General features: G+C 43.0%; 1 protein-coding gene, 1 non-coding gene and 4 pseudogenes across 2 annotated transcripts; 2 read left to right on the top strand and 4 right to left on the bottom strand.

Moving 5' to 3' along the window:
* Positions 1-24,974: 24,974 nt before the first annotated feature.
* Positions 24,975-25,960, bottom strand: LOC105721678 (glyceraldehyde-3-phosphate dehydrogenase-like; annotated as a pseudogene).
* Positions 25,961-30,596: 4,636 nt separating this feature from the next.
* Positions 30,597-39,128, top strand: LOC105721706 (3 beta-hydroxysteroid dehydrogenase/Delta 5-->4-isomerase type 1). Its single transcript, XM_012458836.3, has 4 exons — positions 30,597-31,111; positions 31,242-31,472; positions 35,372-35,536; positions 37,917-39,128. Exons 2-4 carry the CDS (start codon positions 31,328-31,330, stop codon positions 38,726-38,728), a joined length of 1,122 nt encoding a protein of 373 aa, XP_012314259.3. The 5' UTR covers positions 30,597-31,111; positions 31,242-31,327; the 3' UTR covers positions 38,729-39,128.
* A 14,433-nt stretch (positions 39,129-53,561) lies between these two features.
* Positions 53,562-54,831, bottom strand: LOC105721707 (RNA-binding motif protein, X chromosome-like; annotated as a pseudogene).
* Positions 54,832-57,653: 2,822 nt separating this feature from the next.
* LOC135273552 (U4 spliceosomal RNA) lies at positions 57,654-57,794 on the bottom strand. The gene has a single exon (XR_010341331.1). It is a non-coding gene; the product is annotated as a U4 spliceosomal RNA (small nuclear RNA).
* A 946-nt stretch (positions 57,795-58,740) lies between these two features.
* LOC110568974 (glyceraldehyde-3-phosphate dehydrogenase-like) lies at positions 58,741-59,864 on the bottom strand (annotated as a pseudogene).
* A 3,590-nt stretch (positions 59,865-63,454) lies between these two features.
* Positions 63,455-70,776, top strand: LOC105721671 (3 beta-hydroxysteroid dehydrogenase/Delta 5-->4-isomerase type 1-like; annotated as a pseudogene).
* Positions 70,777-72,089: the final 1,313 nt, after the last annotated feature.

Genomic DNA, 72,089 nt, shown 5'->3' with positions numbered 1-72,089 from the left:
GTTCTGTTCCATTGGTCTATATCTCTGTTTTGGTACCAGTACCATGCTGTTTTGATTGCTGTAGGCTTGCAGTATAGTTTCAAGTCCAGTAATGTGGTGCCTCCTGCTTTGTTTTTTTTTGCTTATAATTGACTTGGCTATGTGGGCTCTCTTTTGGTTCCATAAGAAGTTTAAGGAGGTTTTTTCTAGTTCTGTGAAGGTCATTGATAGCTTGATGGGGATAGCATTGAATCTGTAAATTGCTTTGGGCAGTATGGCCATTTTCCCGATATTGATTCTTCCTAACCATGAACATGGAATGTTTCTCCATCTGTTTGTGTCCTGTCTTATTTCGTTGAGCAGTGGTTTGTAGTTCTCCTTGAAGAGGTCCTTTACATCCTTTGTTAGTTGTATTCCTACGCATTTTATTCTCTTTGTAGCAATTGTGAATGGCAGCTCGTTCTTGATTTGGCTCTCTTTAAGTCTGTTATTGGTGTATAGGAATGCTTGTGATTTTTGCACATTGATTTTGTATCCTGAGACTTTGCTGAATTTACTTATCAGTTTGAGGAGATTTTGGGCTGAGACAATGGGGTCTTCTAGATATACAATCATGCCGTCTGCAAATAGAGACAAATGGGATTGTTTTCCCCAGGAAACATTCCGATTTCTCCTTTGGCTTGAGAAATGACTAGCAGTGTGATCCAAGAACTCTCATTTTCTTTCTTTGCTTAGTTTTAGCACTGCCGACAGAGAAGGCTGTAGTGAAAGTTCCCACATTTTCCAATATCTGTAGTTTGTCATTTTCCTGAGTTTACAAAGCAATATGGCGACCCACCTTTCTGAAAGCCATTAGAACCTCACAACCTCCTTTCAACGTGCTTTTGTTCAAAATAAATAAATAAATAAATTATTTGGGGAGGATTCCCTGTTTTTGGATTATTTGGAATAGTTTCAGAAGGAATGGTACCAGCTCCTCTTTATATGTCTGGTAGAATTCGGCTGTGAACCCGTCTGGACCTGGGCTTTTTTTGGGTGGTAGGCTCTTAATTGCTGCCTCAACTTCAGACCTTGTTATTGGTCTATTCAGGGTTTTGACTTCTTCCAGGTTTAGGCTTGGGAGGATGTAGGTGTCCAGGAATTTATCCATTTCTTCCAGGTTTACTAGTTTATGTGCATAGAGTTGTTTGTAATAATCTCTGATGATGGTTTGAATTTCTGTGGAATCTGTGGTGATATCCCCTTTATCATTTTTTATTGCATCTATTTGATTATTCTCTATTTTTTTATTATTATTAATCTGGCTAGTGGTGGGTCTATTTTGTTGATCTTTTCAAAAAACCAGCTCCTGGATTTATGGATTTTTTGAAGGGTTTTTTGTGTCTCTATCTCCTTCAGTTCTGCTCTGATCTTAGTTATTTCTTGTCTTCTGCTAGGTTTTGAGTTTTTTTGATTTTGCTCCTCCAGCCCTTTCAATTTTGATGATAAGGTGTCAATTTTAGATCTCTCCTTGCTTCTCATGTGGGCATTTATTGTTATATATTTTCCTCTAGAGACTGCTTTAAATGTTTCCCACAAGTTCTAGTATGTTGTGTCTTCGTTCTCATTGTTTTCAAAGAACATCTTTATTTCTGCCTTCATTTCATTGTTTATCCAGTCAACATTCAAGAGAAAGTTGTTCAGTTTCCATGAAGCTGTGTGGTTCTGAGTTAGTTTCTGAATTCTGAGTTCTAACTTGATTGCACTGTGGTCTGAGAGACTGTTTGTTATGATTTCCTTTCTTTTGCATTTGCTGAGGAGTGACTTACTTCCAATTATGTGGTCAATTTTAGATTAGGTGCAATGTGTTGCTGAGAAGAATGTATATTCTGTGGATTTAGGGTGGATAGTTCTGTAAATATCTATTCGATTTGCTTGGTTCAGGCTTGAGTTCAAGTCCTGGATATCCTTGTTAATTTTCTGTCTCATTGATCTGTCTAATATTGACAATGGGATGTTAAAGTCTCCATTATTATTGTGTGGAAGTCTAAGTCTGTTTGTAAGTCATTAAGAAATTGCCTTATGTATCTGGGTGCTACTTTATTGGGCACATATATGTTTAGGATCGTTAGCTCTTCTTGTTGCATTGATCCTTTTACCATTATGTAATGTCCTTCTTTGTCTCTTTTGATCTTTGTTGGTTTAAAGTCTATTTTATCAGAGACGAGAATTGCAACTCCTGCTTTTTTTTTTGCTCTCTATTTGCTTGGTAAATCTTCCTCCATCCCTTTATTTTGAACTTTTGTGTATCCTTTCATGTGAGATGGGTTTCCTGGATACAGCACACCAATGGGTTTTGGCTTTTTATCCAATTTGCCAGTCTGTGTCTTTTGATTGGGGTGTTTAGCCCATTTACATTTAGGGTTAATATTGTTATGTGTGAATTTGATCCTGCCATTTTGATGCTAGTTGGCTGTTTCGCCCATTAGTTGATGCAGATTCTTCATTGTGTTGATGCTCTTTACCATTTGGCATGTTTTTGGAGTGGCTGGTACTGGTTGTTCCTTTCTATGTTTAGTGCTTCTTTCAGGAGCTCTTGTAAAGCAGGCCTGGTGGTGATGAAATCTCTGAGTACTTGCTTGTTCACAAAGGATTTATTTTTCCTTCACTTATGAAGCTTAGTTTCGCTGGATATGAAATTCTGGGTTGAAAGTTCTTTTCTTTAAGGACGTTGAATATTGGACCCCACTCTCTTCTGGCATGTAGGGTTTCTGCTGAGAGATATGCTGTGAGTCTGATGGGCTTCTCTTTGTGGGTAACCCGACCTGACTCTCTGGCTGCCCTTAGCATTTTCTCCTTCATTTCAACCCTGGTGAATCTGACGATTATGTGCCTTGGGGTTGCTCTTCTTGAGGAATATCTTTGTGGTGTTCTCTGTATTTCCTGGACTTGAATACTGGCCTGCCTGCTAGGTTGGGAAAGTTTTCCTGGATAATATCTTGGAGATTTTTTTCCAGCTTGGATTCATTCTCTCCGTCACATTCAGGTACACCTATCAAACGTAGATTAGGTCTTTTCACATAGTCTCATATTTCTTGGAGACTTTGTTCATTCCTTTTTACCTTTTTTTCTCTAATCTTGCCTTCTCGTTTTATTTCATTGAGTTGATCTTCGACCTCTGATATCCTTTCTTCTGCTTGGTCAATTCTGCTGTTGAAACTTGTGTATGCTTCTCGAAGTTCTCGTTTTGTGTTTTTTGGCTCCATCAATTCACTTATATTCCTCTCTAAGTTGTTTATTCTCATTAGCATTTCGTCAAATCTTTTTTCAAGGTTCTTAGTTTCTTTGCATTGGGTTAAAACTTGTTCTTTCAGCTCACAGAAGTTTCTTATTACCCACCTTCTGAAGCCTGATTCTGTCAATTCATCAGACTCATTCTCCATCCAGCCTTGTTCCCTTGCTGGTGAGGAGTAGTGATCCCTTGTAGGAGGAGAGATGTTCTGATTTCAGGTGTTTTCATCCTTTTTGTGCTGGTTTCTTCCCATCTTTGTGTATTTATCCACCTGTCGTCTTTGTAGTTGTTGAGTTTCAGATTTGGTCTCTGAGTGGACGTCCAGTTTGTTGATGATGAAGTTATTTCTTTCTGTTTCTTAGTTTTCCTTCTACCAGTCAGGCCCCTCTGCTGTAGGACTGCTGAGGTCCACTCCAGGTCCTGCTTGCCTGGGGATCACCTGCAGCAGCTGCAGAACAGTAAGGGTTGCTGCCAGTTTCTTCTGCTGTCTTTGTCCCTGAAGGATACCCGCCTGATGTCAGTCTGAGCTCTCCTTTATGAGGTGACTCTTTGGATATATGGGGGTCAGGGAGCTGCTTGAGGAGACAGTCTGTCCTTTATAGGAGCTCAAGTGCTGAGCTGTGAGCTCTGTTGTTCATTCAGAGTTGCTGGGCAGATACGTTTAAGTCTGCCGCAGCTGAACTCATAAACCCCCCTTTTTTTTCCCCAGGTGCTCTGTCCCGGGTAGTTAGGGCTTTATTTATGAGTTTCCATTGTGCTGCTGCCTTTTTATCAGGGCTGCCCTGCCCAGCAAGGAGGCAGCCTAGTCACTGTCTGCCTGCAGAGGCTTTTCGGAGCTGCTGTGGGCTCCACTCAGTGTGTGTGAACTTCCCTGCAGTCCTGTTTATACGGGTGTAGTTAGAACTGCCTTGGCAATGGCGGCCCACCTTTGTAATGATAGACTCTCTCTGTAATGGCGGGCTGCCTCGGCCATGGCAAACTACCTCCGTAGTGGTGGACTGCCTCTACAATAATGGACAGCCCTCCTCAACAGAGCTGGACCATCCCAGATTCAGCTGTGCTTGCTGTGAAACTCTCAATCCAGAGTGTTTCAAAATGCTGTTTTTCTGTGGGGGTGGGACCAGCCAAGCCTGATCACCTGGCTCCCTGCCTCAGAGCCCACCTTTTTTTTTCTTTTTTTAGTTGAACAGTTGACTCTCTCCCAGGTGTTCCAGTCGCCTGTTGAAAATGCACTGGGATCTCTGTGATTTCCCGTGCGGTGACCCACTGTGCCGGCTGAAACAGCGGCGCTGAGATTTGTGGCACTTTTTTGCCTGGGAATCTCCTGACCTGGCTCCCTGTTTCAGTCCCCTTTTCTATCAGTTGAATGGATGACTGTGTCTTCCCCGAGCTCCAATTGCCAGCTAAAATGGTGCCCAGACTGTGTATTTTGTATGGAGAACCACCATGCCGGCCAAAACAGCTGCGCTGGTGACCCATGGGGCTCCTCTGCCTGGGAATCTCCTGGTCTGTGGGCAATAATAATCCATCTGGAAACATGGCATCCACTCACCCTCCACACTTTCGCTGGGAGTTGCAATCCTGAGCTGCTCCTAATCAGCCATCTTTGCTAATCCCCAGTGCATTTTATATCCTCAATGCACAGTTAACTTTTGACACTACAGTACTGCTTCTGTTTTTCTTTTCTTTCCCTTCTTTCCTTCCTTCCCTCCTTCTTCCTTCCTTTCTTCTTTTTTCCTTCCTTCCCTCTTCCTTCCTTCCCTCTTCCTTCCCTCTTTCTTCCTCCCTTTCTTCCTTCCTTCCTTCCTTTCTCTCTCTCTTTCCTTCTCTCTTTCTTTCTTCCTTTCTTTCTTTCTTTCTCTTTCTTTCTTTCTACAGGATTTTGCTATGCTACCCAGGCTGGAGTCCAGAGGCATAGTCTCTGTTCACTGCCACCTTCACCTCCTGGGCTTCATCTGTCCTCCTACCTCACACACCTTATTAGCTGTCACTATAGGCACACACCCCTATGTCTGGCTAATTTTTGTATTTTTAATAAAGATGGGGTTTCACCAGGTTGTCCAGGCTGGTCTCAACCTCCTGGATACAAGTTATCCACCCACCTCAGTCTTCCAAAATGCTGGAATTACAGGGGTGAGCCAACACCTCTGGCCTGTTTCTCTACTTATGCCAAATATAAATAAGGGGTTTTCATTGACATGGTACTGGAGACCCAAAATCATGATCCCGCATTATCTACAGAATTAAATTCAAACTTTTCCCTCTTATACCTAACTCTCCACAATCACCTGACCCTCCTTAAAAATTTTGGTGAGTCTCCCAGGACTCTAGCAATGCTTATATTCCAGGCACACCTGACAGCTCATTGCTCAGATTACTTTTCTGAAATGAGATGTGGTAGAAACAGATGTTTGCTCTTTCCCAATAAATTGCTACACATGCTGACTTCTGTGCCTTTGTTTACTTGTTCCTTCCATGGAATGTACACCCTCCACTCCAACATCCTGACTCTAACCACCCTTGAAAACCTATGTAACATCACCCTTATCAGGAAACTTCCCAGCCAGATTCAGAAACACTTCCAATGACCTGACCTGTGTTCACACAGAGCTCCAGAACAAGACCAAGCTCATGATGCTGGAAGGAGACATTCTGAATGAGCCACACCTGAAGAGAGACTGCCGGGATGTCTTGGTCATCATCCACACTGCCTCTCTCATTGGGCGGCTCTGCAGAGTACCTAGCAAAGGAATGAATGAAAACACAGGCAAGTGCTCAGCCACGGGCTTAAGGGCTAGGTGTATATGAGTACAGAGAATGGAGCTGAGCTGAAGTCACTGGGAAAAGCCACAGGAGCCCGTGGGGCTTGAAGGGGGTCTTCGATTTCTGGTTCCAGGGAGGGGGCACAGCCTGGGCAGTGGTGAAGAGGCAGATGAGGGGCATCAGGATGCCCACTAACCCTCTGGAAAATGTGTACAAAGGGCAGATGAGAAGCTCAGGTGCCAGGCTCAGTCATGGACCTGACAGGCAGGCTCCCAGTCCTGGGGCGGGACAGGGAGCCCACGATGGCCTAGTGAGATCTCGCAGAAAAAAAAGTGGTCGAAGGCCAACTCTTATGTGAAATCTTTTCATTTCTAAATATTAGTGACTCACTCTAAATTTTAAAAAAGCAGTGAGAAGACCAGCTCCAGGAAAGAGATATGTGGGCTAGTGTTCAAACTGTATGTATGTGTAATATTTTGAATCTTAAAAAGTGGGTGGCAAGGTGTCTGTTCATTCTTGGTGATAAGTCCCAAACATACATTATTCATATTCTCAGGATTTCTGTATGTTTAACACAGGTTATGATTTAAAAAAAAAAATTGTGTGGGGGAAAAATATGCAAACTAATGAAACAGATTCACAGGCTGCCTCAGGTTTAAGGTCTCCAATTTTCCATGTCTGCTCCCAGTTCAGTGGTCCAGTGGGGGAGATGAAATTAAGACATGTTAGGTGCTGCGCACAGTAGGTGTGCAAAGTGCCCTAAGAAAGGGTAGTGCTTCCCGAGGATCCATTCTCCTGGGGATTCATGGGTCCTTGTGTTTGGGCTGGATATCAAAAGATGGGTAAGATTTCAACAGACAGAAATGTGAGGGAAAGTGTTCCAGGCTGAGGCAAGGCAGTCTGCAAATACTCAGGTGGAAAATGGTTCACATTTAGGCAACAGTGAGACAGAGCATAAAGCCAAGATCAGGGGAGAGGTGGAAGATGCACATGAAAAAAAAATGACTGGCAAAGACTGTGATCATCCACGGTCATCCCTGGGGGGCACCCTGGCTCCTTCCTTCACTGCCTTCAGAGTACATGTCTGTGACCCTTGAAAGATGACTTGACAATCAATTACTTCACATATAAAATGCCATCTGTCAAAAATTGAACTGTAAGAAAACAGAATGTCTCCTCTAGCAATGAATATTGATAGTGGTGCTAAAAGCTGGGACGTCATTCACTATGCAATGGGAATCGTTCAGCTGTCCCTGGAAGATGAGTAGTTTATAAGATGGACTGAAAGAGATGAGGAGGATACTTCAAGAATCTAGGTAAGAAATGAAAGCCTGATTTCTGTGTTGGTAACAAAATGGAATACAGGGGCAACTGAGGCAGGCCTGAGGCAGAATGGCCACTAGTTTAGACAGGACTGGGTGTGGGCACGGAACTCCCAAGCACCCACTGTCTCAAGCCACAAACCCGAATGGCAGCCCCACACTCCTCCCACCTATCACTCAGAGCTACCAACTTTACTCCAAAACACCTCTTGAACATGTCCTCTTCCTCCCTGGTGACATCATTCCTTCCTTCACCCGCCACAGGCCTCCCTGTCTTGGAGGGTCCCCCATGAAGCCTATCCGCAGCAGTGTCACCAGAGTTGTCTCCCCAAACTCCTCTCACCACGTCACTCCCTCCCTTCAAACCAACCACTGGGTGGAGCCCCAGGACTGTCAGGATGAGCCTGAGACCTTCGCAGAACACATGGGGCCTCTGAAGCCCTGGGCCCTGCCTGACTCTCCAGACTAATTCTCACCAATCCCTGCCCTGTCCCCAGATGCTTTTACTTTGTGCCTCAATGACTTTCCAAAACTCAGGGCCTCTGCCTGCAGCCTGCTTTTACATCCACCAGGCTGGGGCACAGCATTCCTTCTGCTTAGAGGGCGCCCAGTTCTCCTGCCAGCACCTCCTTCCCAGCTCCTTATTCACCATCTGAAGCCTCTCATTTTACAGCCTCTGTGCCTTGTGCATATTTAGTTGCACTGCCATTAATATTTCATTTGTATTTCCTGTTCTCCACCCCTACACTACCACATCCTGAGGAAGGTAGCTCACCATGTCATCTCTCTGTCCCTAGAGCCTGACACAAAATAGACACATGGGCTGATGGAGGGATGGTTGGATGGATGCATGGATGGATGGATGGATGCATGGATGGATGGATGGATGCATGGATGGATGATGGATGGATGCATGGATGGATGGATGGATGGATGCATGGATGGATGGATGGATGGATGAATAAAACACAAGCAAACTTAACTGCTATGATGGGGGGAAATGGGGAGTCAGGGAACAAAATGCTTTGAATGACAAAGCAAGAAAGAATTCACAGATGACTTTTCAAGATGTTGATGAACCTGAAGAAGCTGGATTATCATGATGAAAACAGGGAAAAAGAGAAGCCACATGGTGGGTCTGGGGCTGAGAATGAACTCATTTGTGTAATATGGAGAGCGAATGTGATCGTGAGAGGCTATGAGCAGGGAAAGGGGAAGGCCGATGCAGGTGAAGCCCAGCTGCCAAGGTTACAAAGGGACTGGGAATTAGATCCAAAACCTGAAATCCTGCAATGCCCAGAGCATTTTCATACTACAAAAAGAAAAGGAAAATCTGCTTTTGAAAACTGAATTCAGAAGGGAGTCTCCCACTCTTAGGTGACTCAGGTGAAGAGCTCTCAACTTCTCTGGCTGCATGTGCTTCTTAAGACATCAGGCGGCTCTGGTGGAAACTTGGGAGGAGTTCTTCATCTTTATGGCCCAAGATCCCACCCAAAAGTAATGAGCAGGGAATGGAGTTGATGTTCTGAGGCATGAAAGAAGGTTGTGATGAGGAAGCGGAGGAGAAAGTCCAGATGAACAGAAGAAAGTGGCTTGGCCACACTCTCCACAAAGGCAGTGGGCACTGGGGTCATTTGCAGACCCCAAAAATGTCAGGAATCTGTTCTGGGAACCTGAAGCTCCCTATTGAATGTGAAATCTTTCCTCAAGAAGTGGAAGAATCAGCACTAGTGAAGTCAGCCCTTCTTCCTAAACAGGTGCTGGCAACAGATGGGTGGGCGCGAGGTGGGCTGTGGGACTATCGTCATCCTAGCATGAATGCTGGCCACTGAGGCAGGAACATCCTGCTCATGAGCCCGGCCCGCATGTGGAATCTGTCAAATCCCTGGGGTAGCTCTGAGCAGGGCAGCTTCATGGGCACACGGCTGGTGCGGTCACACAGGGCCTGTGCTTGGCTTAAAGGGCTGCCACAGGACCCCATATTTCATTCGCCACTCATTCTATTTCTGTAAAATATACAGCCAGTCCTCATTATGAGAAATTCTCTCAGCAGCAGGCAAAACAGCTATGGCCTGAGTTCGATCGTGGGTAAATGAAAAAGGCTCCCTGGCTCCTCAAGGGCAGATCAGTTTTTGTGGAGTTTAGAATTTTGAACTAAAAAAGGTTTCATTAGGCATGGTGGGGCATGCCTGTAGTCCCAGCTACTCAGGAGGCTGAGGGGGGAGGATCACTTGAGCCCAGGAGTTCAAGGCCAGCCAAAACCTCATCTGCAATTTTTTTTTTGGGCGTTGGGAGACGGAGTCTCACTCTGTTGCTAAGCTGGAGTGTAGTGGCACGATCTTGACTCACTGCAACCTCCACCTCCCAGATTCAAGCGATTCTCCTGCCTCAGCCTCCCGAGGAGCTGGGATTACAGGCACGCGCCACCAAACCTAGCTAATTTTTGTATATTTTAGTAGTGATGGGGTTTCACCATGTTGATCAGGCTGGTCTCGAACTCCTGACCTTAGGTGATCCACCCACCTCGACCTCCCAAAGTGCTAGGATTACAGGTGTGAGCCACCGTGCCTGGTCTAACTTTTTTTTTAATTAAAACTTAAAGAAGGTGTTAGAGATATTTACTCCAGCTGTGGACCTCTTTCCTTCTTCCATTTACCAGTGAGAAAACTGAGGCCCGTGATGTGAAGTGACTTTCCAGTACTCACTAAAACCATCAGTACCAGAGCTGAACTAGAACCCAGGTCTCTCCACTCTGCTACTTTAAAACAGGCTGGAATCCCTATGGTAAAGAAAGGAGGAGAGTTTGTGGCAAGGGTCCTGGGTGCAGAAGACACACAGATTTCAGAGCAGAAGCACAGCTCAGCCAGGGGAATTATAGCTTCTGCACAGCTCCCACCACCACCTGCTCACAACCAGCCACACTGAGGCTCCACCATGACAGCTTCTGTGTGCAACATGTCCCATCCCCTTGCCTGCTGACTTCTCCTCATGCTCAGGCTGCACCTTTCCTAGGAGGTCTCCAGCCTTCCAAGAATCGGTGGAGGGTCCATCCACTAGACACCACTTCCAGTACAGTGTGGGGGCCCATTAACTTGACGGGATGAAGGGAGGGAGGGAGGGAGGAAAGAAGAAAGAAAGGAAAGGAGGGAGGGTAAGAGGGAGGGATAGAGGGAGGGATAGAGGAAGGGAGGGGGAAGGAAGGCAGGGAGGGAGGGAGGGAGAGAGGAACGGAAAGAAGAAAGAAAGAGAAGGAGGGAGGGAAAGAGGGAGGGATAGAGGGAGGGATAGAGGAAGGGGGAAGGAATGGAGTGGGGGGAAGGAAGGGAGGGAGGGAGGGAAGGAAGGCAGGGAGGGAAAGAGGGAGGGACAAAGGGAGGGAGATGGGGAAGGAAGGGAGGGAGGGAGAGAAGAAAGAAAGGGAAGGAGGGAAGGAAAGAGGGAGGGAGGGGGAAGGAAGGGAGGGAGGAAAGGAAGGAAGGAAGGAAAGAAGGAAAGAAGGTGAAGGAAGGAAGGAAGGTTCTCAAAAGAAAGACACTCTGGACCAGAATAAACGAGATCTTAGGAAATGATCAGGAGGCTGTTCAGGTATGAGTGTTTCCTAAGGAAGACAAACTTAGGCTCTATACTCACCTGTAGTGGTGACCTAGTATTCGCTAACCCTAAGCTGAGAAGGCAGGTGAAGCCACAGAGCCAGGAGGTTGTCCTACCAACATACGTATTTTAAAAAACAAAGCAAAACAAAACAAACAAAAAACAAAGCTACAATGAGACATTTGAAAAGAGGGTAGAAGGCAGGTCTAGCCACCAGCCAACTGCCTAAGTGATCTGCCTGGCTGAAACGGCCCATCTCCCACCTCAGCATCAGCCTGTAGGATGAGAGTTCTGCATGAATGGAGACAGGCAGGTGCTTTACGGTATAGAAATAGAAGTAGCTGGGGTGAGGACCAAGGAAACGGGGAGAGGAGGGCAAAAAGAAGCAAGGATTCTTTCATTTTAGAAGCAGAATATTTCTGCAAATGAGAGCGTAGGGTGCAAATCCTGGGTTCTCATTTCAATTTTGCTGTCGAAGTTAAGCACATCTCTTCACCTTCCTGGGTCTGTTTCCTTTCCTGAAAAATGAAGGTTCTGGCTCATTTCTGAGGTTTGTGGCCAGTGACACTGGGCTGTAAAAGTGATTCACATCCTCTGGCACCTGCACACTTCTGCAGCTAAGCTTCATGGTAACACAATCTCCATGTGCTTATTTGTTTGCGTGAAGCCAAAGCTATCTGAGAACGTGGTTTCCCAGCCCTTCCCTGGATCTAGTGGCACCTGGCGCCTCACTGGGAAAGAGGCATCGTACCTCTCACAGGGTTGTGAAGGACGAGAAGTGGGGCCAGATAGGAACCGATTCCCCCACTCCCTGATATCTGATGACCATGGAACTGCAGAACTTAGTGCTGACTTAAACATGGCCTCCTATTCTTGCATTTAGCTACAGATGTTTCCCAAGTAGGTTTTAAAACTCTTAGACAATCACTAGACATTAAAATGGGCAGGGCTAATAGAGAGTGCCTACTGAAGAGGAAACAGAAACCCAGAAAAGTCAGCACCTTGCTCAAGACCACTGCCAGCTAATGCCTCTGTAGAAGGAATCTGAGATAAAACCTTTTTAAAGCGAAGCCCAGCCATGGATTTGTAGCATCAAATATCTGTGAGTTGGTTGAATTCCTCTCCTCTTGAGTTTCCAAGATAACTCGGGGCTCCTGGCCTGTCAGAAAGTGACATTCTTTACTTACCACAGGTTAAAAATCCCGTGCAGGGACTGTGTACACAAAATATGAGGCCAGTTTTCCAAAGGCTTTCTCGGCTCTGTAAGTCAAGTTTGATTCCTTAAAGGAAAGCATGCCATTCCAGTAAAATGGGGTAAAATAACTAGTTTTCCCGATTGTGTCCCGTTACAAAAGAAAATAGATACTTATTGTGCTTACGCAAATAACTGCACTGCCATGACTTAGGAATACTCACAGTTTCCAAATTCTGGAGAAAATCAGGTAGAGAGAAACAAGTATGCTCTCAATTTTGTTCATGGCAGTATACTAAATTGTTAAAAGCTGTCAATAGCCTAAAAGAAAAATTTCTTTGACTTGAAAAGTCAAAGGATCAGCAATATTTTAAACAAAATGCAGAAAGATCATTCCCGTCTCCTATTAGTTCAGTTCATGCAGTTAACTCCTGTCCTACTTGATATTAATTCACATTTTAGCTCTTCAAGAGTTCTGAACTATTTTCTTTTATTCTGATGTTACAGTCTCAAAGGTATCAGAAAGCTGCCTTCAAGAGCACCTGGTAGAGGTTTAAAGCTGATTATAAAATCACCTTCTAAAGAGGACCTGAACAAGACGACATCGTTTATGGACAACAAAAGGTTTTACGGTAGCCATAGTTAAAGACACAATTGACAAAATGTACGGCCCACAATAATTTTAACATAACAATTACAGTTATTACTGATAATGTACACTAAAATATATTATAATTATAGGAGTTTTCCATAACTTTGGAACACATACCAATAATGTATTTATACTAATATAGCCCAAAGAAAGCCAAATGCCATTTTATATTTGACAATGCTTCTTGTATTTTATAAAAAATGAGCTAAATTTTCACCTTTACATTAGTGTGCTGTTAATGTTAAACTCAATTTTTAATAAAACCTTGTAGATGCATTTACCCAACTTTAATGTTTGACCATAAGGTAAGATTTTTACAGACCCTTTTTAACCCTTTATAATTCTTGTTAAAGTTCAGGTTAGTGCTTTAAGAGAAGTCCATTGTGCTTTTATTTTAATGCTTAATTTACAGAAAAACTGGTTGATACCTATTCAACTTTAGCCGGTACCTTTATACAGAGAATTTCCTTTACAATTGACCTTTCAAAACTTGCTTAAACCTTCAAAACTATTTTTTTAACCTTTTAATCTGGGTAAAAATCCACATTCTCCTTGTAATCTTTTTACCAAAAGTATATGCAAACTATTTTTGCAATAGTATTACATTCATGTTACACTGGTAACTTTTAGCAAGCTTTACTTTTGTTGGTAAGTTTGGGGTTTTAATTATGTACTAGGTGTAGAGTCTCAGACCTAGACAGAAGTGCAGATAAGGTCTGGCTTATTCCAGCATTTAACTCCGTGTGTCCCAGGCTTTACTACTTACAAAGCAGGCAAGTTGTATCACTAAGAGTTATGGTGACATTTTTAAAGCATTCAGGAGGCCTAATCACTTTTAAATTGTACAACATTTCTTTTTTTTAAAATATATATTTTATTGCATTTTAGGTTTTGGGGTACATGTGAAGAACATGCAGGATTGTTGCATAGGTACACACATGGCAGTGTGATTTGCTGCCTTCCTCTCCATCACGTATATCTGGCATTTCTCCCTGTGCTATCTCTCCCCAGCTCCCCACCCCCGGCTGTCCCTCCCCTACTGCCGCCCCAACAGACCCCAGTGTGTGATGCTTCCCTCCCTGTGTCCATGTGTTCTCATTGTTCAACACCCACCTATGAGTGAGAACATGAGGTGTTTGATTTTCTGTTCTTGTGTCAGTTTGCTGAGAATGATGGGAATCCTTCCCAAATCATTTTATAAGATCAACATCATCCTGAAACCAAAACGCGACAGAGACTCAACAAAAAAAAATGTACAACATTTCTTACATAAATTCCCTTTTATAACATTTTTCAAGACCTTCACAGACAATCTCTGACATGCCACAACTTTTTGAGTTGTTGTAAACATTCCTTTCTTTAAACAACCAATTATCTCGGTTTTGTCAATTTCAGAAAAAAAACAAGGAAAAAAGGTAAAAAGAATAAACAACCAATTAATTTACTTTAGGACAAGAATTTACCATATAAGATTCATTTTTACATAAATTTTCTTTTCTTTAATATGTAAGGTGATAACAATCCTTTCCCAAAACAAACTTCCTTTATGTCTGTGAACTAGACTGCCTGAGGCCACAAAATTAGAAGTTAGAGTATTTTGCTAAATAGTTCAAGATGTGACTATCTTCATTAAACCAATATTAAGGTTTCACTTATTAAAGAATTACACAAGCAATGATTATTCTGTTTGGGCTGAGTTACAATTTTGTAACCTTTCTGCCAAATTTTGACATCTTATAGTATTTGGCAGAAATAAATATGAAATTGCTTGATCAATAAATCCAAGCAAAAATGCATGCTGGCAATTCTTAAGACATGTTTAATTTTACTCTACCAGTAAGTTTTAAAGATCAATCACGTGAACTGAAAGGTCCCACAGCTTTTACTTTTCCCTTAAAAATATTTTATCTAAGTGCTTATTTTTCTTAGTTCAATTAATTAGAGCTCTTTTTAAATGGACATTGCACACGTAACACATACATAGACACACAGACAACTGGAAGTAGATAGAGTAGTTACAAGATTTTTTTTTTTTTTTTTTTTGGCTAATTTCCCGATTGGATTATTGTCCTTTGGGTGAGGCCTTTAAGAACAGGGCTAGGAAAACAGTTTCCAGGGCTTAACAAACACGCATAACTGGAAAACAAAGACAGGTTTTGAGAGGTACTTACTCACCTTTCATTCCAGGAGTTCCAGAAGGAAAACAAAAATTTTTCCCAAAAGGCGATTTGTGGCACCTTTTGTGTTTTCCCAAGGAGTCTCAGGCCACCCGAAGTCATTTTAGGATTTTTTCATACATGCACCATGAGAGGCAAGACAGAGTATAGAAAAGTAATTCCACTGGGGTCTGTTGGGGGGAAATAGGGGAGGGACAGTGGGGGGTGAGGAGTTGGGGAGAGATAGCATGGGGAGAAATGCCAGATATAGGTGATGGGGAGGAAAGCAGCAAATCACACTGCCATGTGTGTACCTATGCAACAATCTTGCATGTTCTTCACATGTACCCCAAAACCTAAAATGCAATAAAAAAAAAGTAATTCCTTTAACTGAGGAAAAACCTTTTCCAGGAAAACAAGATATATGAAGAGAAAAACATGAAGGACTTCTGAATATACTCATAGCTTAAATATGCATTTTAATTCATCTGAGCAATCTTTTTGATTGGGTTATGTGCAGGAACTTCCCGCCATCATGAGAGGAATTTTTAGAGAAAGATCCCAGATGCTGTTTGATATGTGACAAATCAGATATGGAGAAAGAGACATGAATGTGAGCAATGCCTTCAGCCCCAGCCACTTCCCAAGGAGAGAGAATAGCAGAGGTGGTTTTTGAATGAGTAACAGATGGAGAAGGAGGAGGAGAAGGGTTTGGGTCTGAAGACTTGGGGAAAGGAGGGGCCACCAGGGCAGAGGGTTCAGACAGGCAAGGAGTGGATGCAGGGCGATGTGCATACAGAGAGAGGTTCATCTGCAGGGTAAAAGGGGGTTTCAGAGGAAGGAGAGACCAGGGCAGGGTTTTTATTACGAAGAAAGATTTCATGAGGGTTGCAAGCTTGACACAGGGAGAGTGGGGATGGAAGTAGAAGTTGAAGAAAGTAGAGAACCTTTTGCCATTTGCCATTCTTGATTATAAAGTTGCCAAAGTTCCTGAGAATTTGAAAGTTAAAGTTGCCATTTTCAGGCCATCAGCTGTCATTACCTAATTTGTACTGGGGCCAGGCTATGTTGCAATAAGAAACTAAACACGTAAGCCAAGTTTGGCAAGGTTATGAAGGAGACAGCACAGTGGAGAGGGCGTAGGAATGTGGGATTGTTTGGCACCCCTGTGGACTGGTGAGAAGAAGCTGAGGGTGTTTGTTTTTGTTCTAGGCATCCCCAGACAAAAGACAGAGAGACCTGCAATCCTTTCTCTAAAGAAGACGGTCAAGCTGAGAAAAAAAACTGGGCATCCCCAAGATTTCCTCTAGCTCAGTCCCGCTGGTCCTCTGAGGACCAGGATAGCAGACCTGACTTTCCAGTGTACCGTGAGAAAGCCAGGGGAGGGCAGATCTTACCAGTCAGCTGGATTAGTGTCTGATTTTGGATGTTCCAGCCAGAATTGGCAAAGGGCCTCTTAGACTGGAGCTGCATGAGGAAGAGAGAAAGAGAGAGAGATAGAGAGAGGGAGAGAGAGGATGAGGGAGGAGGAGGGAAGAGAGCTAGATACCCACTGCGGGTGGTTGGAGACGGATTCCCAAGACTGAGGGTTTTGACAACTCACTGGGGAGTAGCCCTGGCCAGAGCCTCACAGTCCCCTTCAGGTTACTTGTCCTCCTCACGAAAGTCGTTCAAAAAGTGAAGTGAGAGAAAAGACAGGGCAGATGGCCAGAAACCCTCAGGATCCAGGAGTTAACTCAGAATGAGGTTCCATTGCCCACTATTTCCTGGGTTGCAAGAGAGCCTCTGCCCCCAGCCCTCATCCCAGATTTTGACACCAAATGTAAGAGTTAAAGAAAGGAAAGAAACACAGAATGCAGTTCAACGGTCAAAGGCAGATTTATTTTAGGGAAATCAACCTGAGAAGGACTTCTGGTCAATTTCAGTCAGGAGCATTCTCTCTTACAGACTAAAAGCATATATTTGTATCAGGGTGAGGGGGCTTATCACAAGCTTGGAACGTTTCTGTGTTGAGGATAAATTTATGGCAGGGTTGGAATGTCTTTGGGCAGAGGGGAGGTTATCCTGGGGCTGACATCTTTCTGGCCAGAGGGGAGGTTATCTCAGGGCTGGCATGTCTCTGGTCAGGGAGGGGTTTGGAATGTTTCTGGTCAGGGGCTTGGAATGTTTCTGGTCAGAGATGTTATTTGTTGTTTATGGTAATGCTAACCTTAGCCATTAGACTGATGCCCTTTGGAAGATTCATGTCCATAAGCCCAGCACTCTGGGAGGCTGAGGCAGGAGGATCACTTGAACCTAGGATTTTGAGATCACTCTGGGCAACACAGGGAGACCCTGTTGCTACAAAATTTAAAATGTGTTAAAAGCCTAGCTGGGCATGATGGCGCACACCTGTGGTTCCAGCCGCTCCTGAGGCTGAAGTGGGAGAATCACTCAGCTTAGGGAGTTGAGGATCATGCCACTGCACTCCAGTACTCTGGATGACACAGAAAGTCCCAGTCTCAAAAAATAAAAAAAAAATTAAAAAAAAAAATTTTTTTAAGCACGTAGAAAAAAAAGAATGTCTAAATGAATAGCCTCAGCACTGGCTTTTCCCATGATCTCTCTTGCTGCTTGCCAAACTCTGTTCTCCATACAACAGCCTGAGAGAGGTAAAATCAAATCCTATGTCACCTATTTAAAGCCTTTCTGCAACTTCCCATTCTATTTACTACACACTCTAAACTGCTTTCCCAGGCACTGCATGATCTGCTCATCCTTCCAGCTCGTGTCCTCACCACTCTTCCTTTTACTTCCGATGTCCCAGCCAGATTGGCCTCCTTTCTATTCCATAAAGAAGCAAAACTTTCTTGCCTCTGGATCTTCACATTTATCATTCTCTTTACATAAAATGGTGTTCCTCATCTTCTCATTGTTGACTCTCTCTTGACATGTAGATCTCAGCTGAAATGTCACTCCCGTGATGAGGTAAGCTGTCCCTGAGGGGCGGTTATCTCAGGGCTGGCATGTCTCTGGTTGGGGAGGGTTTTGGAATGTTTCTGGTCAGGGGCTTGGAATGTTTCTGGTCAGAGATGTTATTTGTTGTTTATGGTAACACTGACCTTAGCCATTAGGCTCATGCCATTTGGATTTAGGCAGTTTCTGATCAAGGTGAATTTTAAAATAACAGTGCTTGTTCAAGATGGCAATGCTCCTGCTCTGAATACGCTCTGCTTCACTCATCACATCACCCTGTTTCTCCCTTCCTGTTACCACAACCTGAAACTAACTCATCAGTTGTCTACTTTATTGTTTATCTGTACCTGCATAGGGAATTTAGACACTCTTGCTCCCTACTATGTTCCCAAGAGCCTAGAATCATGCCCAATGTCATAGAGGGCCCATAAATATTTACTAAATAATTCAGGAAGGCAAAGCTGGATCAAACTACATCATCACATCTGGAGAATTATAGCAGTCAGAGGAGGAAAATAGTGAGTTAGGATGGAATCCAGCAGAATGGGTCACTAACTAAGCCAACAGACCTGAAAATCCTTCTATCGTTCATCAGCTGGACAGTTTCCTGAAGGAACCCATGCCATAGAACAGGTCCACTTTTGCCCAGATTAACCCACAGAGCCAAGGGCTGGGTCAAGGGAACATTAACATGGGAAACACCAAAAGAGAAAGCATTCCCATAGCAGTCTACCTGGTAATAACTTTCTTTTAATGAATAAACTTTATTTTGTAGAAAAGTTGGCAAACCTAAAGGTTCACAGCAAAACTGCGGGGAAAATACAGGGAGTTCCCATGTTCTCCTGTCTTCACACATGAACAACCCCTCCCCCCACTATCATCATCCCACGCCATAGAGGTGCATTTGTACTTACGTCAATAAACCTATACTGACACATCATTATCACCCAAAGTCCACAGATTACATTAAGATTTACTCTTAGTATTTCACATTCTATGGATTTTGACCAGTGTATGATGACACGCATCCACCATTGTAATACAGGTTAAGTATTCCTTATCCAAAATGCTTAAGAACAGAAGTGTTTGAATTTCATATTTTTCTCTGATTTTAGAATATCTGCATTACAGACTTAGCAGTTGGGCATCCCAACATGACGTTTAAAAGTTTTGAATATTGGAGCATTTCAGATTTCCTGTTTTGGGACTTGGAATCCTCAACCTTTATCACACAGAATAGTTTCACTGCTCTAAAAATCCTCTGTGCTATCCCTACTCATCTCTTCCTCCCTCCCACCCTCCTTCCTTCCCTCTTTCCTCCAACTGGCAACCACTGATCTTTTTTTTTTTTTTTTTAAATTATACTCTTATGTTCTGGGGTACATGTACAGATAATGCAGGATTGTTGCATAGGTACATACATGGCAATGTGGTTTGCTGCCTTCATCCCCCATCATGTATATCTGGCATTTCTCCCCATGTTATCCCTCCCCAACCTCCCTACCCCCTGCTGTCTCTCCCCTAGCCCCCCACGACAGACCTCAGTGTGTGATGCTCCCCTCCCTGTGTCCATGTGTTCTCATTGTTCAACAACCACCTATAAGTGAGAACATGCAGTGTTTGGTTTTCTGTTCTTGTGTCAGTTTGTTGAGAATGATGGTTTCCAGATTCATCCATGTCCCTACAAAGGACATGAACTCATCATTTTTTATGGCTGCATAGTATTCCATGGTGTATATGTGCCCCACATTTTCCCTGTCCAGTCTATCATTGATGGGCATTTGGGTTGGTTCCAGGTCTTTGCTATTGTAAACAGTGCCACAATGAACGTACATGTGCATGTGTCTTTATAGTAGAAGGATTTATAATCCTTTGGGTATATACTCAGTAATGGCTGGGCCAAATGGAATTTCTATTTCTAGGTCCTTGAGGAATCACCACACTGTCTTCCACAATGGTTGAATTAATTTACACTCCCACCAACAGTGTAAAAGTGTTCCTATTTCTCCACATCCTCTCCAGCATCTGTTGTCTCCACATTTTTTAATGATCACCATTCTAACTTGTGTGAGATGGTATCTCAATGTGGTTTTGATTTGCATTTAAACTTTTAAGACCTATCATCTGTTTAACCAAAATATATGTATAGGGTGTCCACCACCCACATATCTAGAAAAGGAAAATAAAGTACAGTCATACAGGCTGCGTGCCTATAACTACAATTCAGAACCCAGAATTTAAAAGAAGTGAACACCCAAACTTTCAAATAAGTAGTCTGTTTAAAAGCAAATTCATAAAGTGTATGACTCAAAGCAGTTCCTTTGATTCTTCTCAGAACAAAAGATCTTAAAAGAGCAGATCAGAAATGACTGCATAGCCAGTGGATTATAATTTTTTGCACATCCTATATATCTGTATGAAATAACTGGAACTTTGCATTCTGAACAGAAGAGCTATACCTATAAAATATTTCCCAACAGAAATCATTCTCTCTATCTATTAAACAGTGCAGCACAGAAAAACCAGATGAAAGGGGAAAAAATGTGTCTTAGAATACTTGGAATAATAGTGGATATTTTGAGCAATTGTGGTCAAGAAAAGGGGCTCAGAAGGCTAAATTAGATGTCATTGTTAATGGGTGGGTAAAAAGAAAAGGAAAATTGACCATGATCCCAGTGTTAGGCCTTAACTTTATATTCAGGTCTCAAATTGGCTGCTGCATTGGTGGGCTGATAATTTGAGGCCAAGAAGGGGTCTTTAATCTGGCAGCAAGGATGGAGCACGTCTGCTGAAAGTTTGGGAATGTATTAAGAAAACACATGTCTAGGGGCAACTGTCTGGCTGACACAGCAGTCACAGTTGTATCGTGGGACAGGATCCCTAGATGACTATGGGCCTTGAAAATGACCTTCAACACCCTGATTTCTGTTGCAATATGTGACTTGGGAAAAATGGAAGCTTCATGGTTTAGTCTGTTTGTGCTAGTAACATAAACTATATTAGATCATATAATTTACAAATAACAGAAAGTTATTTCTCATGTTGCAGAGGCTGGGAAGTCCATGATCACGGTATCAGTATGTTGCATGTCTGATGAGAGCTCAATATCCCCTTTCAAGATAGCTTCTTTTTGCTGCATCCTTGGCAGGAGATGGACATAGTGTTTTCATGGGGCAGAAGAATGGAAGGAGCCACCTACTTCCCTCAGGTTCTTTTATAAAGCCACTAATCCCACTCATGGGGGCCCTGTCTGCATATGTTAATCTCTTTCTAAAGTTCCGATGTCTAAATACTATTGCATTGGCAATTAAATTTCAACATATGAATTTGGAGGGAACACATTCAGACCATACAATTTCACAAGATCAAGAAGTAATATGGGACAAGGGTGATGTTAGTACAGCCTAACTCATGCACTGCTGCAGTGAACTTTGGCCATTATTTTTACTTTGAGCCACAGAGCCAAGGCCAGAGGCAAGAAGGAATGGGGAGGAAAAAAAAAGCCTAAAATATTTATTCTCATGACCTAAGATGTTACAGGATTTTGTGGCCCACTGGCTAATGGCTATTCTGTGCAATGAATGCACTGACCTGCAAGAAAAGTATAGAAAGAGAGTTTTCAGATAAGAGATTCAGGAACCGTTAAAACAAATTAAAATTGGCTAATCCAGTTCTTCCATGATAAATGAGAAAGGAGGTAACTTTTTTTTTTGGTCGTTATCGGATAGTTTCATTAGATAGATGGAGACTTTCTCAATAAAGTACTAAAGGACTAAACTAATGGCAGAGATTTAAGTCTAAGAAATCTTCTCTTACTCTGGGGTCCCCAAGAACATGATCTCAGACAGTGGGCAGACTCATGAGAGAGCTGACCCACCAGCCACGTCTCATAGCATATGACCAAACCTAGCAGACTTTGCTCTCCTCGGGCCTGTCCTGCAGTCTTCATACCCTCGTCCTCCATCAGGAATCAACCTCATGAACAGGGGCACTTAGTGCCCTTTCTAGATCTTTACTCTTTGGAAGTTCACTTCTAGATCATAGAACTCTTTGTCAGACACCACTTTTCTCAGCCTCCTTCCATTTGTGTTAAGTTCATAACTGCGTTCTCATGATTCTCCTCATATCAGAAAAAGAAAAGAACATCTCAACTAAATTGTTCTTTGTGGTTAAGATTATAAATAAAGCCTTGAAGATAAGACTTGAAATCAGAGAAAACATAAGTAACATAACATCTACCCCTCCAAACAGCCAATCACAGTCTTGTAAATCAATTTTATTTCATGCTTTCCTGCTGGCTATCACGTTGCAAAATTCGCAAAGTTTTTTTTGTTTGTTTGTTTGTTTTTAAAGGCACTTCAATGCGGGCACAATTGTCTGCCTAAGGACATCTCTTCAACCCTGAAATCACCAGCTGAGGACTTGTGGGAAACATTACAGATTGTTTTGGGCTAAGAGTGAAACAAACCACATGAACGTACAGTATTAAAACAATGTGATATACAGACAATGACGTTAGTTTACTTTGTAAGAGAATGTAGTAGAAGCTATCTTTGAATACATCTATCTGGTGATAACTTTGCTCCCTGGCATACATGTGTATAATTTTTTAAGTTGTGTCTGGACTCAGAGGTCTAGATCCAAAATTCCAAGGGAAATGATCAAGAATATTATCAAGGTAATACCAAGACTTTTCTCCATTGCTCACAAACATTAAAAAAGGAATGCTCACAATAAACTGAAGAGGTGCATAGGAAATCTCAGAATAAACCTCTTAAAATGTGTTAGGTTTGGAATGCAATCTGATGCAGATATTTACAAGACCTGAACAGACACCCCATTAAAGAAGATACATAAATCACAAGAATGCATATGAAAAGATACTAAGCATCATATGTCATTAGAGAATTGCAAACTAAAATGAAAATGAGATACCACTACACACGCATTAGAATGGTGAAAATCTGCAACACTGATAACACCAAATGCTAGCAAGAATGTGGAGCATCAAGAGTGCTCATCTGTTGCTTGAAATGCAAAATGGTACAGACACTTTGTAAGGCAATTTGGCAGTTTTTAATAAAACTAAACATATTCTTACGATGTGATCCAGTAACCATGCTCCACTGCATTTACATAAATAAATAGGAAACTTATGTCCACACAAATACCTACTTTTAAGTTTGATCTTTATTGCAGTTTTATTCATGATTATCAAAACTTGGAAGCAATCAAATTGTCCTTCAGTAGGTGAATGGACAAATAAACTATGGTACATCCAGACAATAGTATTTTATTCAGTCCAAAAAAAGAGCTATCAAGCCACAAATAACATGGAGGAAACTTAAATGTGTATTACTAAATACAAGAAACCAGTATCAACAGGCTTCATGCAGTGTGATTCCAAATATATGACATTCTGGAAAAGGCAAAACCTTGGAGACAGTAAAGAGATCAATGGCTGTCAGGGTCAGGGTGCACAGAGAGATGGACAGGCAGAGCACAGAGGATTTTTAGGCCAGATACTAAAATGGTGGTGACACGTCATTGTACATTTGTCAAAACACAGAATGTGCAAGACCAAGAGTAAACTTTAAACTTTGAGTGATAAAGATGTGTCAATGCAGGTCAACTCATTGTAGCAAATGTACCATTCTAGTGCAGGGTGTCGATAGTGGGGGAGGCTGCATATGTGTGGGGTGGGAGTATATGAGAACTCTCTGCATTCTTCCTCCATTTTGCTGTGAAGCTAAAACTGTTATAGAAAATGAAGTCCATTTTTAAACTTATGTTTTATATATGTAAAACACTCCCAAGCCTGAGGGCAAGGTCATCCCTAAGCTGAACATAAAGCTCAGTGGCATGGCCATCCATGTCCCCATCACCAATGTGTTGGTCGTGGATCTGACCTGCCATCAAGAAATACCTGCCAAACATGATGACATCAAGAAGGTGGTGAAGCAGCATTGGCGGGCCCCTCAAGGGCATCCTGGGCTACACTGAGCACCAGGTTGTCTCCTCTGACTTGAACAGCATTAATTGTCTCCTCTGACTTGAACAGAGATAATATATGTAAAGTACTTGATACACAGTAAAGGGCTCAATTAATATTTTAGAGCTCATACGTAGAACTTTCTATGTGCAAGGAGATGCCCCATATGACCTTTTGGTCTGATCTCAACTGATTATTCTTTAAAATAAATTTCTGGAGTGGACTTGCTGGGTCAAATGTATGAAAGTTCAAAATATTTTGCCAGATACTCACTAGAAATTTGTGTCAGCTTACACTTCCACAAAAAACATGCTTGTCTCCCTACATCTTCACCAACACTTAGTAACTTCAGTATTGTAATATTTGCTAAACTACTTCTGGCTTTCAAACTGGGTTCAATGGGGGCTAATGTTCTTTATAATGCAAAATAAATCCCCAAGGAAAGAAGGTAGCTTGCTGAAAATATGATGTCTACCTTATTTTCCCCCCTTAAACAATGGAGTTTCAAGAGCTCTTGGATTGGCATAAAGTTCCATTTTCATCTGAAGACTCTGCTGGAGAAAGGTCTACTTTCAAGCTCACTTACAGAGTTGTTGGAAGTTATTGGACTGAGAGCCTCTGTTCCTCCTTGACTGTTGGCTGCTCTCAGCCCCTTGCAATATTGTCCTCTCCAGCATGGCAGCTCGTTTCATCAAAACCAATGAGAAAGATGAAAGTCACAATCTTTACTATCCTAATCACAGAAGTGACATTCCATCATTTTATTATATTATGATGGTTAAAAGCAAGTTACTAGGTTCAACCCACATACAAGGATATGAATACCAGGAGGCAGAGATCACTGGAGTCACCTTAGAGGCTGGCTACCATACCAGTACTATCAGCCTCTGGAGCTCTTGTTTGAATGGGTTCTCTGCGACCTCCCCTCCAAGAAAATTGGCAGACAAAGTAATAAGTAGGAGATGGAAAGAGATTTTCCCAAAGCCTCTCTTTTTCTCTCAAACTATCACTGGGGCTGATGGTCCAGGGATCTTATTCCTTGAAGGCTATGTGGGCATTGAGGTCTAACACCCTATTGCTGTAGTCAAATTCATTGTCATGTTAGGAAATGAGCTTGATGAGGTGGTCACTGAGGGCGATGCCAGTCCCAGCATTGAAGGTGGAAAAGTGTGTAATGCTGTTCAAGTCAGAGGAGACAACCTGGTGCTCAGTGTAGCCCAGGATGCCCTTCAGGGGGCTCACCAATGCTGCTTCACCACCTTCTTGATGTCATCATATTTGGCAGGTATTTCTCGATGGCAGGTCAGATCCATGACCAACACATTAGTGATGGGGATGCGGAAGGCCATGCCATTGAGCTTTCTGTTCAGCTTAGGGATGACCTTGCCCTCAGGCTTGGCAGTGCCAGCAGATGCAAGGATGATGTTCTGGAAGCCCCATGTCTATTATGCCAGTTTCCTAAAGGAGCCATCCACAGTTCTCCGTGTGGTAGTGATGAAATGGACTATGGTCATGAGTCCTTCCATGACACCAAAGTTGTCATGGATGACCTTGGCCAGGAGTGCTAAGCAGTTGGTGGTACAGGTGGCATTGCTGATGATCTTGAGGCTGTTGTCATACTTCTCATGGTCCACACCCATCACAAAAATGGGTGTGTCAATAGAGGGTGCAGAGATGATGGCCCTTGTGGCTCCCTGCTGAAAGTGAGCCCCAGCGTTCTCCATGGTGGTGAAGACACCAGTGGACTCTGCAATGTACTCAGTGCCAGAATTATCAGTTTAATTTTGGTGAGATTTGGCTCCTGAAAGATGGTGATGGAATTTCCACTGATGACAAGCTTTTTGTTCTCCGTGACAAGCCTTGACACGGAATCTACCATGGGTCAACTCATACTGAAACATAGGCCATGTAGTTGAGGTCAATGAAGGGGTCATTGATGGTGACAATATCCACTTTACCGGAGTTCAAAGCAGGCTTTGTAACCAGGAGTGCAAATACGGCCAAATCCACTGATTCCAGGCTTCACCTTCACCATGGTGTCTCAGGCATATGGCTGGTGCTGCATGAGGAGATGCGGCTGACTGTCAAATGGGAGAAGCAGAAAGCTACAGCATATTATTTAACCCATAATTATCATATTGAGAAATTCTTTGTGAACTCTGATGCCAATAGGTGGCGACTCAGGTGGGCATCACTTACATAGCAAGCTGGCATTCCCTGAGCATGTGGATGATTCAGTTGTCTCAGTATCACTTATTTAAAAGACTATAATTTTCCCTCATTGAATTTACTTTTGTTAAAATCAATTGGTCATATGATTTTGACCATTAACTGACACATATGAAAGAATTCTCTCAAAAAGGGTTATAGGCCTAAATTTAAGTGGTAACTATACACTTCTTCAAAGAAAATGTAAATTAATATGTTCATGACCTTGAATTAAGAAGAAAACCAAAAAACAAACTTTTTCTGTTAAACAATAAAAGTTAAAAAATGAGACATGATCAAAACTAAAAATGTTTGCACTTTAAAAGACATCAATAAGAAAATGAAAAGATAAGCCACAGAATGAGAAAAAATATCAAATTATATATTTGATAAAAGACTTGTATGCAGAATACAAAATAATATTACAACTAAAGAACACTAGGATAAATGACCCAATTTAAAAATCGGCAAAATATTTAAATAGTCAATTCACCAAAAAGGTATAGGAATTGCCAATAAAGCACATGAAAAGATGGTCAGCATCATCCGTCAGCAGGGAAATTCAAATCAAAACTACAGTGTGACACCACTTCTTACCCCTAGAATGGTATAAGAAAAAGGAGGACAATAGCAATTGAAGGAAGCAGAAAAACAATGATGTGAAAAATTAAACTCAGGCATTGCTGATGGGACATGAACTCACACTCACACATTGCTGATGGGACGTGCACCCACGCTCACGCATTGCTGGTGGGACATGCGCCCACGCTCACGCATTGCTGATGGGATGCTCACGCATTGCTGATGGGACGTGAACTCATACTCACGCAATGCTGATGGGATATGCACCCATACTCAGGCATTGCTGATGGGACACTCACGCATTGCTGATGGGACGTGAACCCATACTCACGCACTGCTGATGGGACGTGAACCCATACTCACGCACTGCTGATGGGACGTGAACCCATACTCACGCACTGCTGATGGGACGTGAACCCATACTCAACGCACTGCTGATGGGATGCTCACGCATTGCTGATGGGATGTGAAACCATACTAACGCATTGCTGATGGGACGTGCAGCCACATTGGAAAACAGATTGCTAGTTTCTTAAAACGTTAAAGATACATTTACCATATAGCCTAGCATTATCACTCCTAGCTATCCACCTTAAAGAAATAAAAACCTATGTCCTCACAACACAAGACTGTGAATATTCATAGCAGCTTTATCCATAACAATCCATAAAGTGAAAACACATCAAATATCTATCAACTGATGAATTAATAAACAAATGAGAGCCAACCCTCACAACTTAATAGGGTTTGGCATCTAAAAAGAATAAAATATTGATACGTGCTGCTACATAGATGAACCACAAAAGTACATTACACTGGCTGGGTGTGGTGGCTCATGCCTGTAATCCCAGCACTTTGGGAGGCTGAGGTGGGTGGGTCACTTGAGGTTAGGAGTTTGAGACCAGCCTGGGCAACATGGTGAAATCCCGCCTCTACTAAAAATACAAAAATTACCCGTGTGTGGTGGCAGGCACCTGTAGTCTCAGCTACTCTGGAGGCTAAGGCAGGAGAATCACTTGAACCCCAGAGGCGGAGGTTGAAGTAAGCCAACGTTGTGCCGCTGCACTCCAGCCTGGGTGACAGAGCGAGACTCTGTCTCGAGAAAAAAAAAAGTATATTAAGCTAAGTGGAAGTCCGGAAATACAAAGACCACATATTCTATGATTCCATTTATATGGTGTCCAGAAAAGGCAAATTTGTAGAGTCAGTGAGTCAGTTAAAGGTTGCCTGGAGCTGGGAGTAAGAGTAAGGGGTGGTGACTGATGAGCACGAGGGATTTTTTAGGAATGACAGAAATGTTGCAAAACTGGATCGTGATGATGGTCACACAAATCTAAAATTTTACTAAAAATAATTGAACTGTGTACTTAAGCAAATGTTATGTCAATTATACCTCAGTAAACTTGTTTAAAATCAAAGAAAGTTGGTAGTGTGGTTCCCAATCACTCTTGCCCTTTGTTTTATTTCTCTCTTTTTTTTTTTTTTTTTTTGAGACGGAGTTTCGCTTCTGTTACCCAGGCTGGAGTGCAATGGCACAATCTCGGATCACCACAACCTCTGTCTCCTGGGTTCAGGCAATTCTCCTGCCTCAGCCTCCTGAGTAGCTGGGATTACAGGCACTCGCCACCATGCCCAGCTAATTTTTTTTTGTATTAGTAGAGACGGGGTTTCACCATGCTGACCAGGATGGTCTCGATCTCTTGACCTTGTGATCCACCCGCCTCGGCCTCCCAAAGTGCTGGGATTACAGGCTTGAGCCACCGCGCCCAGCCTTATTTCTCTCTTTTTTTAGGGCTTATACTTAGTGCTTCCACTCAGAGACTCCAAGAGACATTAGCTGAAATCTACCAGCCTCCAGAACTCGCAACAGCTGAGGGAACGTCTGGTCCCACCCTGAAGGCGATGGGGGGTCTGTAAGGTGCACTCCAGCATCTGATACGCACGTCTCAGCAAGACCCAGAGCCTGTAGCTTCAGAGAACAAGCTGCTACATCTTGCAGCACAGGGCCAACCTTTCCTAGCCAAGTGGGCTTGAAGTATTGGTAGTGAGGTCCAAAGTAGAAGATGGATGTCTACAACATGGGAGGAGGGCAAGACACAGAGCATTACTTCCAGCAACTGGAGAAAGTGTTCTTTCCAAGTGTTGACGGCATTTTCACCAACATTGACCATATGCTGGACCATAAAACAAAGTCTCAATAAATATCGAAGAATCAAAATCATACAGAGTACTTGTTCTGGTCACAGTAGTATTTAATTAGAAATCCATAATAATAAGATCTCTAGAAAATCCCCAATTTTAGAAAACAAGCAACACACTTCTGAATAACACTTGGGTCAGAAAAGAAATCACAAGAAAACAATTTTAAATATCATTAACTGAATGATGATAATCCAATACATGAAAATGTTGGATACAGCTAACATAGTGCTTAAAGAGAAATTTACAACTTTATTTATATTAATATATATATTTTATTTTAGAGATGAGGTCTCACTGTGTTGCCCAGGCTAGAGTGCAGTGGCTATTCACAGGGGATCTCACTACTGATCAGCATGGGATTTTTGACCTGCTCCATTTCCGACCTGGGCCAGGTCACCCCTCTTTAGGCAACCTGGTGGTCCGCTGCTCCCAGGAGGTCATCATATTGATGCCAAACGTAGTGTGGACACCCGATCGGCCTAGCGCACTACAGCCCAGAACTCCTGGACTCAAGCGATCCTCCAGCCTCAGCCTCTCGAGTAGCTGGGACTACAGGCACGCACCGCACCTGGCAAATTTACAACTTTAAATGCCTGTAGTAGAAATAGGAAAACAGTAAAGAAAAACAATTTTCGATGCTTTTATTATTAGAATCCTGAAGAATGGGGCTGTGCCCGGTGGTTCATGCCTGTAATCCCAGTACTTTGGGAGGCTGAAGTGGGCAGATCATGAGGTCAGGAGTTCAAGACCGTCCTGGCCAATAGAGTGAAATCCCTTCTTTACTAAAAATACAAAAGTTAGCTGGGCGTGGTGGCACATGTCTGTAATCCCAGCTACTTGGGAGGCTGAGGCAGGAGAATTGCTTGAACCTGGGAGGCAGAGGTTGCAGTCAGCCAAGATGGTTCTACTGCATTCCAGTCTGGGTGGGAGAGCAAGACTCCATCTTAAAAAAAAAAAAACAAAACAAAACAGAAACAGAATCCTGAAAAACTAGAGTGAAAAGAAAAACAAACAAATAAAATTAATAAATGTAGGCTAATAATAAGAATAATGAAAATCATGAAATAGAAAAATAAATAATAGAGACAATTAATGGTCAATTCTTCTGTACTCCCGACACAAAACTTCTTTTCAAAATAATTTTATATTTAAACATATATCCAGAACAACAGGGATCTTAGAAGAAAAAGTTAGGGAAATATAGAAATAAAATGAGAATTCTGTAAAATCAGAAAGCAGTTGCCTATGAGGTAGGTTGGGGGAAGGACAGGGAATTAACAGGGAACAGGCAGAAAAGAACTTTCTGGAGCGAAGGGAATGGTCTGGATCTTTTTTCGGGTGGTTCTTACATGGGCATATATAACTGTCAAGGTTCGTTGACCTGAACACTTAAGACCTAGGCTTTTTAATGCATGTACGTTTTATTTCAATTTTTTCCAAGTAGAGAAAGGTGTCTTGGGGAGCTTATGGTGGAGATATTTGGGCAGTTTTGGGGCATAGGCTTCAGAATCATTCACAGCATCTCCGGTTCAGGAATTTACTGCAAATGGTTTTCCGGCCAAAAATATGGGATAAGTTCAAACATCTATGATAAGAGTCACTGGGGCATACAACCACAATCTTATCACCAGAAAGCTTTCCTTCAATGACGGTCTTCATCCAGGGACCCACAGCTCTCCAGGGGAAAATAGCAATTGAGGTTTTGGATATATCGGGTAGGAAAGAAAGTCCCCTCACATAAAATTAAGTAACTGGAGATGTCACCATTACAAATTTCTAAGCTTTGCAAGAGAGCAGCAGCATTTCAAATGATAGTCTCAGAGAGGTGATAGGGGCTAACATGGATTTCCCTCCTGATGGATTTACTGAACAAGAACACAATTCACATCGCACGTGTGAGATTTCTTCTCGTCTAGTTTAAGTTCACAGATCGTGGATTCCAGACAGCTTGTATCAACTGACCAGTATCCTGTTAAGGCTAAACCTAAGACTCTTTGCCACACTGCAGGGTTAGGATGGGACTTCTCTTCCTGTTCCCAGGAAGAACGAGAGATATAACCTAAAGGTCACTATTCTTCTGAGAAAAGGGATCCTGCAGGAGGAGAGAGCAATGAGTACGTGGCCAGAGATGAACGTGATAAGAGCTGGGCCGGAAGCCACAGTGCATAAAGCTTCAGAACTGCCACAGGGGATGCGGTGACTAGTACTTCCACTCTTCTGTCCAGCTTTTAACAATCTAACGAAAGGTTAGAGCCTTTTCACTTTCTTTCAGCTACTCCTGGCGGTGGTGGGGACACAGAATGTTTGCAAAAAAAATGGGGTGGAGGAAAATAAGTCATCTGTGTGAGTGTATAACCATTTGACATGTCTTTTTAGCCCTCTCCTGGGTCACCCTAGAATCAGATCTGCTCCCCGGCATCTTCTGTTTCCTGGTGACTATTTCCTGCTACTTTGGATTGGCCATGACCGGCTGGAGCTGCCTTGTGACAGGAGCAGGAGGGTTTCTGGGTCAGAGGATCGTCCGCCTGTTGGTGGAGGAGAAAGAGCTGAAGGAGATCAGGGCCTTGGACAAGGCCTTCAGACCGGAATTGAGGGAGGAATTTTCTAGTAAGTAAACTTGGGTCATGGGTGTGTGGTTCCATCTTAAACCATGCATGCGCGTCGGGGGAGGTGGACCTTGTCTATCAAGTTATTGAAATTTGTAGCCAAATCTAAGCCAATTCCACATCCAAAGTCATCAAGAAATAAATATCAAATGATATAAATTGGCATAGTATGAAAGATACCAGATGGGATGTCCAGAGACTGGGTTCTGGAACTGACCCAGCACTTGAGAGGCAGCCACCTCCGCCTCCATGACTCTTTTCTTCTCATCTAGAAAATCCCACATCAGTTGTTTTCTTGTCTGCAACTCTTTTACGTTCTGAAGGCAATTGCTGCATAACATTCACAAAAGACATCACTACCCTGCAGGCTTCCCCAGTGGGCCCCTGCCTCTCTAGACTGCCCCAGGCTTTGTTTGTAGCTTCCTTAGCATCTTTAGTGAGAACAAAATAAAAGGAAGTAAAGGTAAAGATGAGAAGATGAGTGTATGAGAGAGAGAGAGACAGAATGTGTGTGTGTGTGTGTGTGTGTGTGTGGTGTGTGTCAGAGAGAAAGCGAAAAAATAAGGGGGAGAGAGAGTCAGAGAGAGACAATGAGAAAGACAGAGAAATATATAGTGAGAGAGAGAGAGAATGGGTGAGAAAAAGATAGAGTGTGCACAGTGCACAGATCAGAGACAGGGTAAGAGGCACTAGAAGGCCAGACAGGCCTCATTTAGATTTTGCATATATGGCTTTATTTATTTTTATGTATTTATTTATTTTTACCATTTATCTGTGTTGCTCATCATCAAAAAGAACTTGACTGCAGAATTTGCTGTGGCAACTCCTTGTACAAATGACCCCAGGAGGCAGGGAGAAAAGAGGTCACATCCAATTGGTCAATGAACCCACCAAGGTCCAGAAACATAAAGTGACTTGCGCAGGCCATCTGATGAACGTGTAGCAGAGCTAAGACCAGGGCTTCATCCAGAGGCGTCATCGCTTGGCCCCAGAGCTGATGCTTGGCAAAGTGGATATTCAGTCTTTCCCTTTGCCCTCCTGGGAAAGGGAAACAATTCCCTGTCCTCCTCCTCAACCCAGGGCACTGGGGGGACCATGTGTCTACATGTGGGCTCTGGCTGCCCAGAGGGTCCTGCCCGGCCCGCAGAGATGCTCCTCATCGACAGCACTCAGGGACCACACCCAACACTCTACCCTTCTCCTGCTCCTCTCTGACCTCTTGAAATGTCCGATTTCCTCCACCCTCTGTTTTGGTTGTGTCTTTGATAAACAAATATTAACATATACCGATATTAAATATTAACATAATACCGATAAACAAATATTAACGTATTACCGATATTGTAATCCCTGTGTCTCAGCAGTATTTGCAATCTAACATCTGAAATTAGGAAAAAGCAATGCTCCACCTAGAGGTATTGCTCCCCTATGGTGAAAATGCAGGGCATATAGTAGATGGGCAGGAGTCCGTATGAAGATAAAAACAGAGAATCCTTTCAGTGTTCTTTTTGTGCCAGACACTTGGCCAAAGGTTTTGCATATGCCAACGGATTTGCTCCTCATAACAACCCTATGAGATTGGTAATATTATTCTCCTTTTTTACAGATGAGGAGAAAGAAACAGAGAAATTGATTAACTTGTCCAAGTTCCCACAGTTCGATTAAGGCAAAGCTGGATTTGAACCCAGACAGTCTAGTGCAGCAGTTGTGCTTTTAAGCAGTAGTTTGTCTAGCAGCTTCTCTAGGCCTTCCTCTTGCCCAACTCACACCATCAAAGCAACTCTATTTAGTCTACATAAAACACTTGCCAAGTCCACAGTGCCTTGGAGAAGGAGGGAGCTATCGCTTCATCAACAAAGTTCCCTTTCAAGTCCTTCTAGATCCCTGTGAACTCATTGGGGAAGAGTCCTTTTCTCTCAGCTTTGGACTTCTTCCACTTTGACACACCTTTGAGCCAGGCTGTCTGAAGTAGCAGCACAGGAGAAGCAGAAGAAGGGCAGAGGTGGAAATACAACCAGAGAAAATTCCATTCTCAGGCTGTCACCCACATCACCGCCCGCAGCCTCTTCCCTGCCTCCCCCACTGCAGAGCCTTCCTGGAGTTCCCTGACAACGGGAAGGGGCTGAGAGTAGAGAAAACATGGCAGAGGCATCGGGAGAGCAAATGGTCCCACCTGTGCCCCAGGAAGGAATTTCTCCAGCCTTGAATTTTTCACTCTGAATTTTGCTCTCACTGGTCTTCGGTCTTTGTTGCCAATTTCAATTAAACTGTCTTATTCTTTGGAAAAGAATAATATTAAACAACAGAAAAGTTATTATTAAACAGCCAGTCCTGCACCTGGTGTTTGTCTTATAGCTTCAGGGTACAAAGCTTGGAGGCAGGGTGGTCATGTTTAAGCCTTCACTAGAAACATGACCTTAGATCTGTCCCATAACTTCTCTGAGCCTCAGTTTCCTCACTGAAAAAGTGGGACTCAGAATACCTACCTCATGAGATAACTGTGAAAAGCAATGAGGATACTGTAAGCTGTATACAAATTATAAAGCACAAACAAGTGTGGAGTGTTTATCTGGGCTCATGTCCCACAGTTTCATTTTGTGGGCTAAGTCCAGGTGACAACTTTACTGGCAGCATCACTTACTGTGTATTTCAGAGAAGCCTGAAGACATTGACCTTGTAACCATTGCCCCTGTCTGGACAGCTGGGATGTTAGTTCATTGGTGGTTAATTCATTGTCAGCATTGCTACCTGCTTTTGATAATATATGATAAAAGCTTTTCGAGGAAATTCATCATTGAAGCCCATCTGCAATTCCTGAGTAATGGCTCCAGTCTCTTTCCGGTTGCCCAAGAAGGAAACCATAGGGGTGATTTTGTCTCCTTTTCCTCTCAGCCCAGATCAAACAGATATCAGGACTTTCAAGATAAGGTCTGAAATTCAAACCTGGTGTGTCTCTTCCCTCTTCCGCTTCCACTGCTGGACCTGGCTCCAGTCCTCATCTAAACTTTGGCACAGACATGCTGATTAATCTCTTGATCACCTTGCTTTCTCATATCCCCCATACCAGTCCATTTTACATCCTTAAGCCAAGGTTAACTTCCTACACCACAGCTCTGCTTCTATTTCTTTTTTCTTTTTTTGTTTGTGGTTTTTTTGAGACAGGGTCTTGCTCTGCCACCTAGGCTGGAGTGCGGAGGTGTAATCTCAGCTCACTGCCAAGAGCCAGAGACCCCAGCCTCCATTCATCCTCCCACATCAGCCTGAGGAGTATCTGGGACTGTAGGCACATGCCACCATGCCCAGCTATTTCATGTATTTTTAGTAGAGATGGGGTTTCACCGTGTTGTCCAGGCTGGTCTCAACCTGCTGCACTGCAGTGATCCAACCATCTCTGCTTCGCAAAGTGCTGGAGTAACAGGCATGAGCCACAGTGGTTGGCGTTTTTGTCATCTTATCCCAAATATAACTATGGGGTTTTCTTTAACATGATGCTGCAGACTAAAAATTATGATTTCATACATGGTTTCTCAATACCTACAGAATTAACTTCAAATTTTCCCCCTTATACGCTGCACAATCCCCCTACTCTCCTTAAGAAATTTGATGAGCTTCCCATGACTCTATCAATGCTTATGTTCCAGGCACACTTGACACCTCACTGCTCAGATTACTTTTCTGAAACGAGATGGGATAAAAACAGATGTTTGCTCTTTCCCAATAAATTGCTACACGCTATGATTTCTGACCCATCGTTTACTTGTTTCTTCCATAGAATGTACACCCTCGACTGTAACATCTCACTCTAACCATCCTTGAACAGCTATGTAACATCACCTTTGTCAGAAAACTTCCCAGCCAGATCCAGAAATCCTTCCAATGACCTGACCTGTGTTCACACAGAGCTCCAGAACAAGGCGAAGCTGACGATGCTGGAAGGAGACATTCTGGATGAGTCATTCCTGAAGAGAGCCTGCCAGGACATCACGGTCATCATCCACGCTGCCTCTATTATTGACGTCTTGGGTGCCATTCACAGAGAGTCTATCATGAACGTCAACGTGAAAGGTACCGTAGCCTGAGGAGGAGATGGAGCAAGGTAGAGAATTAAGGATCAGAAAGGACAGGAAAGAAAGAGAATTCCCTCCACTGAACACCTGCTGTTAAGGCTGTTATCCTCATTTTTGTAATGAGGAAACTAGGGTTGAAAGATGGCAAGTAACTTGTCCAAGGTCCCCCAGGTAAGTAGGTAGAAGAGTCAGACTTTAAATTCACCCCTGGGTGACTCCAAAGGGGTAGCTCTTTCTACTTCAGTTCCAATCAAAAGTCAACTTATCTCTGACTTCAGACACTTGATATCCAGCCACCCCTTGGTTCCCTGGTCCAGAATCAGACCTTCCAGATGCCACCACAGTCATCATTTTGAACCTTGTGTGCAGGCTGATGAGAACATTCAGAGCCCTCCTGCCCATCTGAAAGATGAAGTCCTCTCGGGGGAACTGGCACAGCTGGTTCACAGAGGTCTGTCAGGACAGAGTCACCCAGCACACGCCTTCCCACAGTATTTTCTGAACAATAAGAGTTTCCCAGGATACAGAATAGGATCTCTCCAGCTCACCACAGGCCTGCAATTACAGAGCCGTTTCCAGCCAGGTGCCCAAAGTGCAACCTCACTCCACCCTCATCCCTTAAATGCTTGGTGGTCTTCCCGAATTGTGGCTTCCAACCTACTTTAAATTCAGACACATTGGCTTAAGGAATCTTGCCATATAGTCTCACCCTCTGATTCCCAGAGCCCAGCCTCTTCAGCACCACAGCACCGCACCGCTGGCTGGCTCTCCACATTCAGTCTACTCAAACTCCTTTTTTTTTTTTTTTGAGACAGAGTTTCGCTCTTGTTACCCAGGCTGGAGTGCAATGGTGCAATCTCAACTCACCGCAACCTCCGCCTCCTGGGTTCAGGCAATTCTCCTGCCTCAGCCTCCTGAGTAGCTGGGATTACAGGCACGCGCCACCATGCCCAGCTAATTTTTTGTATTTTTAGTAGAGACGGGGTTTCACCATGTTGACCAGGATGGTCTCGATCTCTTGACCACGTGATCCACCCGCCTCGGCCTCCCAAAGTGCTGGGATTACATCAAACTCCTTTTTTAAAGCAACTTATTGCTTTTGAATCTCCAGCACCATTTAAAAAAAAAAAACCCTTTCCAGTTTCTACTTACCTATACCTCTAAGTACCCCTTTAGTGCAAGGAGGATGATAAGAGTAACCAGTTTTTTGTTTTAATTCCTGCTCTCCACAGCTCCCAACAACAGGGGATATGGAATGACAGGGGAAGTGTCAGAGACATCTGTTTCCTAAAACCATTATCACTCCCAGGCTTGGAAAATACTTCACAATCTTGGTCAATTCTCCCCTGAAGATAAACTAATTCCAAATTTTCTCTGCCACTAGATTAACTTTTGAAAACATGAGACTGTCTCTCCAGAAAGTCGAATTGCACAGAGACATTAAAAGGGGCTAAGAATACAAAAAATTGTAAATAAAAATTATCCTTTGTCTAGGAAATCCCTTCCTTCTTCAAGGGAAGGTGCTCTGGATACTTCCATGAGCTTTGCTTCCACACAGCTCAGGGGAGGCTGGAAGGTCCTCCCACTGCAGGTGTCACCAGCAGAGGGCGCACTCCCTCCCCAGTCCTCAACAAGGCTCCACAGAAAATGCCAGGGGCAGGGTTTAAAGGAAGGTTTATTATCCCTACTTTACATAACTGGGTAAACAGAGTCAGCCAGAATTGAAAGCAACTTTCCCAGGGAACACACAGTCAGGAAAAGAGTGTGGGTCTCCAGCATTTCCCCACAACTCACTGTTTGCTCAAATACTCCAGGGATGACACTTGTGACAAAGTTTTATTAGTCCCCAACAGAATGAGAAAACATACCAGCAATTTCATGTGTATTGAAGGGTGTCTATTGCCTATATACAACTGTGTGTGTGTGTCTGTGTGTGTGTGATGTGAATTTTTCTACTGCCCATTTTTGCCTGAGGACTGTCTATATTCTCAGAGTTTAGCCTCCTGATTTTATAGATTTTAAATGATCTGCCTTTAATGGTATTGATGACAAGTCATAATTTTTCAATACTCTTACCTGATAAACCTAAGTCCTTTTCTAAAATTAAGACACAGACACATATACACACACACACGTCCATGAAACTCAAAAGTCTGAAAATCCTTGCTCTCCAGAACCCATGTGTCAGTTTCTTTTCATTTTTGTGTTTTTCCTATGGTTATAGAATGACTCAATCTCAGTCAGAGCCGCAGAAGACCATACCTTGACTCTTATGACTGCTGTACTTGGAGTGGGGAGTGGGGAACATGGATTTATGCACTTGGTTGGGGCCCCTTAGGGGTATTTTCTGACACTGACAGCTTGCTCTTTGTGGGCAGGTACCAAGCTCCTGTTGGAGGCCTGTGTCCATGCTAGTGTGCCAATCTTCATCTACACCAGCAGCGTAGAGGTGGCTGGGCCCAGCTCCTACAAGGAAGTCATCCAGAACGGCCACGAAGATCAGCCTCTGGAAAGCACATGGTCTGCTCCCTATCCATACAGCAAACAGCTTGCTGAGAAGGCTGTGCTGGCAGCTAACGGGTGGACTCTGAAAAATGGTGGCACCTTGTACACTTGTGCCTTAAGACCCATGTATATCTACGGGGAAGGAAGCCGATTCATTTCTGCCACTATAAATGAGGCCCTGAACAACAGTGGGATCCTGCCAAGTACTGGCAAGTTCTCCACAGTGAACCCAGTGTATGTTGGCAACGTGGCCTGGGCCCACATTCTGGCCTTCAGGGCCCTGCGGGATCCCAAGAAGGCCCCAAGTGTCCAAGGACAGTTCTATTACGTCTCAGACGACACGCCTCACCAAAGCTATGATACTCTTAATTACACCCTGAGCAAAGAGTTTGGCCTCTGCCTTAATTCCAGTTGGAGCCTTCCTTTATTCCTGATGTACTGGATTGCCTTCCTGCTGGAAGTAGTGAGCTTCCTGCTGAGCCCAATTTATACCTATCGACCTCCCTTCAACCGCCACACAGTGACGTTGTCAAATAGCGCGTACACCTTCTCTTACAAGAAGGCTCAGCGAGATCTGGCATATAAGCCGCTCTACAGCTGGGAGGAAGCCAGGCAGAATACCGTGGAGTGGGTTGGTTCCCTTGTGGACCGGCACAAGGAGATGCTGAAGTCCAAGACTCAGTGATTTAAGGATGATGGAGATGCCCACGTGGGTATTGTTAGGAGATGTCATCAAGCTCCATCCTCCTGGCTTCACACAGGTGACAAGAGCGCAAGCCCAGGCCCTGCTGCTCCTTTCACACAATGGCCAGATTGTCTTCCTCGCATCATCAAAACCTGTGCAGTAACTGACCCAACCAGAAGCTTTCTGTCCTACTCATAAACCAGAGGACACACAATGTGATTTGCTGTTTCCAAATCTCAATGGCTGATTCTGAACCATTTGGGGTCTCTTTTAACTTGAGGGTCTCTTGACTACTATAGCTCCATTTCCCCTCTTAAATGAGAAAGCATTTCTTTTCTTTTTAATCTTCCATTCCTTCACATAGTTGGATAAAAATAGCAATAAATGTTTGAATGTTTAACGTGGAGGGAGGTGTGGATTTTGTTAATACATCCTTTCCTCCTTTCCCCTTCTTTTCCAGGTATTGCCAACTCCAATGCAGAAGAGTAGCATAAAACCTGGGTTGGGGGGAGGGCAGAGTAGTGAGAGGGCCAGGAAGGGGGGATGACTCCATAAGCTCTACTACTTTTCAGGCATGTACAACATGACCTACTTATAACACATATTACCTCATTTAATACTCATCAGAAACCCATCAGGTGGGAGGTGGGAGGTGGCTATTCCCATTTTACCAGCGAGGAAACTTGTTTGCAGTCACACTAACTGATTAGCGGCTAGGCGTGCTACCCTGCTACCAGGGAGTCGACCTTGAAAGTCCTTATCTTTCCATGGAAACGTGCAGCCTGAACTGGTCTTGTCAGTGGTACAGCAAAGCACGGGAGCATGGGGTGCTGATCCTTGCAGGAGAACTAGCTCTCTTGGGTTACATTTTTCTTGCCCAGTCCCATGCATGGGACTCTCTGGAACCCAAAAGAATCCCTGAGGAGCATCTGGAAGGGCTTGCATGCCTTGCCAAATGACCCTGAGCAAAAATGCATCCAGTCACCTTCAGTGCCAATTTCCTTGAAGTTCTCTAGAACGCACCTGGCTATATGTATGTTAGTCATTCTGGTCATTCATAACCTTGCATTTCACCCTTTGAAATCACACAATGAAGCCACACCATGGGATCCTGGGAAAGTGAAGGGAACAAGTGTGAACTTCTCCCAAAACGTAGCTTCTGTTCCGCCAAAGAAGTAGAAGCTTACTGTTCCACATCCCCAGACTTAACTGCTTCTCTCTTCTCTCTCTTCTTTAAATCTCAGCCTTTTGGGCCAGGCGCGGTGGCTCACGCCTGTAATCCCAGCACTTTGGGAGGCCGAGGCGGGTAGATCACGAGGTCTAGAGATCGAGACCATCCTGGTCAACATGGTGAAACCCCGTCTCTACTAAAAATACAAAAAATTAGCTGGGCATGGTGGCACATGCCTGTAATCCCAGCTACTCGGGAGGCTGAGGGAGGAGAATTGCCTGAACCCAGGAGGCAGAGGTTGCGGTGAGCCGAGATCGCGCCATTGCACTCCAGCCTGGGTAATAAGAGCGAAACTCCCTCTCAAAAAAAAAAAAAAAAAAAAAAAAAAAATCTCAGCCTTTTATCCTTTATTCTTTCATCTCCTTAGCCTCTTTCTTTCCCTCCAAGTCCCCTTAAATCACGGACCTTCTCATTCTTCTCAATTTCCCCGAGGAGAAGAAGCCAGTCAAGACAAGCTTGGGAACTTCAGTGATGACATAGTGATTAACCAACCAAAGAAACAACAGGCAAAGAAAAAAAAAACCACTACCGTCGGGACATCAGGGACAGAGCTGAACTGAAGCAGGTGAGGAGGTTGCTGTGGGTCCGGAGTGTGGGGAGGGGAAGCTGTCTCCCTCTGTACCTGGGTGTATCACAGCCATGATGAGAGTCACACCCAACGTCAAGATGGCTTATTTCTTACACAGGAAATTAACAGGTCATTAATCAGCTTAATTTGATTACTACAAAGAAATAGTTTCAGTATTCATTCTGAAGGGAAAAGGGAAAAGCATTCTGGTCCAGAAGAACAGGTTTCCACCACCACCAACATCCCAAGGGACAGATGGTCAGCACGAGCATCAGGGTGGAGTGACCCCAGGCAGTGGGGTAAGGTGAAAAGTGGAACAACCATCCTTTTCTGGCTGCTGCACACAAGGCAAGAGCTAGAATCTATCCAGCTCTTGTAAGGCATGCACACCATCTATATGTTAATTTAAAGTAGCAGTGGAAGAAAAGGAGGGTGGTGGAATCTTGGACAAGTCCTGCTCCCCCTTGTTTTTCTGCCTAGTGAAACTCCACACCTATTAACCCACCAGGGCAATTTTCACAGGGAAGGGAAGAAAAGGCATATCTCCAACAGGCAGTGAGGGATGTTTGAAGCAAGAGATGAGAATACTGGATTGGCCAACGGTCTCAACTGAACAAGCACAAAGGCTTCTGAGTGCTGTGGCCAAGAAAATGCTCCATCCCTTCTTACACCTGCGGGTGCCAGGTGGGCAGAGCTCCTGCACCAGCCCCCGCTGCACCTCACACAATGCACCACATGGGGGCAGCAAAGGCTCAGAGGGAAGAAAAAGGACGCCTGACCTGGCAGGGACTTTGGGGTCCTTTTTCTCCACCTGGGTGGCTCTGAAGGGTACCTGGCAAAGGACCGAATGAACGCACAAGCAAGCACAGCCTGAGATTTTGCTGAATGTGCCATCTTGCCCTAGCATAACATGTTTGATATGAAGAAGTTCTCCCCGTCCACCTCCCACCCCCTGCAACCCCTGGCCCCAAATTCCTGAAGTAATCCTTGTAGTTGGCAAAATAATTCACCACAATCAGGTTGGGCAGGCAGGGAACAAAATCAGCCTTCACCTTCACCTTTAAATGGTGTTGGAATGTGGAAGCATCTCTACCTCTCTCATATCTATCTCTGTAGCATTGAGCGCTGTGCCAGGCACATGCCCACTCAGCTGATGGGTGAACTTCTCAGGGGCTCTGCTCTTAATGAGATGCAGTCTTGGGTCCTAGGAAAGGCCGGCCATACACAGATGGTATCAGAACACCCAGGTAGAACTATACCCTACTTCAGCTATTGTAGGTCCAGAAAGGCATCTCAGTGGAGTGTCTTCAGTGAATAAAAAGAATGCACGGAACTGCTTCTATTGAATCCCTGGTCTCCAGGAACTGGAGTCTTCAATCCCTTTACTTGTGTTGAACATTCTTCAGATATATGCGTGGGAATGCCAGCTTGAACACTGCACATATACTGATGCCTTTTTCAAACTTCTTAAACAGAGGGCAATGTGGTATATGGAACATCTTGCTGCCCACCACGTGGGCTTCCAAAGCTGAGCATTCCCGGATGTTGGAATGAGGCAGGCCACCAGCTGGATTCAGAGAGCACTGTGAACAGTGGCCTGGGTCTCACCGGAGCAGCTGGAAATGGAAACTTATTGGAATGTGCTTAGTTAGCAGAGATGACCCTGACACCGCAGTCTGGCAACAGAAAACTGCAATCTTCACGGCATTTGAGGTTGTGACAGGGAGAGAGAGGAGCAAACATGACCAGCAAAGCTAAAGATAGTTGGGCATTAACACTCATGTCTATAATCCCAGCATTCTGGGAGGCCAAGGTGGAAGGATCACTTGAGTCTAGGATTTCAAGATCACCCTGGGCTACATAGGGAGACTCTGTTTCTACAAAATTAAAACTTTATTAAAAGCCAATCAGGGCTTGGAGGTGTGCACCTGTGGTCCCAGCCACTCCCGAGGCTGAAGTAGTAGAATCACTCTGCCTAGGAGGCTGAGGATCACGCCGCTGCCCTCCAGTACTCTGGGTGACAGAGCAAGACCCTGTCATAAAATAAAAGGAAACAATAAACAAGACAGAAGACAGGTTACAGGAAAAAAAAAAAAAAGAATGTCTAAATGAATAACCTCAGCACTGGATTTCCCATGATCTATTTTGCCACACTCTGTTCTCCATTTAAACCAAATCCTATGTCCCGCCTATTTAAAACCTTACTGTGGCTTCCATTCCACTCGCTATACACTGTAAACTGATCTCCAGCTTTCCCAGGCACTGAACGATCAGCTCATCCTTCCAACTTGTTTTCTCTGACTCTCCCTTCTACTCACGATGCCTCAGCCAGATTGACCTCCCTTCTATTCCATAAAGAAGCAAAACTTCCTTGCCTCTGATCTTCACCTTTATCATTCCCTTTACATAAAATGGTGTTCCTCATCTTCTCATGGTTGGCTCTCAGTTGACAGGTAGATCTCAGCTGAACTGTCACGACCCTGATGAACTGAGACATCCCTGACAATCCTCTCCCGAAAAGGCTTGGCTTCTTTCATTACATCACCCTGTTTTTCTGCTCCTAGCTGTTACCACAACCTGCAACTAACTTATCAGTTGTCTATTTTACTATTTATCTGTGCCTGCATAGGGATCTCACTCAGTCTTGATCCCCGCTACATTCCCAAAAGCCTAGAATCATGCCCAATGTCATAGAGAGCTCCATAAATATTTATTAAATAAATTAATCTAGGAAGGCAAAGCTGGATCAAACCGCATCAGCACATCTGAGGAATTATAGCAATCAGAGGAGGAAAACAGTGAGCTAGGAGAGATCCCAGCAGAATGCATCAATGTATAAGCCAACAGATCTAAAAAGCCTTCCATCATTCCTTGACTGGACACTTTTCCGCACAAACCCATGCCATAGTGCAGGTCCACTTTTGCCCAGATTAACCCACAGAGCCAAGATATAGGTCAAGGCATATTAGCATGGAAACACCAAAAGAGAAAGCATTCCCACAGCAGTTGACCTGGTAATAATTTTTAAGGCCAATTTGTTTAACGTAAATATATGTATAGGGTGTACACCACCCATACATTTATAAAGGAAAAAAACTACCATAATACAGCTTTGCTTTTCTATAACTGCAGTTCTGAAACACAGAATTCAGGGAAGTGAACACCAAACTTTCAAATCAGTAGTCACTTACAATTTTTTTTTCACAGAGCGTATGACTCAAAGCCCTTCCATTGATTCTTCTGAGAACGAAATATCTTAAAAGAGCAGATCAGTAATGACTGAAACAGCCAGTGGACTATAATTTTTTGCACATCTTTTTATGTTACTAGGAGATAATTATGGAACGTTGCACTCCGGACAGAAAAGCAATACTTAACAAAATATTCCCAAACAAAAATCATGCTCTCTATCCTTTTTATTTTTATTTTTTAATTATACTTTAAGTTCTGGGATACATGTGCAGAATGTGCAGCTTTGTTACGTAGGTATACATGTGCCATGGTGGTTTACTGCACCTATCAACCTGTCACCTACATTAGATATTTGTCCTAATGCTCTCCCTCCCCTTCCCCCACACCCTCCGACAGGCCCCAGTGTTGTTCCCCTCCCTGTGTCTATGTCTTCTCATTGTTCAATTCCCACTTATGAGAACATGTGGTGTTTGGTTTTCTGTTCCTGTGTTAGTTTGCTGAGAATGATGGTTTCCAGCTTTATCCATGTCCCTGCAAAGGACATAAACTCATTTTTTATGGTTGCATAGTATTCCGTGGTGTATATGTGCCACATTTTCCCTGTCCAGTCTATCATTGATGGGCATTTGGGTTGGTTCCAAGTCTTTCCTATTGTAAATAGTGCTGGAATAAACATACATATGCATGTGTCTTTATAGTAGAATGATTTATAATCCTTTGAGTATATATCTAGTAATGGGATTGCTGGGTCAAATGGTATTTCTGGTTCTGGATACTTAAGGAATCTCCACACTACAATGGTTGAACTAATTTAAACTCCCACCAACAGTGTAAAAGTGTTCCTATTTCTCCACATTCTCTCCAGCATGTGTTGTTTCCTGACTTTTTAATGATTACCATTCTAACTGACGTGAGATGGTATCTCATTGTGGTTTTCATTTTCATTTCTCTAATGAGCAGTGATTATGAGCTTGTTTTCTTCTGTTTCTTGGCCACATAAATGTCTTCTTTTGAAAAATGTCTGTTCATATCCTTTGCCCACTTTTTGTGAGGTTGTTTGTTTTTTTCTTGTAAATGTGTTGAAGTTCCTTGTAGATTCTGGATATTAGCCCTTTGTCAGATGGATAGATTGCAAAAATGTTCTCCCATTCTGTAGGTTGCTTGTTCACTCTGATGATAGTTTCTTTGCTGTACAGAAGCTCTTTTGTTTAATTAGGTCCCATTTGTCTATTTTGGCTTTTGTTGCCATTGCTTTGGTGTTTTAGTCATGAAATCCCTGTCTATGCCCATGTCCTGAGTGGTATTGCCCAGGTTTTCTTCTAGGGTTTTTATGGTTTTAGGTCTTACATTTAAGTCTTTAATCCATCTTGAGTTAATTTTTGTATAAGATGTAAGGAAGTGGCCCAGTTTCAGTTTTCTGCATATGGCTAGCCAGTTTTCCCAACACCATTTATTAAATAGGGAATCCTTTCCCCATTACTTGTTTTAGTCAGGTTTGTCAAATATCAGATGGTGGTAGATGTGTGGTGTTATTTCTGAGGCTTCTGTTCTGTTCCATTGGTCTATATATCTGTTTTGATTCCAGTACCATGCTGTTTTTGTTACTGCAGCCTTGTAGTACAGTTTGAAGTCAGGTAGCATGATACCATTAGTTTTATTCTTTTTGCTTAGGATTTTCTTGGCAATATGGGCTCTTTTTTAGTTCCATATGACATGTAAAGAACTTTTTTATAATTCTGTGAAGAAGGTCATTGGTAGCTTGATGGGGATAGTGTTGAATCTATAAATTACTTTGGGCAGTATGGCCATTTTCACGATATTGATTCTTCCTAACCATGAGTATGGAATGTTTTTCCATCTGTTTGTGTCCTCTCTTATTTACTTGAGCAGTGGTTTGTAGTTCTCCTTGAAGAGGTCCCTCACATCCCTTGTAAGTTGTATTCCTAGGTTTTTTATTCCCTTTGTATCAGTTTTGAATAGGACTTCACTCATTATTTGGCTCTCTGTCTATTATTGATATATAGAAATGTTTGTGAGTTTTCACATTGATTTTGTATCCTGATACTTTGCCAAAGTTGCTTATCAGCTTAAGGAGTTTTTGGGCTGAGATGATGGGGTTTTCTAAATATACGATTATGTCATCTGCAAACAGAGACAATTTGACTTCTTCTCTTCCTGTTTAAATACGCTTTATTCCTTTCTCTTGCCTCATTGTCCTGGCCAGAACTTCCAATACTACGTTGAATAGGAGTGGTGAGAGAGGGCATCCTTGTCTTGTGCCAGTTTTCAAAGGGTATGCTTTCAGCTTTTGCCATTCAGTATGATATTGGCTGTGGGTTTGTCATAAATAGTTCTTATTATTTTGAGATATGTGCCATAAATACCTAGTTTATTGAGTGTTTTCAGCATGAAAGGGTGTTATATTTTATTGAAGGCCTTTTCTGCATCCATTGAGATAATCATGTGGTTTTTGCCGTTGGTTCTGTTTATGTGATGGATTATGTATTGATTTGTGTATGATGAACCAGCCTTGCATCCCAGAGATGAAGCCAACTTGATCATGGTGGATAAGCTTTTGGATGTGCTGCTGGATTTGGTTTGCCAGTATTTTATTGATCATTTTCACATCAACGTTCATCAGGGATATTGCCCTGAAATTGTCCTTTTTCATTGTGTCTCTACCAGGTTTTGGTATCAGGATGATGTTGGTCTCATAAAATGAGTTTCAGAGGAGTCTCTTTTCTTCTGTTGTTTGGAATAGTTTCAGAAGAAATGGTACCAGCTCCTTTTTGGATCTCCAGTAGAATTCGGCTGTGAATCCATCTGATTCTGGGCTTTTTTTGGGGGGAGGGTGTTTGGTAGGCTATTAATTACTGCCTCAATTTCAGAACTTGTTATTGGTCTATTCAAGGATTGGGCTTCTTCCTGGTTTAGTCTGGGGAGGATGTATGTGTCCAGGAACTTATTCATTCTTCTGGATTTTCTAGTATATTTGTTAGAGGTATTTAGACTATTATCTGATGGCAGTTTATATTTCTGTGAGAGCAGTGGTGATATCCCTGCTATCATTTTGTAATGAAACAGAGAATATTTCATTATTCTCTGTTTTCTTCTTTGTTAGTCTGGCTAGTGGTCTATTTTGTTAATCTTAAAAAAAAACAGTTCCAGGATTCATTAATTTTTTGAAGGATTTTTTTGTGTCTCTACCTCCTTCAGTTCTGCTCTGATCTTAGTTATTTCTTGTCTTCTGCTAGCTTTTGAATCTGTTTGCTTTTGCTTCTCTAGTTCTTTTAATAGTGATGTTAGTGTGTTGATTTTAGAGCTTTCCTACTTTCTCCTGTGGGCATTTAATGCTATAAATTTCCCTCTAAACAATGTTTTAGCTATGTCCCAGAGATTCTGGTATGTTGTATCTTTGTTCTCATTGGTTTCCAATAACTTATTTGTTTCTCCCTAATTTTGTTATTTACCCAGTAGTCATTCAGGAGCAGGTTGTTCAGTTTCCATGTAGCCATCTGGTTTTGAGTGAGTTTCTTAATCCTGAGTTCTAATTTGATTGCACTGTGGTCGGAGAGACTGTTTGTTATGATTTCCATTCTCTTGCATTTGCTGAGGAGTGTTTTACTTCCAGTTATGTGGTCAATTTTAGAATAAGTGTTATGTGGTTTTGAGAGGAATTAATATTCTGTTGATTTGGGATGGAGAGTTCGGTCCACTTGATCCAGAGCTGAGTTCAAGTCCTGAATATCCTTGTTAGTTTTCTGTCTCATTGATCTGTCTAATATTGACAGTGTCTTTGCACATGAGATGGGTCTCCCAAATACAGAACCCCAATGAGTCTTGACTCTTTATCCAATTTGCCAGTCTGTGTCTTTTATCTGGGCATTTTGCCCATTTGCACTTAAGGTTAATATTGCTATGTGTGAATTTGATCCTGTCATCATGATGCTGGCTGGTTATTTTGCACATTAGTTGATGCCGTTTCTTCACAGTGCCATTGGTCTTTTTATTTTGGTATGTTTTTGCAGTGACTGTTGCTGGGTTTTCCTTCCCCTTTTTAGTGCTTCCCTCAGGAGCTCTCTTAAGGCAGGCCTGGTGGTGACAAAATCCCTCAGCATTTGTTTGTCGGTAAAAGATTTCATTCCTCCTTCACTTATGAAGCTTAGTTTGGCTAGATGTGAAATTCTGGGTTGAAAATTATTTTCTTTAAGAATGTTGAATATTGGCCCCATTGTCTTCTGGCTTGTTGGGTTCCTGCAGAGAGATCTGCTGTTAGTCTGATTGGCTTACCTTTGTGGGTAACCTGAGCTTTCTCTCTGGCTGCCCTTAACATTTTTTTCCTTTGTTTCAACCTTGGTGAATCTGATTATTATGTGTCTTGGGGTTGCTCTTCTCGAGGAGTATCTTTGTGGTGTTCTCTGTATTTCCTGAATTTGAATGTTGGCCTGTCTTGCTAGGTTGGGGAAGTTCTCCTGGATAATATCCTGAAGTTTGCTTTCCAACTTGGTTCCAGTGCCCAGTCACTTTCAGGTACACCAGTCAATTGTAGGTTTGGTCTTTTCACATAGCTGCATATTTCCTGGAGGCTTTGTTTGTTCCTTTTCATTTTTTTTTCTAATCTTTTCTTCATGTTTTATTTTATTAAGTTGATCTCCAATCTCTGATAACCTTTCATCCACTTGATCAATTCAGCTCTTGATACTTCTGTGTGTGTCATGAAATTATTGTGCTGTGTTTTTCAGCTTCATCAGGTCATTTATGCTCTTCTCCAAACTGGTTATTCTAGTTAGCAGTTTCTGTAACACTTTACCAAGGTTCTTAAATTTCGTGCGTTGGGTTAGAACAGAGGAGTTTGTTATTACTCACCTTCTGAAGCCTACTTTTGTCAATTCATCAAACTCATTTCCCATCCAGTTTTGTCCCCTTGCTTGTGAGAAGTTGTAATCCTTCGAAGGAGAAGAGGCATTCTGGTTTTTGAAATGCTTAATATTTTTGTTCTGGTTTTTCCTCATCTTCATGGATTTATCTACCTTTAATGTTTGATGCTGATGACCTTCAAATGGGGTTTCTTTTTCATGGGCGTCCTTTTTGTTGATGTTGATGTCATTGCTTTCTGTTTGTTAATTTTCCTTCTAACAGTCAGGTCCCTCTTCTGCATGTCTGCTGGAGTTTCTTGGAGGTCCACTCCAGACCCTGTTTGCCTGGGTATCACCAGCAGAGACTGCAGAACAGCAAAGATTGCTGCCTGTTCCTTCCTCTGGAAGCTTCGTCCCGGAGGGGCACCCACCAGATGCCAGTACCTCCTGTATGAGGTACCTGTTGACCCCTGCTGGGAGGTGTCTCCCAGTCACGAGGCATGGGAGTCAAGGACTCACTAAAGGAGGCAATCTTTCCCTTAGCAAAGTTCAAGTTATGTGCTGGGAGATCTGCTGCTCTCTTCAGAGCCGGCAGGCAGAAACATTTAAGTCTGCTGAAGCTGTGCCCACAGCTGACCCTTCCACCAGGTGCTCTGTCCCAGGGAGATGGGAGTTTCCTCTATAAGCCCCTGACTGAGGCTGCTGCCTTTCTTTCAAAGATGCCCTGCCCAGAGAGGAGGAATCTACAGAGGCAGTCTGGCTATAGAGGTTTTGCCACACTCCAGTGGGTTCCATCAAGTCCAAACTTCCCAGCAGCTTTGTTTACATGATGAGGGGAAAACCACCTACTCAAGGCTTAGTAATGGCAGATGTCCCTCCCCCAGCCCCTCCCCTGACCAAGCTTGAGCTTCCTTGGTTGACTTCAGACTGCTGTGCTGGCAGCGAGAATTTCAAGTCAGTGGATTTTAGCTTGCTGGGCTTTGTGGGAGTGGGACCCGCTAAGCAAGACCACCTGGCTTCTTGGCTTCAGCCCCTTCCCAGGGGAGTAAATAGTTCTGTCTCACTGGTGTTCCAGGTGCCACTGGGGTATGAAAAAACTCCTCCAGCTAGCTCGGTGTCTGCCCAAACAGCTGCCCAGTTTTGTGCTTGAATCCAGGGCCCTGGTAGTGTAGACACACAGGGGAATCTCCTTATCTGCAGGTTGCAAAACCTGGGGGGAAAGCATGCTCTCTGGGCCAGATAGCACAGTCCCATCATGGCTTCCCTTGGCTAGGGGAGGGAGTTTCCCAACGCTTTGCACTTTCCAGGTGAGGCGATGCCCCACCCTGCTTCTGCTCACTCTCCATGGGCTGCACCCACTGTCTAACCAGTCCCAATCAGATAAACCAGGTACCTCAGCTAGAAATGCAGAAATCACCTGCCTTCTGCACTGGTCTCGCTGGGAGTTGCAGATTGGAGCTGTAAATCAGCCATCTGGTCAGATCCCCATAATCTCTATCTATTAAACAGTGCAGCAGAGAGAAATCAGAGGAAGAGAAAAAAAGCAGGTGTCATTAGAATACATTGTGGTAACTTAAAAGAAACTCAGAAGTCTAAATTAGATGTCATTGTTAACGGGTTGATTAAAAAGGGGGGAAAATGACAATGATCCCAGTGTTAAGCCTTCATTGTTTATTTATTTATTTATTTAAAGACAGGGTTTCACCATGTTGGCCAGGCTGGTCTCAAACTCCTGACCTCAGGTGATCTACCCACCTCGCCCTCCCAAAGTGCTGGGATTATAGGCTTGAGCCACTGCGCCAGGCCTAGGCCTTCATTTTTTTATGCAGGTCTCAAATTGACTGCTGCTTTAATGGAGTGATAATTTGAGGCCAAGGAAGGGTCTTCAATCTGGCAGCAAAGATGGAGTGTTTGTGCTGAAAGTTCAAGGACATACTAAGAAAACACATGTCTGGGGCTGACTGTCCGTGTGACACAGCAGTAACAGTGGCATCGTGGGACAGGAGGCCTAGATGATTATGGGCCTTGAAGATGACTTACAACACCCTGATTTGCATGGCAACATATGACTTGTAAAAAATGGAAGCTTCATGATTTAGTCTGTTTGTGCTAGTATAACAAAAGATATGAGATTGGATAACTTACAAACAGTAGAAACTTATTTCTAATGTTCTAGAGGCCAGGAAGTCCATGATGAAGATGTTGTTATGTTCCATATCTGGTGAGAGCTCTGTCTCCTTCCAATACAGCATCTTGTTGCTGCATCCTCTGCAAGAGATGGACACTATGTCCTCACATAGCAGAAGAATGGAAGGAGTCACCTAGTTCTTTCAAGCCCTTTCATAAGGTCACAATCCCATTCATGAGGGCCCTGTCATCATACATTAGTCACTTCCTAAAGGACCCAGCTCTAAATACTATCACATTGGCAATTAAAATTCAATATACAAATCTAGAGGAGATACATTCAGAACATTCAATTTCACAAGATCAAGAAAGAATATGGGACAAGAGTAATCTTGGTATAGCCTAACTCATGCACTGCTGCAAGAGACTTTGGGAATATTTTTTCCTTTGAGTCACAGAGCCAAGCCAGAGATGAGAAAAAATGCAAGAGTGAAGGAAAGCCTAAAATATTCGCTGTGAAGACCTAGGATGTTACAGGATATTGTGACCCATTAAATAATATTTATTCTATACAATGCACCGACTTCAAGAAAAGTGGCAGAAAACGAATTTTCAGGTAATAGATCCAAAACCCTAGAAACAAATTAATATTGACTAGTTGAGTATTTCAACAGTGAATAGGAAAGGAAATCTCTTTATTTTGGTCATATTGGGTAGTTTTAGTAGATAGATAAAGGCTTACTCAATAAAGTACTGCAGAGCTAAATGAATGGCAAAGATTTAAGTCTAAGAAATCTCCTTTTACTCAGGAGTCCCCAAGAACATGACATCTGACAGTGGCAGACTCATGAGAGAGCTGTCCCACCAGCCACGTCCCACAGCATATGACCAAACCTAGCAGACTTTGCTCTCCTCTAGTCTGTTCTCCAACCCTCCTACTCTTGTCCTCCATCAGGAATCAGCCTCACAGACAGTGGGACTTGGTGCCCTTTCTAGATCTTTAGAAGTTCACTTTGGAAATTCACTTCTAGATCATAGAACTCTTTGTCACATACCACTTTTTTCACCCTCTTTCCATTTGTGTTAAATTCATAACTGTGGTCTCATAATTTTCCTCACATCAGAAAAAGATAAGAGCATCTCAGCACTAAATGTTCTTTGTGGTTAAGTAACTAAATAAGTAAAGCCTTGAAGATAAGACCTGAAATCAGAGAAAACATAAGTAGGATAACATCCACCTCTCTAAACACCCAATCACAGTCTTATGTCAATTTTTTTCATGCTTTTATGCTGGCTAGTAATCGTGTCGCAAAATTTCCCAAAGTTTTTTTTATTACAGGGATTTCAAAGGAGGCATAATGGCCTCCTTAAGGTCATCTCTTCAACCCTGAAATCACCAGCTGATGACTTGTGGGGGTCAACAGAGATTGGTTTGGGGTAAGAGTGAAACAAATCACATGAGCATATGGTATTAAAGCAATGTGGTATCCAGACAATTATGTTAGCTTACTTTATAAGAGAATGCAGTGGAAGCTGTCTTTGAATACATCTACCTGGTGAAAACTGTGCTCCCAGATACACATGTGTGTAATTTTTTAAGTTGCATCTGGATTCAGAGGTCTAGATCCAAAGTTCCACGGGAAATGGCAAGAGTATTAAGATAATGCCAAAATACTTTTCTCCATCGCTCGGAAACAGGGAAAAATGAATGCCCACAGTAAACTGAAGAGGTACATGTAAAATCTCAGAAGGAATCTCTTTCCCTACTCCTAAAAAGTCTTATATTTGTAATGCAATCTGATACAAAGATAGGCAACAGACGTGAACAGACACCTTGCCAAAGAAGATGTATAGAACACAAAAAAAAGGCTGTAAAAAGATAATCAACATCATATGTCATTAGAGAATTGCAAACTAAAATGAACATGAGATGCTACTGCATATCTATTAGAATGGCCAAAATCCACAACGCTGACACCACCAAATGCTAGCAAGAATATGGAGCATCAGGAGTGCTCATCCATTGCTGGTGGGGATGCAAAATGGTAAAGACACTTCTTAAGGCATTTTGGCAGTTTCTTATAAAACTAAACATATTCTTACCATATGATCCATCAATCATGCTTCATTGCATTTACACAAATAAATTGAAAACTTATTTTCACACCAAAACCTACTTTTAAAATAGATTTTTATTTTTTATTTTTATTTGAGGTGGAGTTTCACTCTTATTGCCCAGACTGGAGTGCAATGATGTGATCTTGGCTCACTGCAACCTCCACCTCCCAGGTTCAAGCAATTCTCCTGCCTCAGCCTCTCAAATAGCTGGGATGTGCAACCACATCAGGCTAATTTTGTATTTTTTGTTTTGTTTTGTTTTGGCTAACTTTTTATTTAGTATTCTGTAGTTGTTTAACACACACTTAAATGGTCTTATTGGTGGAGGGGAAAGGGGAGGTTCTTGCAGATTCCCAAGGAAATGTCAGAAAGGCAAAATGTCCAGCATTATCCATTTGCGTTTTTGGGTTTACTGGGTGATTATTTCCTTACATAGGCATCTGATTTCAGGTTTTTCATACTGAGATCATGGAGGTTTTAGTTGGAAGACACCCTGAAATCTTATGAGTAGCATACCCCAACCACCCTCTAACAGCTAGTTTGTTTGTATAGGCAGAATGATTCATCTCTCCATTTTAGATGGCTAGATGTTTTGTGGAAGATCTTAGAATTGCTTGCCTCACTTACTGGGAAAAATCATATAGGAAGTGGCCTTTAGGGACACTTTAACTTGGAAAGTTACAACACTAGTACAACAAGTCTTAAAACATTTAACATTTGCTTGTTGCAAAGCAATGTCATAAAGTCAAATAATATTAAACATGTTTTACTTTTTTCCTCACAAGAACATAAAAATTATGGAGGGGAACTTAACAGGGAATTTTAAAAAGGTAACACAATTTTTCTTTTTAGCAGTCCTTGGGTAGTTATGACAGAATAGTTTCCACTTTTTGTTTGTTTCTTTGAACTGGGATTTTGGTCCAAAGTTTTGTTTCTTTCTAGTATCTGCTTCTGCCTCCCCCTCTATCAGATCGGCTTCCTCCACAGCCACCACCTCTTGGTGCTCTGCAGCTTGAACTGCTTTGGAATCACGTGGAGGAGAGTACCCCCTTTCCATAGAAGGGGGAAGCCCTCTTTCTTGTTTGCGAACCCGATCACAACCACTTGAGTATAGATCACTTCGGCTGCTTGAGTAACTGTCTTGACTTCCACCATATCTGTCATGTGAGCTGCTGTAATCATCATAGCGACTGCTTCCACCATAAGATGGTGGGGGCCCTCGTGTAGGTGGAGCACTACATGAGTTAGCATAACTCTCATATGAATCTCTGTAGGAACCTCCACTTGAATGATCTGAATAGTCACGATCACGACCATATCCATCTCTATCGCTATAGCCTCTTGATGGATAGTCAGCACGTGAACTGGAATGACCATAGTCACGGTAAGTATAATCTCGTGATCATGGTGCATAATCTCTGGTATCATGAGAACTTGGGTAATCTCTGCTGGAATAACTGTCTTTAGTAGAATACCCATCATCTCTTGGGGACAAATAAACATCTCTACGAGAAGGCAGCGGTTCTCTTCGAGGTGGACCTCCGTAACTATCTCTTCCACATGATACAGGAGCTCTTCCTCCCATTCCACTGCTGCTGCGAACTGGTCCTGAAGGTGCAAATCTCTTAGGAGGAGGACCCCCACTTCTTGGTGGTGGTCCTCTTTTTACTGGGAGTGGTCCTCTGGAAGAACTCATGTTAAAATTCATGGAATATCCACCGTCATCCCTGTGTCCTCCCTGTGAGGGAGGTCCCCTGGTTCCTCCACTTCCTCCTCTTCCACCTCTAAGACCTCTTGGAGGGCCTCTACTTCTTGGAGGTGGAGGTGGCCCATGTCTACCACTTTCAAATGATGATTTGGTGGCCTGTTCCACTTTGATGGCTTTTCCATCTAATGACTTTCCATTCATGTCTCTGACTGCATCCTTAGTGTCTGCTGGGGTTTCAAACATGACAAAAGCAAATCCTCTTGATTTGTTGGTTTCACGGTCTTTCATCAAGAGTACTTCCACTATTTGGCCATATTTGCCAAATACTGCCTCAAGAGCTTTCTCATTTGTTTCTGTATTAAGCCTACCAATGAAGAACTTTCCTGGGCTATCTGCTTCAACCTTTTTTTTTTTTTTTTTTTTGCTGGTGAGTCGGAGGGGTGACAATGGGTTCAAGCTCCAATGAGGTCGCTGAGAGGGGCTTCCTAGCAGCTTAGCACCAAAAGCGGCTGCCGGGTCCGAGCACCGAAACGCGAAGCCGCTAGCACTACTGTGCAACTAATTTTGTATTTTTAGTAAAGACATGGTTTTTCCATGTTGATCAGGCTGGTCTCGAACTCCCGACCTCAAGTGATCCACCTGCCTTGGCCTCCCAAAGTGTTGGGATTACAGGTGTGAGCCACCATGCCCAGCCGGTTAGGTCTTCATAGCAGTTTCATTCATTATTATCAAAACTTGGAAGCAGCCAAATTGTCTTTCAGGAAGTGAATGAATAAATAAACTGTGGTACATCCAGATAATAATACACTATTTAGTGCTAAAGAAGAAAAAAACTATCAAGCCATAAAAAGACATGAAGGAAACTTAAATGTATGTTACTAAATGCAAGAAGCCAATATCAACAGGCTATATGCAATGTGATTCCAACTATATGACATTCTAGAAAAGGCAAAACCTTGGAGACAGTAAAAAGGTTATGGCTGTCAGAGTCAGGGTGCACAGAGGGATGAGCAGGCAGAGCATAGAGGATTTTTAGGGCAGATTATATTAAAATGGTGATGACACGTCATTGTACATTTGTCAAAACACAAAGAATGTACAAGACCAAGAGTAACTTTGGACTTTGAGTGATAAAGATGTGTCAATGCAGATCAATTCATTGTAGCAAATGTACCATCCTGGTGCAAAATTTTTATAGTTGGGGAGGCTGCATATGTGTGGGGTGGGAGTATATGAGAACTCTCTGCATTTTCCCTTAATTTTGTTGTGAAGCTAAAACTATTATAGAAAATAAAATCCATTTTAAAACTTAAATGAGATAATATATGTAAAGCACATGATACCCAGTAAAGAGCTCAATTAATATATTAGAGCTCATATGTAGAGCTTTCTATGTGCAAGGAGATGTCCCATGTTACCTCTTGGTCTGATCTTAACTGATTATTATTTACAATAAATTTCTGGAGTGGACTTGCTGGGTCAAGTGTGTGCAAGTTTAAAATATTTTGTCAGATACTCACTAGAAATTTGCGTTAACTTATAATTCCACAACTCACATGCCCGCCTCCCCACGTCTTCACCAACATTTAGTAACTTGAGTTATTTTAATATTTGCTAAACTACTTGTAGCTTTCATACTGGGTTCAATGAAGGGTTTATGTCCTTTGTGATGCAAGAGAAATCCCCACGGAAAAAGTTGGAAGTATGACAATCTATCTTTTTTTTTTCCTTAAACATTGGAATTTCAAGAGCGCTTGCATCAGCATAAAGTTTGATTTAATCTGAAGACTCAACTGGAGAAAGATCTACTTTAACACTCCCTTGCAGAGTTGTTGGAAGATTCGGTTCTTGGAAGGTTATTAAACTGAAAACCTCAATTCCCCTTTGATTGTTGGATGCCTTCAGTTCCTTGCTATATTATCTTCTGCAGCATGGGAACTTGCATCACCAAAGCCAATGAGAAAGTGGAAGTGTAAAAGCAAGATGGAAGCCACAATACTTTCTAACCTAATCATGGAACTAACATTTCATCATTTTTGTCATATTATACTGGTTAAAAGCAAGTTATTCGTTTCAGCCCACATACAAGGGAATGAATTCCAGGAGGTAGAGATCACTGGAGTCACCTTAGAGGCTGGCTACCATACCATCATTGTCACACTCCAGAGCACCCGGTTAAATGGTATCTATGTGACCTAACCCCCAAGATAATTAGCAGACATAGTAATAAGTAGAAGATGGAAATGAGATTTGCTAAAGCCTTCTCCTTCCTCACTTAGAAGGCCTTCTGGGAAAGACAGCCATGTTAAACTGAAAGCTCTGCTCCCAGCTCTCTCTGTATAATGGAGAGAATCACCCATTCTTTACTTCTGACAGCGTGATCTTCAATACACTTCAAATACCTGGGAACCTACTCATATCCATCCTCTGAATGGGAAGAAAATTGCTTCTCCTTGGCAAACAGCTTTGGCCTGGGCAATGGTCACAGCCTGTCATTAATACAGGAAACTTTCTGGTATTTTCATTTTTGTGGTCATGGTTCTCTTTATTTTCATCCATGTACTAGTCTATAAGCACTAAGTTTCAAAAGCACTAAGACATTCTAGAGTCCTTGATCACTCATCCTTCTGTTTATTCAATAAAATGTATTGTTTCTATTATGTGTCAGATGTTGTGCAAATTCTTACAGTAATAAAAAGATGTATGACACATAGACACTTTGTTTAGTCAAACGCTCAACAATGCTTGAACATCTACTCTGTACAAGGTGCTAAAAAACAATAAAGGAGTAGTCCAGTTTACGACAACAGAACAAAAACAAACTCTGGACTCCTCTGGCTGTAACACCTTTTTATTGAGATCTTCATGGCACAACTTCTTGAACAGGTGTTGTTTTTAATAGTCACCCTCTTCACATTTTACTTCTGTTCCTCAACACAAAAATGAATTTTGTGTTGGACTTTCCAGTTGAATTTTCAACCCAACTGTTCATGGAAATTGCTGTTACCAAATTACTTATGATGTTGCCAAAACCAGTGATCAATTATCTTCCTAATGCATTTCATATGTCACCAGCATCCAACATAGTGAACCACACTCTTCTTTTTTTATATATTTTAATTCAGTCTCCATAGAGACTGTCAAAAATTGCCAATGCCAATTATATTTCAAGTTGTCATGGCGGGGTATTGGGAAAAGTTTTCAATTAACAATAATCGCGCCTCGGATAAACCTCATTGGCTACGATACTGCCACTGCGCAAAGCTACACACTCTTCTTGAAATACTTTCTTCACTTGACTTTTACAATGCCATCCCCTGCTTATTTTCCTCCTGCCTGCTACCTACTCCTACTCAGTATCTTTAGCTGGCCCCTCCTCTTCTGTTCAAACTCTAAATGTTGATATATCTGTTCCAGGATTCAGTCCAGAAACTTTTCCTTTTATCCTTGAATATTCTTACCCTAGCTTATTTTATCTAGTCCTGTGCTTTTAAAAATTATTTTATGCTACTCATGTCCAAGTTGACCTCTCCAGGACTATAGCACAAGGGGTATAATTTTCCCAAAGTAACCCAGAAGTTTAATAAGCTGGTCAAGAAGTGGGATTTCCCTTTTCCCAGCATGCGGGACTGTACCTAGTATAGCTCCATGCAGAATGGGTGGCTTTCTCCCCTAAGAAAGGGAAACCCTTTGCACGAGCCCCCAAAACTCTAGGTTCTGGGCAGTTTATTTTCCCAGATAATGTTGTGAACAGCTGGCACCTAATCTAGACGGTTTCACATCAACAGCCTGTGTGTTCCTCCATTGATAAAGCTGTGTCCTTGTGCTTGCATGATAAAAAATTATAGTAAGAGAGATTAGTCTTCCTACACTGAAATGCAGACTCACATTGTGAGCCCAGCAATTTCCTGACCATTTATGCATCCGTGTGAAGTAGGAGGATGGGGAAATCATGCCATCTATTATTTTGCTGATCAGTGATCTTTGTGTTTTCCTAATACAGCATTTTTTTGGTCTGAGTGCAGAAGACATTACTGATGGTACACAACAGGGTGGGGCTCCCTAGGCCTCTTCCTCTTCAGGAGGTCTGCATGGAAACTGTGAGGAGAAAGATTCTCAGTGTAGGGGAGATGAGTGTGATAGGAACTCCCCAGTAGCTGAGGGCCTCTCTTTTCCTCTCATGGTCTCACTGAGGCTGGTGGTCCAGGGGTCTTACTCCTTGAACACCAAGTGGGCAATGAGGTCAACCAACCTGTTGCTATAGCCAAATTCATTGTCAAAGCAGAAAACGTGCTTGAGAAAGTGGTCATTGAGGGCAATGCCAGACCCACAATCGAAGGTGGAAGAATGCATGTCACTGTTAAAGTTGGAGAAGACAACCTGGTGCTCAGTGTAGCCCAGGATGCCCTTGAAGTGGCCCTTCTTGAAGTCAACATATTTGACAGGATTTATGGATGTCAAGTCAGGTCCACAACCAACATGTTGGCAGTGGGGACATGAAAGAGCATGCCAGTGAGCTTCCTGTTCAGCTCAGGGATGACACTGCCCATAGCCTTGGCAGTGCCAGGAGATTCAGGGATGACATTCTGGAAAGCCCCGTGACTATCATAGCATAGTTACCAAGAGGGGCTATCCATAGTCTTCTGAGTGGCAGTGATGGCGTGGACTGTGGCCATGAGTCCTTCCATGACACCAAAGTTGTCATGGATGACCTTGGCCAGGGACACTAAGCAGTTAGTGGTACAGGTGGCATTGCTGATGATCTTGAGGCTGTTGTCATACTTCTCACGGTGCAGGCACATCACAGATACGGGGGCATCAGCAGAGAGGCGGAGATAACGGCCCTTTTGGCTCCCCACTGCAAGTAAGCCCCAGTCTTCTCTACAATGGTGAAAACACCGGTGGACTCCGTGACATATTCAGAGCCAGCGTGGCCCTATTTGATTCTGGTGGGATCTAGATTTTGGAAGACTGTGGTGAAATTTGTATTGATGACAAGCTTCCTGTTTTCAGCCTTGACGGTGCCATGGAATTTGCCATGAGTGGAATCATACTGGAACATGTAGACCATGCAGTTGAGGTCAATGTAGGGGTCATTGATGGCCACAATATCCACTTTAACAGAGTTAAAAGCAGCCCTGGTGACCAGGTGCCCAATATGGCCAAGTCCATTGACTCCAGGCTTCACCTTCACTGTGGTGTCTCAGAGATGCAGCTGGTGCTGAAAAGGAGATATGGCTATCTGTTGAACAGGAGAAGCAGAAAGCTATGGATATTATTTAACCCATAAATATGATATTGAGAAATTCTTGTAAACTCTGATGCCAGTAGGTCATGACTCAGATGGGCATTGCTTGACACAGCATGCTGACATTCCCTGAGTATGTGGACAATTCAATTGTCTCAGTATCACTTGCTTAAAAGAGTAGCCTTCTCCCTCATTGAACTTACTTTTGTCAAATCAACTGGCCATATGATTTTGGCCATTAACTCACACATAAGTAAAAATTCCCTCAAAATGGATTACAGGCCTAAATTTAAAGGCTAAACTATACACCTCTTAGGAGAAAACATAGATTAACATACTTAGGAACTTGAGTTAGACAAAATCCCAGCGTTTCCTGGTAGAATAAAAAAAAGTTGAAATATGAGGCATGATCAAAACCAAAACTATTTGCATTTAAAAATACATCAATAAGAAAATGAAAATATAACCCGGAGACTGAGAAAAAAATTTTAAATCATATATTTGATGAAAGATTTGTATCCAGAATATAAAATACACTGACAACTAAACAGTAAAAAGATAAATAAATCAATTTTAAAGTGGACAAAATATTTGAATAGCCATTGCACCAAAAAGGTGTAGGAATGGTCAAAAAAGCACATGAAAAGATTGTCAGCATCATCAGTCAGCAGGGAAATGCAAATCAAAACTAGAATGAGACACCATTTCTTACCCACTTAAATGCTACAATAAAAAAGAAAGAGAATAACAATTGGGGAAGTGAAAAAACAATGATATGAAAGATTGAAATACTCATGCATTGTTGATGAGACATGCAGCCACACTGGAAAACAGTTTTGCAGTTCTTAAAATGTTAAAGATACATTTACCACATGACCTAGCACTTTCACTCCCAGCTGTCCACCTCAAAGAAAAAAAACCTATGTCCACACAAAACATGAATGTGAATATTCATAGCAGCTTTATTCATAATAGTCCATAAAGTGGAAACGCATCAAATATCTATCCACTGATGAAAGAATAAACAAATGGGAGTAATCTATACAATTTAATAGGATTTGGCACCTAAAACATCTAAAATATTGATACGTGTTACAACATAGATGAAGCACAAAAGTGTATTAAGCTAAGTGGAAAAAGACAGATACAAAAGACCACATATTGTATGATTCCATTTTTATGATATCCAGAAAAGACAAATCTGTAGTCGGTAAGTCAATTAGGGGTTGCCTGGAGCTGGAGAGTGAGAATAACGGGTGGTATTGATGAGCATGAGGGATTCCTTAGGAAAGATAGAAATGTTCCAAAACAAGATTGTGATGATGGCCACACAAGCCTAAAATTTTACCAAAAATTAATTGAACTGCACACTTAAAACAGGGGAATGTTATGATATGTCAATTGCACCTCAGTAAAGCTATATAAAAACAAAAGAATGTTAGTGGTGTGGCCCCCAAGCAGTCTTGCCCTTTGTTTTATTTCTTGCTTTCTTTAGTGTTTACATTTATTAGCTCCACTCAGCGACTCTAAGAGACACTGGCTGAAATCTACCAGCCTCCAGAACTCTCAACAGCTGAAGGAATGAACAACCCCATCCTGATGGTGATGGGGATTGGTAAGGTGCACTCCAGCATCTGCTACAGCAGGCAAAGGCATGGAATGCACCTGAGTGGTCTCAGGTAGTGCTCCACACATCTCAGCAAGACCCAGGGCCTGCAGCTAGTTCTGATAGCTTCAGAGAACAAGCTGCTGCATCCCAGGGCACAGGGCCAACCCTTCCTAGGCAGGTGTGTTTGAAGCACTGGTAGTAAGGTCCCAAGTAGAAGGTGAATGTCTACAACACGTGAGGAAAGCAAGACCCACAGTGGGGTTTCAAACCAAATTATTTGTAGAGTATTACTTCCAGCAACTTCAGAAAGCATTCTTTTCCAGTGCTTGTGGCATGTTCACCAACATAGAACATACTCTGCACCAGAAAACAAGTCTCAATGAATATCAAAATCAAAATCATACAGAGCATATGCTCTGGTCACAGTAGTATTTAATTAGAAATGCATAACAATAAGATATCTAGAAAATCCCCAGCTTTAGAAAAGAAGCAACATGCTTCTGATTAACACTTGGGTCAAAGAAGAAATCACAAGGAAATATTTTAAACAACATTCACTGAATGATGACAGCCCAGCATTAAAATGTTTGATACAGCTAACATAGTGTTTAGAGAGAAATTTACAACTTTAAATGCTTATAGTTGAAATGAGCAAAGGAGTAAAGTCAATTATCTATGGTTTTGTTCTAAGAATCCTGAAAAAGAAGAGGAAAATAAATCCAAAGTTAATAAATGTCAGCCAATAATAAAAATCATGAAAATAATGAAACAGAAAAATGAACAAACAATAGAGACAATCAATGGTCAATTTTTCTTCACTTTCCATGCGCAATATCTATGAGGTAAATTGGGGGAAGGGCAGCGAGTTAACAGGGAACAAGCAGAAAAATCTTTCTGGAGTGAAGGAAATAATCTGTATCTTCTTTTGGGTGATATTTAAGTGGGAAAATATGATTGTCAAGGTTCACTGACATTGAACACTTCAGATCTGGGCATTTTAATGCATATAAATTACATCTTGATTTTTCAAAATAGAGGAAAGTGTCTTGGGGGGTTTATGGCGGTGATATTTGGGCAGTTCTGCGGCATAAGCTTCAAAAGCACTTACAGCATCTTCAGTTCAGGAATTGACTGAGAATGGTTTTTCAGACAAAAATGTGGGATAAGTTCAAACATCTACAATAAGAGTCACTGGGGCATACAACCACAAATCCCCACTTTTGTGGTACAGGCCGTATCATTAAGTGGTTACCACTAGATAGCTTTCCTTCAATGATGTTCTTCATCTAAGAACCCAGAGCTCTCCAGGGGAAAATGGCAATTGAGGTTTTGAATATATTGAGTAGGAAAGAAAGTCATCTCCATAAAACTTAGTGATTAGAGCTGTCACCATTGCAAATTTCTAAACTTTGTAAGACAGCAGCAACATTTCAAATGATATTCTGAGAGAGGAGATAATGCGCGAACGTGGATTTCCCTCCAGATGCATTTATTGCATAAGAACAAAATTCACGTTTCACTTGGAGATTTCTCCCAGTCTAGTTTAAGATCACAGACTGTGGGTCCCAGACAGCTGGTAACCACTGACCAGTGTCCTGTTAAGGCTAAACCCAGTGCAGCCTTAAGATCGGATTTCTCCTACTGTACCTGGGAGGAACGACAGATATAACCTAAAGGCCACTATTCTTAGGAAAGGGATGCTGCAGGAGGAGAGAGGAATGAGTATGTGGCCTGAGTTCCAAGCGATACAAGCTGGGCCAGAAGCAACAGTGCATAACGTTTCAGACCTGTCACAGGGTACGAGGTGACCAGTACTCCCACTCTTCTGTCCAGCTTTTAACAATCTAACAAAAGGTTAGAGCTTTTTCATTGTTTTTCAACTATCAATAGCAGTAGCGGGGACATGGAATTTTTGCAAAATATGGGGTGGAGGAAAATAGGGGCATCTGTGTGAGTGTACAATCATTTGACCACTCTTCTTAGCCCTCTTCAGGGTCACCCTAGAATCAGATCTGCTTCCCAGCATCTTCTGTTACCTGGTGAGTGTTTCCTGCTACTTTGGATTGATCATGATGGGCTGAAGTTGCCTTGTGACAGGAGCAGGAGGGTTTCTGGATCAGTTTCATCTACCTGCTGGTAGAGGAGAAGGCTCTGAAGAAGAGCAGAGCCTTGGAAAAGGCCTTCAGATCAGAATTGAGGGAGGAATTTTCCAGTAAGTAAACTTGAGTCATGGGTGTGTGGTTCCATCGTAAACACTGCATGCATGTGGGAAGGTGGATTTTGGCTAGCGAGCTACGGAAAGTTGTAGCCAAATGAAAGCCAATCCCACATCCACAGTCATCAAAAAAGAAATATTAAATAGTATAAAAAGGCATACTGGGAAAAATACCAAATTGGATGTCTGGAGACTGGATTCTGGCCCTGACCCAGAACTTGAGAGGCAGCCACCCCAGCCTCTATGCCTTTTATCTTCTCATCTAGAAAATCCCACATCATTTCTCTGTCTTGTCTACAACTCATTTATATTCTGAAGCTTTTTGTCTTGGCAATTGCTATGCAACATTCACAAAAAACACCATTAACCTGGAGACCTCACCAGTGAGTCCCTGTCTCTCTAGACTGCCTCAGGCTTTGTTTTATTTTGTAGCATCCTTAGCATCTTTAGCGAAGACAAAATAAAAAGAAATAGAAAAAAATGATGAGTGTGTAAGTGTGTGTATGTGTGTGTGTAAGAGAGAGGGAAAGAAATGAGGGGGAGACAGAATCACAGAGAGAGAATGAAAAGAGAATTAATGAGAAAGATAGAGTGAGAGAGAGAGAGAGAGAGCATCAGTGAGAGGCAAGAGCATGCACACATGCACAGCACAGAGCAGAGACAGAGTAAGAGGCAGTATGGGGCAAGGCACGCCGCATCTACATTTTGCATATGCCTTTTTTTTTAACCATTTGTCTCTGTTACCATCACTATAAGTTGACTACAGAATCTGAAGTAGCAACTCCTTGTGCCAACAAACCCATGAGGGAGTTAGAAGAGGGGTCACATCCAACTGGACAATTAACCCATCAAAGTGCAGAAACATAAAGTGTCTTGCCAAGAACATCTGATGAATGTGTAGCAGAGCTCAGACCAGAGCTTCATCCAGAGTCTTCATCACTTGGCCCCAGAGCTGATGCTTGGCAGAGTGGGTCTTCAGTCTCTTCCTTTGCTTCCCTGTGTGCCCCGGACTAATTCCCTGTCATCCTCCCCAACCCACAGGATTGGGGGGACTGTGTTTCTACATGTGGGCTCTGGCTGGCCAGAGGGTCCTGCCCTGCACACAAAGAAGCCCCCCATTGACAGCACTCCGGGACCACACCTGACACTCCATTCTTCTTTCACTCTTCTCTGACCTCTTCAAATGTCCGATTTCCTCCACTCTCTGTTTTAATGGTGTCTTTGATAACAAATATTAACACAGGACCAATATTAAATGTTCGTAATCCTTGTGTCTCAGCAATATTTGCAATCTAACATCCGACACCGGGAAAAAAGCAATGCTCAGCCTAGAGGAACAGTTCTATGGTGAAAATGCAGGGGGCATAATGGATGGGCAGGGTCTGTATGAAGATAAAACAGAGAATCCTTTCAGTGTTCTTTCTCTGCCGGGCACTGTATAAAGGTTTTGCATGTGCTGACTCATGACTCCTCATAACAACCCTATGAGATCAGTAATATTATCATCCGTATTTCTTACAGATGAGGAGACAGACAGAGAGGTTAATCATCTTGTCCAAGGTCCCACAGTTATATTATGGCAAAGCTGGATTTGAACCCAGGCAGTCTAGTGCCGCATCTGTGCTCTTAAGCAGTACTTTGTCTAGCAGCTTCTCTAGACCCCCTCTAGCTCAACTCACACCATATAAGCAACTGCATTTAGTCTACATAAAACACTTGCCGAGTCCACAGTGCCTTGGACAAAGAGGGAGCTATGGCTTCATCAACAAAATCCCCTTTCCTGGTCCCTCTAGATCCCCATGAACTCACTGGGGAAGAGCCATTTTCTCTCTGCTGTGGGCTTCTTCTGCTCTGAAATAGCAATTCCTTTGAGCCAGTCTGTCTGAAGTCAGCAGCAAAGGAGAAGCAGAGGAACGGAGCAGGAAGGGCAGAGGTGGAAATACAACCAGAGAAAATTCCACTCGCAGGCTGTCACCCACCTCCTCCCCAGCAGCCTCTTCCCTGCCTCCCCTACTGCAGGGCCTTCCTGGAGTTCCCTGACAATGGAAGGGGCTGGGAATAGACAAAACATGGCAGAGGCATCGGGAGAGCAAATGGTCCCACCTGTACCCCAGGAAGGAATTTCTCCAGCCTTGAATTTTTCACTCTGAGTTTTACTCTCACAGTTCTTTGTCCTTGGTTGCCAATTTCAGTTAAACCAGCTTATTCTTACTCTTTCTCAGAAAAGTTGATTCTAAATGGCCAGTCCCGTACTTGGGGTACAGGGTAAAAGGATGGCAGGTGGACTGGTGGGTTTGAGACTTCAGTAGAAGCCTGACCTTAGATCTGTCCTTAACCTCTCTGAGCCTCAGTTTCCTCACCAATAAAGTGGGACTCGGATACCTACCTCACGAGAGAGCTGTAAAAGGAAATAAGCGAGCTGTGAGTCGTATGCGGATAATAAAGCACAAACAAGTGTAGAGTATTTATCCGAGCTCCATGTAGGACAGTGTTCATTGTGTGAGTTAATTCCAGATGACAGCTTTACTGGCAGCATCACTTCTTGTAGATTTCAGAGGAGCCTGAAGACATTGATATTATAACCAATGCCTCTCGCTAGACGGCTGGGATGTTAGTTCATCGGCGGCTAACTCATTGTCAGCATTACTATCTGCTTTTGATGCTATTTGATAAGAGTTTTCGATGAAATTCATCATTTAAGCCCATATGCAATTCCTGAGTAATGGCTCCACTCTCCTCCCAGTTGCCCAAGCAGGAGACCGTAGGGGTGATTTTGTCTTCTTTTCCTCTCAGCCCAGATTCAATAAGTACCAGCACCTTCAAGCTAAGATCTGAAATTCAAAGCTGGTGTATCCCTCCCCTCCTCTGCTTCCACTGCTGGACCTGGCTCCAGTCCTCATCTAAACTTTGTCACAGATACTCTGATCAATCTCTTTATCACCTTGCTTTCTCATATCCCCCATACCTGTCCATTTCATATTCTCATGCCAAAGTTAACTTCCTACATCACAACTCTGCTTCTGTTTCTCTTTCATGGCTGTTGTTGTTGTTTTGAGACAGCATTTTGCTCTGCCACCCAGGCTGGAGTACAGAGGCGTAATCTTGGCTCACTGCCGCCTTCACCTCCTGGGCTCCATCCATCCTCCTACCTCAGCCTCCTGAGTAGAGACCACCATGCCCGGACTGTTTCTCTATTTCTTTTACATATAAATAATAGGTTTTCTTTGATATGGTGTTAGAGACCCAAAATCATAATTCCTGGTTATGTACAGAATTAAGTTAAAATATTTTCCTCTTATATGCCACTCTTCACAATAACCCTACTCTCCTTAAGAAATTTGATGAGCTTCTCATGGCTCTAGCAATGCTTATATTCCAGGCACACCTGACAACTCCTTGCTCAGATTGCTTTTCTGGAATGAGATGAGGTAGAAACAAATATTTGCTCTTTCCCAATCAACTGCTAAACACGCTGATTTATGAGTCTTTGTTTATTTGTTCCTTTTAGGGAATGTACACACTCTCTACTCTAACACTCCAACTCTAACCATCCTTGAACACCTATGAAACGTCATCTTTATCAGAAAACTTCCCAGCCAGATCCAGAAGCCTTTGCAATGACCTGACTCAAGTTCACACAAAGCTCCAGAACAAGACCAAGCTGGGGGTTTTAGAAGGAGACATTCTGGATGAGTCATGCCTTAAGAGAGCCTACTAGGACATCACGGTTGTCACCCACACTGCCTCTATCACTGACGTCTTCAGTGTCACTCACAGGCTCTCACGAACGTCAATGTGAAAGGTAGAGAAGCCTGGGGAGGAGATGGAGCAATGTGGAAAAAACGAGAATCAGAAAAAAAAACAGGATGGAAATAGAAGTTTCTCCACTGAACAGCTGCTGTTCTCTGAGCCAAGTGCCTTTGCGGATCACTACTGACTAAGGAATTCAAGACTGCTCACCTTAGTTTTTTTTTATTTTTTGAGACGGAGTCTTGCTCTGTCGCCAGGCTGGAGCGCAGTGGCACAATCTCGGTTCACTGCAACCTCCGCCTCCTGGCTTCAACCGGTTCTTCTGCCTCAGCCTCCGGAGTAGCTGGGATCACAGGCGCGCACCACCATTCCCGGCTAATTTTTTGTATTTTTAGTAGAAACGGGGTTTCACCGTGTTGGCCAGGATGGTCTTGATCTCTTGACCTTGTGATCCGCCCGCCTCGGCCTCCCAAAGTTCTGGGATTACAGGCGTGAGCCACAGCGCCCAGCCTAGTTTTTAGATTATAAAACTAGGGCTGAGAGATGGCAAGTGACTTGTCCAAGGCCCCACAGGTAAGGAAGTAACTAGGAGAGTTAGACTTTAAGCTCACTCCTGTGTGACTGCAAAGGCTGTGGATGCTCTTTCTAATGTGGCTCCAATAAAGAGAAACTAAACTCCAACTTCAGACTCTTGATATCAAGTCACCACTTGCCTCCCAGTGCAAAACTCAGACCTTCCAGGTGCCACCATAGTCATCATTTTGAGCCTTGTGTGCAGGCTGATGAGAACCTTCAGAGCCCTCCTGCCCATATGAAAGATGAAGTCCTCTCAGGGGAACTGGCACAGCTGGTTCACAGAGATCTGTCAGGACAGAGTCACCCAGCACACGCCTTCCCACAGTATTTTCTGAACAATAAGAGTTTCCCAGGATACAGAATAGGATCTCTCCAGCTCACCACAGGGCCTGCGACTACGGAGCCGTTTTCAGCCAGGTGCCCAAAGTGCAACCTCACTCCACTCTCATCCCTTAAATGCTTGGTGGTCTTCCCGAATTGTGGCTTCCAACCTACTTTAAATTCAGACACATTGGCTTAGGGAATCTTGCCATGTAGTCTCACCCTCTGATTCCCGGAGCCCAGTCTCTTCAGCACCACAGCACCACAACCTCTGACCTGGCCCTCCACATTCAGTCTACTTGAACTCCTTTTCTAAAGCAACCAACTGCTTTGGGGTCTCCAGCACCATCTCAAAAAAAAAAATCCTTTCCAGTTTCTACTTACCCACAACCTCTAAGTACCCCTACAGTGCAAAGTAACCAGTTTTTCGTCTTAATTCTTATTCTGCACAGTTCCCAACAACAGGGGATATGGAATGACGGGGAAGTGTCAGAGACATCTGTTTCCTAAAACCATTATCACTCCCAGGCTTGGAAAATACTTCACAATCTTGGTCAGTTCCCCCTTGAAGGTAAACTAACTCCATATTTTGTCTACCACTAGATTAATTTTTGAAAAGATGAGGCTGTCTCTCCAGAAATGCAAATTGCACAGAGACTTTATAAGGCGCCAAGAATACAAAATAAGTAAATAAAAATGATCCTTTGCCCAGGAAATTCCTTCGTTCTTCAGGGGAAGGCACTCTGGATACCTACAGGAGCTTTGCTTCCACACAGCTCAGGGGATGCTGCAAAGGTCCTCCCAGTGCAGGTGTTACCAGCAGAGGGCGCACTCCCTCCCCAGTCCTCAACAAGGCTCCACGTGAAATGTCAGGGCAGGGTTTGGAATACTAAGTAGAAAGGTTTATCACCCCTGCCCTTTACATAACTGGGTAAACAGAGTCACAACCAGAATTAGAAGCAGCTTGCCCAGGGAACACACAATCAGAAGAAGTGTGTGTGGGTATATAGAATCTCCCCAAACCCACTATTTGTTCACTGACTCCAGGGATGGTCCTTGAGAAAACGTTTTATTAGTCTTCAACAAAATGAGAAAAATACCAGCAATTGCATGTATTAAGAGTGTATATTGCCCACATACAACTGTGAATGTGTGTGTGTGTTGTGAATTCCTCCACTGCCCTTTTGTACCTAAAGACTGGGACTGTCCATATATTCTCAGAGTATAGCCCCCTGATTTTTTTAGATTTTGAATGATCTGTCTTTAATGGTATCAATGAAAAATCCTAATTTTTCAATTCCCTCCCTTCCTTCCTTCCTTCCTTCCCCTTCCTTCCTTCCTTCCTTCCTTCCTTTCTTCTTTCCTTCCTTCCTTTTCTCCTTCCTTCCTCCTTTACTTGGCAAAATATAAAGTGATAACCCTAGGTCCCTTTCCAAAATTAAAATACACACACACACACACACACACACACACACGCACACACACACAAGTCCATGAAACCCAAAAGTCTAGAAATTCTGCCTCTCTAGAACCCAAATGTTCATTTATTTTTATGTTTTCCCCATGGCTATAGCCTGGCTCAATCTCAGCCAGAGCCACAGAAGAATGCACCCCAAGTGTATTATAAGCACTGCACTTGGGAGTGGGGCACGTGGATTTATGCACGTGGTTGGGGCCCCTTAGGGGTATTTCCTGACATTGACAGCTTGCTCTTCATGGGCAGGTAATGAAATCCTGTTGGGAACCTGTGTCCAAGCCAGTGTGCCAGGCTTCATCCACACCAGCATCATACAGGTAGCCGGGCCCAACTCCTACAATGACATCATCCAGAATGGCCACCAACAAGACCCTTTGGAAAGCACATGGTCTGCTCCATACCCATAGAGTAAAAAGCTTGCTGAGAAGGCTGTGCTGACAGCTAATGGGTGGACTCTGTAAAACAGTGGTATTTTGTACACTTGTGCCTTAAAGGCCCATGTATATCTATGGGAATGAAGCCCAGTTCTTTCTGCCATTACAAATAAGGCCCCATTACAATGGGATCCTGTCAAGTGTCAGCAGGTTCTCCACAGTCGACACAGTGTATGTTGCAACATGGCCTGAGCCCACATTCTGGTCTTGTGGGCCCTACTAGTCCCCAAGAAGGCCCCATGCATCCGAGGACAGTTCTACTACATCTCAGATGACACACCTTACCAAAGCTATGATAGCCTTAATTACACCCTTAACAAAGAGTTTGGCCTCCGCCTTGATTCCAGATGGAGTCCTCCTTTAGCCCTGATATGCTGGATTGGTTTCCTGCTGGACATAGTGAGCTTCCTGCTCGGCCCAATTTATACCTGTCAACACCCCTTCAACTGCCACACAGTGACATTGACAAATAGCATGTTCATCTTCTCTTACAAGAAGGCTCAGCGAGATCTGGCGTATAAGCCGCCCTATAGCTGAGAGGAAGCTAAGCAGAAAATCATGGAGTGAGTTGGTTCTCTTGAGGACCAGCACAAGGAGACCCTGCCGTCTAAGACTTAGTGATTTTAGGATGAAAGACAAGTGCATGTGGGTCTTGTTAGGTGATGTCATCAAGCTCCACTTTCCTGGCTTCATACAGAAGGTGAAAAAGACACAAGCCCAGGTCCTACTGCCTCCTTTTCACACAATGGCCAAATTATTGTCTTCCTCTGGTCATCAAAAACTGTGCACTCACTGGTCCAGCCAAGAAGCTTTCTGTCCTAACCATATACCAGAGGACAGACAATGGGATTTGTAGTTACCAAATATCAGTGGCTAATTCTGAACAATTTGGGGTCTCTTTTAACTTGAGGGTCTCTCTTGACTACTAGAGCTTCTATTAAATGAGAAAGCATTTCTTTTTTTTAAAATCTCCTATTTCTTCACACAGTTCAGTGAAATGAACAATAAATGTTTTAATGCTTAACCTGGAGGGAGACATGGGTTATGTTATTACAGGCTTTCTTCCTTTCCCTTTGATTTTCATGTACCGTCATCTCCAATTTCAAAGAGTACCATGAATCCAGGGTTTGGGGGATGAGCAGAGCAGTAGGAAGATCAGGAAGGGTGAAGACTGAATAAGCTCTACTATGTTTCAGGCATGTATAAAATGACCTACATATGTCATTTATTACCTCACTTAATACTCATCAGAAACCTCTGAGGTGGGGCGACTATTTCCATCTTATTGGTGGGAAACTTGTTCACAGTCACCCTAACTGATTAGTGGCTAGGCCTGCTACCAGAGGGTCAGCCTTGAAAGTCCTTATCTTTTCACCAAATCATGCAGCCTGAACTTGTCTTGCCAGTGGTGCAGCCTAGCCCTGGAGCATGGGGCGCCATCCCTTGAGAGAGCCCCCACTCCCTTGCGTTACCTCCTTTTTGCCCAATCCCATGCCGGAGACTCTAGAACCCAGAAGAAGCCCTGAGGGGCACCTGAAAAGGTTTGCATGCCTTACCAAATGGCCCTGAGCAGGCGAGAGAGCTGCAAAAATGCACCCAGCCTCCACCAGCTTCAGTGCCAATTTCTTTGAAGGTCTCTGGAACACACATGGCTATATGAGCAATGGCCATTCTGGTTATTCATAACCCTGCTTTTCACCTTTTCAGATCACACAATGAAGCCATACTGTGGGTTCCTGGGCAAGTAAAGAGAAGAAGGGTGAGCTTCCCCTAAAATATACCTCCTATTCAGCTCAAAAAGTAGAAGTCTACTATCCCGCACCCCCAGATTTAACTGCCTCTCCCTTCTTTTTTATCCATCTTTCCTTTAAATCATATCCTTTCTTCCTTTATTCTTCCATCTCCTTGGCCTCTCCTTCCCTCCATCTCCC

This window comes from Aotus nancymaae, unplaced genomic scaffold (genome assembly GCF_030222135.1).
Source record: "Aotus nancymaae isolate 86718 unplaced genomic scaffold, 86718_ANA_hifiasm-v0.15.2.pri h1tg000007l, whole genome shotgun sequence".
Lineage (NCBI taxonomy): Eukaryota > Metazoa > Chordata > Mammalia > Primates > Aotidae > Aotus > Aotus nancymaae.
This window is presented reverse-complemented; position numbering and strand designations above follow the sequence as displayed.

Bases quoted from the DNA above. Each gene is read 5' to 3' on its own strand.
- LOC105721706 (XM_012458836.3), top strand. From the start codon at position 31,328: ATGACCGGCTGGAGCTGCCTTGTGACAGGAGCAGGAGGGTTTCTGGGT. The intron at 31,473-35,371 runs GTAAGTAAACTT...GTGTTCACACAG, and splicing joins ATTGAGGGAGGAATTTTCTA to AGCTCCAGAACAAGGCGAAG. The intron at 35,537-37,916 runs GTACCGTAGCCT...CTTTGTGGGCAG, and splicing joins CATGAACGTCAACGTGAAAG to GTACCAAGCTCCTGTTGGAG.